This window comes from Anser cygnoides, chromosome 13, assembly GCF_040182565.1.
Source record: "Anser cygnoides isolate HZ-2024a breed goose chromosome 13, Taihu_goose_T2T_genome, whole genome shotgun sequence".
Lineage (NCBI taxonomy): Eukaryota > Metazoa > Chordata > Aves > Anseriformes > Anatidae > Anser > Anser cygnoides.
The window spans coordinates 14,314,683-14,371,757 of record NC_089885.1 but is presented as its reverse complement, the minus strand read 5'-3'; the positions used below and the strand labels follow the sequence as shown (position 1 = coordinate 14,371,757).

The 57,075-nt window shown below is 40.3% G+C and overlaps 2 protein-coding genes across 3 annotated transcripts; both read right to left on the bottom strand.

The window, feature by feature from the left end:
- Positions 1–2,541: 2,541 nt before the first annotated feature.
- Positions 2,542–10,404, bottom strand: BRS3 (bombesin receptor subtype 3). The gene is made up of 3 exons (XM_048078305.2): positions 9,621–10,404; positions 6,659–7,010; positions 2,542–6,060 (listed from the first exon to the last, which is right to left on the bottom strand). Exons 1-3 carry the CDS (start codon positions 10,049–10,051, stop codon positions 5,653–5,655), a joined length of 1,191 nt encoding a protein of 396 aa, XP_047934262.2. The 5' UTR covers positions 10,052–10,404; the 3' UTR covers positions 2,542–5,652.
- An 8,771-nt stretch (positions 10,405–19,175) lies between these two features.
- ADGRG4 (adhesion G protein-coupled receptor G4) lies at positions 19,176–51,393 on the bottom strand. 2 transcript variants are annotated; one of them, XM_067005141.1, is made up of 24 exons: positions 51,239–51,393; positions 47,356–47,460; positions 44,939–45,553; positions 39,793–39,876; positions 39,230–39,324; positions 38,851–38,903; positions 37,270–37,309; positions 36,741–36,766; positions 35,335–35,483; positions 34,261–34,393; positions 33,625–33,743; positions 32,344–32,554; positions 31,619–31,784; positions 31,348–31,497; positions 30,361–30,483; positions 28,577–28,622; positions 27,601–27,704; positions 26,041–26,162; positions 24,964–25,232; positions 23,661–23,754; positions 22,247–22,536; positions 21,589–21,690; positions 20,605–20,757; positions 19,176–19,944 (listed from the first exon to the last, which is right to left on the bottom strand). In XM_067005141.1, the coding sequence occupies exons 2-24, from the start codon at positions 47,444–47,446 to the stop codon at positions 19,817–19,819; spliced, it is 3,363 nt and encodes a 1,120-aa protein (XP_066861242.1). In that variant the 5' UTR covers positions 47,447–47,460; positions 51,239–51,393; the 3' UTR covers positions 19,176–19,816. The 2 variants fall into 2 exon arrangements, with proteins under 2 accessions (XP_066861242.1, XP_066861243.1); XM_067005142.1 differs by lacking the exon at positions 51,239–51,393 and adding an exon at positions 48,823–49,083.
- Between the last annotated feature and the right edge of the window lie 5,682 nt (positions 51,394–57,075).

Below are 57,075 nucleotides of genomic sequence, written 5' to 3'. Positions count from 1 at the left end.
AGACCGTCAGATGAAATTGCTAAGGATATAAATATAGACTTTTAGTAACCTTTGGCTGTTACACAAAGAACACGCAGCCTAGTTAACAACATCTTTCATGCTTCAAGAATTTTCTCTTGGCAGGGCTATTCCAATAGTTGTCGAAAGATTGTTTCATGTTCTCTTACCAGCCGACAGCTTAAGAGACTCTTATTAGCTCTCAAATAGCTCATTTTGGTGGGGTGCATGTGAGGCTTAACATAGAATCACAGAATCGCAGAATGGTTTAGGTTGGAAGGGACCTTACAGATCATCTAATTCCACCCCCCTGCCGTGGGCAGGGACACCTCCCACCAGACCAGGTTGCCCAAAGCCCCATCCAGCCTGGCCTTGAACACTTCCAAGGAGGGGGCATCCACAGCTTCTCGGGGCAGCCTGTGCCAGGGCCTCACCACCCTTATAGTAAAGAACTTCTTCCTTATATCTAATCTAAATCTACCTCCTTTTGGTTTCACATACACTGTGCATATTTGAAAAGTAAAGTATATCTAACTGTAGGTCAGAAAAATTGTTGTCCTCGATATGTTGCTGACACTGGTAAACTCAGAGTAGCCTAAACTGATGTTTGAGGGAAAAAAAATAATGAGTTAGCTACTGAGGTTTGATGCCCACTCACTCAATTTCCATTCTTAGATGGTAAAATGAAGGGAGGCCAAGTCTAATTGTTCTAAGCATTTACAGGGTATGATTTGGATATATGTTTGAGAGTAAGATAATCATAGCATTAAATCTTGTAAGAGCTATACAATGTAAGTCTTAAACTGCTCATTTGATTCTGGCATTTTTTTTACCTTTATAACCTGACTAAATGTAGTGAGCACTGTGTGGACACAGTGTCCACTACATTTCACAGTGTTCTCTGTGCTCACCATAGTGTTTTACATTTTACTTTAATGAACAGTGGATCAGATGTCCTTGGACCAATCATCCAGTCGGTCGTTGGACCGATGATTCAGAGAGCTAGTACATAGCTCTCTTTTTTCCCAGTTGAGTGCTTAACAGTTAACTTAAAAATTCAAATTCCTTCTTTTACTTTCCAGTGCAACAAATGTTTTGTTGCATGATATAGCTGTGATGGGAGGAGTGGAAAGTGTTTTCACTGCAAACCTGCCTAAAACAAGTTGTTAGGGCACTGTCCTGGGGAGTAAGACATTGAAGGTTAATCTCCGCCATCTGATGGAAGTGAGAGCCTGGTTGCATGCAGCAGGGTTAACAAGCTGCCACACATCAGTTCCTGCATGGTAAATCTAATCTGTACACTTTTGCTGCAGATATGAGGACAAACTACCTCAAATTCCTTCGCACTTCCCACAGAGAACAGCATGCATGAAGGCAGCTACTGAGGAACAGCTGACATCCAGTAGCTTCCTACCTTGTCACCACCATCTGTTCTCTTCCTCTTCAGTAAAGACTGCACAGTGATCCAGCTCAGGGAGCTAATTCAGCTGAAAACCAGTAACTTTTTTTGGCTGAGACAGCTTTCATCTCAGTCATGTCCTTGAAACAATTGAATTCATGGCTGCACAAACACAGCCGCTGCAGCAGTGGAAGGATGAGCTGCAGGTTCTGGGCTATGTGAACATCACAGCTCAGATCAGCCTAAACTGTCAGGAAATGGCATTTTAAATGACAAAATACCTCAAAGAAAACAGTAAAAGGAGGCATTAGCATGTTAGGTAATGATGATTTTGTATCTGTGTCTGACTTTTCTGAGTGATAAAATGAAATCTTGATTCATCAGAGCTGAGTGTTGTTCTAGAGATACCACCTACTAAAAGTACAAAATCTTGGCATAATAAAGTGTTTTGATTTCTATTAAAGCAGAACCAGCAATTCACTAGCTAATGCTAATCAGCTAAACATTTAACACTTTTTTCTTAAGAAGATTCTTTGTTACGTTAAATCAAGGAGGCAGTAAATACTAATTAATTACAGAAAGGTTACTCCTCTTTGTGCTTTCCGTGGGGCTGGAGCCTTATCTGGTACACACACACGCTAGGGAGAGTGAAGAGGTGTCTTAACTGTGCGAAAAATGACAGGACTGGATCCAGATGTGCTAAAAACTAAATAAGCTTTCCTATGTTGACAATGGAAATTCCACAGAACAGTTAGCCTTTCACTGAGGGCATCGGTTGCAGCAGAGCCTGTATATTTTTTTTAAATTCTAAGTACCACTGATTGAAATGTACAAGTGGCGTAGCTGTGTGTAACTTTAGCTTATTCTTTAATTGCAATATTCTTAGCAGACACACATGACCATCAGCAGGCAGACCATATTTAACTATGTAAAATAAAACAATGCTTTCTATGGAAACAAGAGGGTGAGCTTTAAAATGGCTATAGTTTCACAAACTGATTTTAATGTTATTCTGTGCCATTTGCTGCACATGCAGCCTGTTACACCATATCCATGCTTTGACATGATTTTGTTCATTTTATCTGGAAAATATTTTTTGAAACTAAACCAATATCTTACACTGAGAGTGCAGATCAGAGCACCGATACTGAACCTGTTGCTGACTCAAACATGATTTGTTACATCTATATCTATTAAAGCTGGCAGCGTGAACATATTCACAAAACAAACTATAAAAAGGCACGTCTTAAAAATAGTATTTACTTACCAATAAAATTCCACATGAACAAGTCCTGTGATAGAGTCTTGTCTTTCAGTATTTTGCACCTTTCTTCTACATATTCTTTCATTGTGGATATAAATAGTAAAACGCTAATTCCTCATGCCAATTCTTTGCTAAATGACATTCAATATTTCTGTAAATACACATTATTCCCATTTTTTTTATAGAATTGCACGTGTACTACCTAGGGCTGAAAGAACTGTTTTTAACACTGAGAAAAGGTACCAAAAGAAACGATTCCTTTCTCCTAAATCCAGTTATGGTAACATGGAGACATTTTATGGATAGTTATATTGGATGAATAGATGGAATGAGTAACATCAGATCATTTAGATAAAAATAAATATTGACCAATATATCACCCCCATTCAACATTTCATGAAGATTTGAAAATATAGAATTATTAACATAGAATAGTTAAATCATGACTTGAAATATTGCCAGTCTTTAACCAAAATATGTGTAGCATATAGCAAAACCATCACACTTCTAATACAATATATTAGCAATGGATAGACCATCCAGTTGGAGGAGTAGTTACACAAGCAAAGAGTAGCTGCATGCAAAGCAAAGAAAATGGTGAATTAGGAAACTGATTTTTAAGGGCTACTGTGAGGTATCACCAAGGACTTTGCAGTGAAAAATATGCCCTCCAGCAGAGACAAATTGTGAAGTCCAGAAACATGTGGCAGATTTATTTTCTAAAAGTTTCAATAAACTAAAATAGAGAGTGTTGTAAGGGACTATAACGTTTGTTGATCCTTCTTTTATTTAGAATTCCCTATAGTAAGATCTAGGAAAAGAAAAGTAGGGTCTTAAGTGTGTAGGCTTATTTGCCCATTTCAGTCTCACCCTGCAGCTCCATTAAAGAGAATGAGAAGGGGAAAATATCAGTGTAATGTGTTGTATTTGTACGTTGCTCAGTACCAGGGAATGTGTTCTGTTAAGACAAAGAGAGTAAGATGAGGTCTCTGGAGTCTGCTTTGCCATAAATTGCATTTCTGTGCTGTTACATTTCTATTTACTTCAATGATCCTATCCTGGCATACAATTGGTACAATAAAATGGAGAAACCATTTGAAAATTAGTGCTTACAGTCTTGCAGCAAATAACGTGAAGAGCGTAGTACAATAAGGGCAGGCCTGATGGGATTAAAATGGGCTATCATTAAACTGGTTTAAGATGACTACAGAGGTTGTATTCCAATGCCTTTGGGATTTATAGATTAGTTTTATTATTCTGATTAGGACAGTCAGAAGAGAGAGACTGCAAGTAGATTTTCTGCATCTTATAATGAACTCAAATAACAGTGCACGGATGAATGGATTTCTGTCCATGTGTTGTTAAGGGCTCTGTACAACTGGAGGAGTGTTATGTCTTCAAGGGTTAGTTAGTCTTTCAAATAAGAAATAAAATTCAAACTTCTGTGACTGACAGCAGCAGTTTGTATAATTCATATGTTGCAACCTCACTTCAATAATTCAATGCACAACTTCTTTTTTGAAAAAGAAGTCCCTTATTTTAAGCAATAGAATATCTATTGTGGATTTTTAACACCAACTCCCACAGAACAAAATTTTGGTTCAGGGTACACAAGCCTAATAAAAATAGGTTTCATTCAACGTTTTGCTAATGTGGGGCTGGAAGATTTGCTTCTTGTATTTCCTGATAGGAAGACAGTCCCTGCCAGCAGCGCTGCTTTGCTTTTTAGGCATAAACAGGCTGCCCATGATAGGCTATAGCTGACTTGGTTACACATACAGAGTCATCAAAATCAGTGGATTTGAGGTAAAAAGGCCAATCTCATAAAGACAGTCTATTATAATATGAAAAGGGGATGCTACTTGAATAACTCAAAAATAGAAGGCTGGTACAATAGAAAAATCCAGCTCTCCCAGCATGCTTGTAGATGTGCAGATGATTTAGAAATGACCACATTATCAAGCAATACCCTACGGGTGCAGTCGATCTGTACAGGGAAATGGTTAGCCTGACACCCACAGTCTACACTTTTGGGGGCTCTAGTTCACTCCAGCTCCAGTCTGGTTCCATGGACCGAACACAGTTTTATCTGAAAGAAAGGCAGGTTGTGCGCTCTGGGAGGCAGACCAAAGTAAGGCAGGTAGGGTTGTCTGAGCAGTTTGCTTCAAAAGTGCGCTGCAAATCCAAACTACAACTCTCATACAGATCCAACCCAATTGCTCGATGTAAAATCATTACAACCATGAATAATTCTGCTCATTTGAGAAGTATCCATAGATCACAAAGAACGTTACAAAAGTGGCTAAAGATGATTATCACAGCTTAAGAGAGATGATCACCTACTGGATTGCTTGACCTTCTTGGGATGTGAGAAGGGCATCACTTTAAACTGCAATCAGCTCCTACCCCAAATTTCAAAGTCACTGGCAGAGCAAAGGGTAGCATTGATCTGGCTCATAATGCTTTTTTTTTTTTTTACTACATCATATTACAAACTTTTTTTTTTTTTTCATTTTGACTTGCTTCCCAACGCATTTACTCATTTTCAACATCTGGGACAAGGAAAGGAATAAAAAATCTGTCAGGCTGATGGTTTTATCAAGATGCATGGTTTTACTTGCTTGCTTTAGATGGAAGTACTTCACAGAAGGGAGCTCCCAGTCGCAAGTCACCAAGGACAAAACAATCCCCACAGCAAATTTTCGCAGCAACTTTGCTGGCTCCGGTCCTGCTCAGCCCAAGAATCTCCACTAAGGTCGCCTGTTGATGCTCGGGCAAATGAACAACTCCTTTGAGCCTACGCTGAAAATTTCAGCTGCTTTATCTTCGTCTGCCACACACTTTGATTTCTTTGTTGTATGCTTTAAAAAATTAGGAACTCCTGGTGAAAATCCTTTCAGAGGCAGGGCAGGGCATGGCATTTCTCCATGACGCAGACAGTAGTGACTCAACTGCAAATGGTCAGTTTCTGTCCTTCTTCATCACAGATGGACTAAACACTTTCCTCTTCTTTTGTGATACTGTAATCTGTTAGCAGTGTAACACTGATTTCTGAGCCGTGTGTGCTGCCTGTGATTGACAGGGCTCTGGTAGGTGAATTGCTTTGGGTAGCACTGGGAGGCTTTGTACGAAGTTTTGCCTTGCAGCATGAGACTTGCTTTTTAAAATGTTGCCGGAAACTTTTACTCAGCCAATAAAGAGCAAAAGGGTTGACACAAGAATTGCTGAAGGCCAATGCACGGGAAAAAATAGTAGCTATCAGATGAAAGGTGGAAGCATCTACAGAAGAATGGTATGTAAAGGAGCGGTATAGGTAGAGGATGTGGTTAGGCAACCAGCAAAAGGCAAACAAAGCAACAAGCACCAGCACTGTTTTTGCAACTCTCTTGCGGGATTCAATCTACAAGAAAATAATGCATACCTGGTATTAATAGCAATTAGTAACATATTTATGTACTTGCTGCTGATTTTCAAAGGAGTCTAAAAGCCTAAATGCATTAGTGACCAAAAAAAACCCCAACATGAAATGGCAAAGAAAAAATAAATAAATAAAATAAATCGATTTCATATTTTTTTAACAAAGTATTTCCAATGCAAAGCACATTCCCCTTCTATTATAAATCACATGGGAATCTCAGCTAGATTAGGATTTATAAGTAAGTACAGGTCAGCTAACATGGATGAGGTCTTACTCTTTAGAATTCAACTTCATAACTCCTGAGGTTCATAGGGTCATAATAAAGCAAAGCAAACTTTTAGGGAAAAAAAAAGTTTCTCTTTAGGAAAGCATGTACACTCACAATTAAGTTGATGAGACATAAGTATATGCGTAAGTGTACAGCTGCATTTGGATTGCTAATATGCACTGAGTTTATGGAGAATTTTATTCATCTGTTTGTGCATATTATTGGAGAAGGTTTTGCACTCAAGAATGAAGATTTGAATCAGCTTGACAGATTCTGGAAAATTGGACGCTTTAGTCCTTGATCATAACTTACCTGCTTACGGGCGTGACCGTGTTCTTCTGCTGGCATGTTGAATGTACTTTTATATAAAGTTCTGGCAATGAGAAAATAATAGACAGAAATGACAGCTAATGGCACAATGTAGAACACTAAGAAGCAAACCAGGGAGTGAGCTTCCTGCAGTATCTTCTCAGATACAGGATAGGGGGCACATGCCTCAAAAGTTACATTTTTCTCAGGATTACTGAAAGAATACAGGTCTGAAAAAACGGCCTCTGGAATAGCAAATATCATGGAGACAATCCAGACAGAGCCAGCTTTACAGCAGGTCTTCAGGAGCGCATCTGAGGTCTGCAGTTCCAAGGGCTTAACAATGGCTCTGTACCTAAAAGCAACCAACACCACTGTCAGAGTAAATACAGTAGTAGTACAAGCACTGATCGTGTAAACTTTCTGAGGATAAAGCCATCTAAATTTTGAAGAATCATCTTGGAAATGAAACATATACTAGCTCATTATAATTAAGATGAAAATGCAAAAGTTAGTTTCAAGCATATATCGTTTTAATGAATTGGCTGGCAGGACTTGTGATTGAAGCCTTCCTTAGTGAAGGCGCTTTCTACTGTTTGGATTAGAATCAGTAAACTCTCCTAGTTTCGTGGAGCTCACAGAAAGATAAATGAGAGAGTTAGCTGCAAAACTGGTAAATGTATGAATTAAGTTAACTGGCTTATAAATACATGAAACCATCTATGTGCACTCTTCGTTTCCTCCTTGTTCCTAAGATCCTAGCTGAGTGCAGTGATCTTACTCAAACTAATGCTCAGGTGTTCATTCACATTCATAAAATATGAGCTAACACTGCTGTTGATTCATGGCTGTGATTCTGCTGCATCTGGACTGAGTGAAACGTATGAGAAAATCTGGACAAATCTATGGATGAGTCAAAATCTCTGTGGAAAGGGGACATGGAAGAGGAAGCAGCTCCCACAAAGGTGGGTGAGGCACACGAATCAACATACCCTGCTCTCAAAACATCAGTGACACTTAATGATGCGGACAGAAGAGGTCTTTCCAGGGGTGCACAAGACTGGCATGAAAGGAAACATAGTGAAAAAGGATCCAGAGAACAAGACAGTTCAGATGTACTATTTTGCACAAGCTGAGGATCTGGTCTTCTCTTTCTCCTCTAGTCAAGTTTAAATAGAAAACTGAAGTCTGGATTGTTGTTTATCAAATAAACACAATTTTTATTGACCTCAAGCTCTTCTAGTGTACTGGAACATGATTGTGCCCATGACTTATGTTCTGAATTGTCTGAGTAAGTTTGCCATATAGTTATCCTGTGAAAACATCTTATGGAGTATTTATATAACAGCTACTATGAAGAATCAAATACAGAAGGAAGTGTCTCAATGATGGATGTTGAACTGACTTCGTGCAGGACCACAGTCTTGAAACTGTGATCAATATTTCAGTGAAAACATCATCTTAATATTAGTAACAAATAAAATGCAAAATGTTAGGAATTATTAGGAAAGCAAAGGATTGAAAAGAGAGATTGTGCAATTATCTTTATGTCTGGTTCAGGCAACTCATGAATACCATGTGCTGCTCTGCACACATCTCAGAAAAACATACTAAGGACGGAATATAACATGAGCAGCCTGGAGAGGATGGATAGGGATTGTTAAGTCTTCTGGCACAAGAGCCAGAGCCATCAAATGAAGCCACGTTCAAAACAAAACAAAAATCAAAACAACAACAAAGAAGAAAGAAAGAGCAGTGGGAAAGTCATTGCTAACCAAGTTCAAGAAGAGACAGGACAAGGATCTAGAAGAAAAATACATTGAGGTTATTAAGTAGACAGAAACCACATCTGCTCAGGAGATCGTCTGAAGGCTTAGGTGTGTTATTGTAACATCACTGTGTTCTTACCCTACCTATGTGTCTTTTCTTGTCTTCGTATTACCACTGCTTGAGTCTGGGTTTCGGCCTGCATGGACCCTTGATCTGACAAAGCATGGCCAGTCTTATGTTGGCCGAATTGTTTTAGGTTACAGTAACAGTAGCATTACTTGGGATTTAAAGTCTGGACACGTGCTATTACATACAATCTACAACTGCTGATATCTGAGATGAGAATCTTTTTATTAGTACTAAAACTAAATTTGTCTTTTTCTGCTCCGTGCCATGCTCATGCTGATTGGTCTGGAATCTCATCATAGTATTGTTCATTCAGAAAGGAGGTGCACTGAAAAATGGTTATTCAGCAGTTCCTTACAACAAGAGTCAGATGGGAGCACTGATCCCTATTAACAGTGCTTCATTTGTACCCAGACTTTAATTTCAGGACTTCTGGGCTAAAATATATCTGGAAAAAATGTAAGAACTGTAAGCTCAAAGCAGAGAAAGTATTCCAATTGTGCCACGTTATCTCACACTAAGCACTTACCAACATGAAAACTACTATAAGTATTGCAGTAACCATCAAGTCACAAGAGTCATGAAAGTAGTTTGTCCCACAGTCTGTTCTGAGTTTACTTTTGGCTCTTCATCCCACATGTCACTTGTTTTAGTTCTAAGATTTTAGAGCCTCACTGAGTGCACAGGAGTAAGACAAAGGATTTCCACTCAGTCATTTTTCACAGTTTTATTTTTCATCTTCATTGACTACTTTAGTGCACCACTAGATAGCACCAATATACTGTCTTTTCCCTGCCTTAAGCAATTTACCTTTTCTGTGCAATGGAGAAAAAAAAAAAGTACTTCAAAACTAATAAAAGGTCAGAAGACTTAAAGAGTCTTTCTCACTTCAGTCTATTAAAAAGAACTGTTCCAATTTTTCTAACACACATTTTTAAAATAAATGGGAGGGTTTTTTCTTTTTTTTCAGTCCATTAAAATGTGCCATTTACTATTGTGCAAAATGATCATTTCTGCTCTTTTATTCATTTCTAATTTCACACTGGCAAACCAGTTGCATCAGACCCACCTGTCAGCACTGAGAACAGTCAGTGTGAACACTGATACTCCAACTGAGGTTAACTGGATGAAAGACAGCAGCTTGCACCCAATTCTTCCGAAGATCCAGGTATCCACAATGTAACGTGTTGCATCTACAGGCACACAAGTTAATAAAAGCAGTAGGTCTCCAAACGCCAGGCTGGTGATGAAGATGTTTGGAACCGTCTGCATTGATTTAATCTTGAAAAAGACTTTGATGAGTATAGCATTTCCAAGGAGACCCACTGAAATGATCACAGCATATGTAACGTAAATTGTGCACAGTATTTCTAATCCTGGAAAGGAGTCTTCAGTCCATTTTTCACTTGTGGTTTCATTATCAATGATTGATTTCAGTTCTGTACCATTTGTAGATGCACACAAAGTCTGATTAGATGAATGCAAGTATACCCGAGACATTTCTTTAACTGTTTCTTCTCCCCAGGCTGGACTTAAATTGATCCAAAAAAAAAAAAAAAAGTTTAGTAATTAGCTTGCAGCATATCAGCAAGGTCAATAGAGAGGTACAGATTAGTGTCTGAAGTTAAGATTCCCGTTGCACATTGACTACTTGCATCCCCTTCTGGGTCTCAAAGCATGCCTAGGATAAATGCACACAGATCTTGTTCTGAACTGTGTAGGAGGTGGAGAATTTTTTTATTGGCTTTTCAGCTAGTGGAGCAGAGAGGGAGGAGGAAAAAGAGAAAGGGAGTTTCTTTAAAGATAGTAGCAGAAATGGTGTGGATTTTTTTTTTTTTTGGAGGTATCTGGCAAATAACTATTGTATTATATTCACTGTGCTATTACAGTTCACATAGTACCTATCAGATGTTTGTTAATATTTTTTCAAAATACTCTAAAAAGAAAATAAAATGAAAACCTGAAATAGTTTTATAAAACATACAGGTAAGCATAGAATATACTAATTTAACGTAAAACTGTAAAGTATACCCTAATGACAGATAAAAATATCTCAAAATATAGATAGTATTCATTTAAAAAAAAAAAGCCTTAGAGACAGCCTGTATTCGTCTACATTCTAATTAGTATTTCCATAACTGAAATGCAGTAACGTTCCTGAAGGCAACATAAGATAGAAATTTATGGCCATAACGCTGCTAACACTTACATTAAAGTTTAGGTTTCTCCGTTGAAACAGTCCCGTTGACAACAAAGCCACAACTTATGCTGAAGTTTGGACAGGCTTACAGACAGTTGCAGTACAGAAGCCCACTATCTTGCAACAGTCCATGTATTTATAGGCTGTGAATGGTACAACTGATGATTCAAGTTTTTTGAGAGAAAAACAACTTTTCATGATGCTGTCTCAATCACATATGTTAGTACTACGGGTTTTCTTATCTTTAGATTAGTCAACAGTCAAATCTGAAACTGTACTCTGTGATGAACTCCTGATTAACATTAGTGGAAACTAAGGTATGAGGAATGTGACCTATTGGGCTAAATTTCCTGAAATTAAGAAAGTCAAAATCTTATTTATAGATAATGAAAAAGGAAAGGATGTAAAAGGGCTGAGTTTTATGTCTTGAAAATGAAGATCAGTAGCTGGAGTATTTTTTCCTCCAGATTGGTCTTCAGCTGTGATGTTGGAGTGAAGAAAGTAGTCTGCTCAAATCACAAAAGCAATCTTATCGCCAAGTCCATTACATTTCGCTATACACACACACACAAATCAAGCTTATTTCATTCAAAATACCTCTTCTACATACTAAATACAAAAAATCCCAGTCCCAAACCTTGCAAGCACAACTATGCCACGGTTATCAGGCAGTGATGCAAGTAGACCCATGCTATGGCCAGGTGGAAGAAGTAATCACTGATACGACAAGGATGTAGGGGTTAAAAATTCCAATTACATTTTTTCTGAGTGCTTTTAGAAGAAAGTTCTTGTCACGATCAACCATAATATGTCCTTTTATACAGGCACAGTATGTAGGTTGCTCACAGATTTAGGTGTCTTTGAGGATGCCCGATTATGTTGTCCACCCACACCAGTGTAGTACTGTGCATTATATTTAATATAGAGTTCGGCAACTGTAGAAGATTGTGACAGCTTAATGTCAGATACTTACATAAAATGTTTAGATTTCCTGTATAGGAGAAGTGGGGTATCAGCAAACATTAGGAACTAATTGTTACCCACCAAGTGTTGAACACTCAAGGGTAACATCTGAATGAAATATCGGGTGTTTGGCTAAAATTGCAATTTAGCTGAAAGAAGCTTGTTACTTGCCTTGATTTCCACAAGAGGTTGGTTGAGGTAGCAAAGTTCAGTTAGCAGCATAGATTCTCAGCCTTGTGCAGTCCCAGAGTTTTCAGACCCATCAGATTTGGGCTGACAACTTGAGATCGTATCATAGCTCAGTTTAATCTGTCCCTTGATTTTGTACAGCAAGATAGAGGACCCAAACTGGTACCCTTCTGTGTAAGAGAGAACCTAGAGGACTGGAGACTTTTGAGTTATGAGGTGCTCCCAGTGTTTGGCTTGGGGGATGATTCAGGTATGAAAGGAAAGGTGACAGACCTCCCAAGCTGTATTTAAAATTCTTGACGTTGCTAACATCTGTCACAGATGAAAGCAACCCCAGAAAGGTGCGAGGGCTTAAAATTCTGTTTACTCCTGACATTTTGTGTGCTGTTTATTCATAACAGGACCTGAATTTAACTATTTGAACCTGAATGTTCTGTCTGATGCTTCACACTGTGAGGCCTGCATTACCTGGAAGCACAAAGACATTTTTCCTGCTCTCTCTCTAACAGGGCACGGTACATACGTCTAACCAACTTCACAGCAGTATGAAATTCTACTTGATTCTCTCTTTCTATTGAGAGAATATATTTTTCCCAACTTTCTGCCTCCTTGATGGAATATGGCAGAAGAAAGCTCTTTTGCTTCTCACAATTCTTCCTACAGAGCTTGTATTACTGCAGGCTTTAGCTCGTCAGAGAGGTCCTCTCCTTATAGAGCATAAGATGTTCTTAGTTGACTGTCAGGAGGTGAAAAACATCATTTTGAAAAACCACACAGAATCATCTTCTGTAGGAAAATCCAGGAAAATTCCAAGGAAATCCAGGAAAACTGAAGAACAGATAGTAAACATCAGACACACAGTTTGTTAGTGATGGTAGAATTTCAGTGTTTCTGTTCAACAATTCTTGTGTGCTCTTCATTGGTTTCATGGGTAGAAACCAGGCAAGGGAAAAAACACCACATTTTTAACACAGACTCCAATGACTGTGAATCTGAGAATCCAGCTTAAAAGGAAGAGAATGGCATCATTATTCTAAATTGTAAACAACTGTAAGATGTTATTTTAGATCTCTGTCTTCTGGTGTTAAAAGCAATTTGGGTAATTCTGACTATTGTTTAAAGCACTGTGTTTCACAGAAAATGAATGTTCCTTTCAAACTCCATGCTGAAAAAAAAGTGCAAATAAAACACTCAAGAGTATATAATGTAGCAGTATTTTTCATGCAAATTTTCTGTTTTAATGCAGTGTGACTGCTGACTTAAGTCATTTCCATGTGCTGTGTAGTGTCACCCACTCAGAAAAATCTCTTTTGGAACCATTTGCTCTGCACCAAACCAAAATATGGAGAAAGCAGCCAAAATCTTAACTTGTGCAACACATTCTTATTATTTCAATATACACTGGTCATGCAGAGTTGATTGTTATTTACACAAATATGTCAAAATGCTTTGTAGCTAGAGTGGTAGGAATTCAGAACTGATGCACAGGGAACTACGGCTGTATTTGTGAGCCTGTTCTTTTTAGGCTTATTTTAACTCACTTTCTTAGGTCATTATTTGTATCAATGCTCCATCGAACTATTTAGTTGTCTTATTTTTTCTTCTATGTCTCAAACACATTTTCGACCCTTGCTTTAATTGAATCTCCCAGCAGTGTTGCCATCTGTTTATTGCTGGCTGATGTATCTTTCTGTCTCTCCGCTGAGCGAACTGACGTTTATGTTCTTAGGGTGTTAACAACAGAGAGATACCGAACAGCTTGTCTGTCCTAGTAGGTGGAGTCAGTCTTGAATTTTGGTAGACTCTGTCGTGGCATCCTCTCTTAAAAAGGCTTTTCTCGGATATAGAGCTCTCCTACAGATGAGCCACTTGACCATCCTGAAAACTCCAAAAAAAGCCCTAATGCTCAGTCTCAATAATAGCAGCGCCCTTGGATGCCTTGTGAGTACACCATCAAATAGCTGCCGTGAAGTGCCATGCTAAAAGAATGGATATGATGTACTAGATTTGCACCTCGGATGGTGAAGGGGGTGAAGGGAACGCACCAAGGCAGAAGACTGAGACCATGCAAGCGCGGTGGGAAATGGTGAGCTTCCTGGGCAGCTGCTGCTGGCATTTGTGCCCCAGAGGGCCAGCAGAGCAAAGCCCATCACACACCCTTTCCCAGCATGGCGGAGACCTGCAGACCCATTATTTTAGGCTGTTCACAACAGAGCAGAACTCTGCTGCACTGCGGACAGTCCTCTTACTCCCCTCCTTCAAAACTTATTTGAAGCTTAGCAGTCTGCTGAGTTCCATGTAAATATTTTCTTTCCAGGACAACAGTCCAGTGATTCTCAGTAGCCTTTTTTTTTTTTTTTCCCCCAGCTTATCTTATTTTGACATAAAGGTGAAGGAGGGTTTTTTGCTCCTCCATCAAGTAGTCCTAACCTGGAGTTCTTTAACAGATCTAGCTATTAAGCCACAGTCTACAGCTATAACTAGAGCTATGTTATCTGAAATGTATTTTTCTTCCTAGTGTTTTCTGAGCTGGCTCTGCTAATGGCAAATAATAATAATAATAATAATAATAATAATAATAATAATAATAATAATAATAATGGCAGGAAGATACACACTTCTGCTTTGTTTTCACCGCCATTCTCTCCTCTCATGCTAGTCTCTGTTATACTTAGATCTGAATTTTAATTTCTCTATGCTCTTTACAAGCACACAGCACACCTTGCTGTTCTTATAAGGGAACTGTGCCCACCTGACTGAAGAGCACTGCAATACTTGCATGACCATAACTCCTCATTTTTTCATTTTGAGCGTGTCACTGTGTTGGGAAAGGAGTACCTGCTATAGAAACTGCAGACTGACAAGGCTGGGAGTGTGCAATTTGTTTCCGACTTGCATCTGAGTTGCACCTTTAGTATCTTCCCCTTAAATTGAAATTGCCATGAGTATGACAAATAATGACAAGATATGGGGTCAAAGAGTCTCATATCTCAGGTCAATAGTAAGAATGAAGCTTTTACTTGACAGTTATTTCATAGGTTGTATGACTTGTATGACTTCTGAATCCATTTTCTGGTACCCGGGCAGGCAAGTATTAAATGGGAAAGAGTGAATGCACACCCAGAGTGAGCTCTGCTGTCAGAGACAGCAGTCCATGTTTAGAGCAAATTACCAGCAAATCCAAGGCTGTTTCCAGCTCTGCTCTGGGTGGAATGAATCATTTCCGTGAGCTGCATCTGAGTCCCTCCTTAAACAGAGGGAACATTTTCTCCCCATCTCGTCAGACATTCATTTCTGAGCTACCAAGCGTCAGGAAATGGAAGGTTACATAAGGTACTGCCCATGCTGTATTTCTTCACTTGTGAATACAGGAGCTTGGTTTCCATGCCTGTCAATCTGATGTTTTTCACCCGTATATGGGAACTCTTCTCTATCCTGTATTTTGATTTTTACCATTGCCCAGTGTCCTTGGCAAAACACTGATGGAGGCAAAACATAGCTGGAGCTATTAAAAAGAATATCTTTTTCAGGGCACTTTAGTGACAATTTGGTCATCTGTATCGCATTCATACTAGAGTCTAACCACTCATTGTCAAGACCACTTATTTGTGAGAAAAATACATTGTTCTATTACTGGCTCTATCCCCCTGTCACCTGTGCAGAGTTGATACTAAATGAAGACCTGGTGGAGCTGTACAGGCACCGGGACTGAGTAATGTTAGATTGGAATTGGTTTTTGGAACTGAAGATGAGTTGCCAAGTTACACTTCCAAATACCTCAAGACTTACCAGCAGGATTAGGAGCAAAAAAAATGCCATCCCACCCTGCAGCATTACGAAGGTGAGGTGGAAGGCCAGTTCAGATGAGCTATCAAAAGCAGCCTTCAGTGACACAGCAACAAGGCTGGTATCTTGTTGGTTAAAACCTAAGAAAATAGCTTTTGATTTTGTTACTAAGTCTAAATCCGGACTGTTCAGAAGAGTTAGTGGGACTCAGTCTGCCTGTGACAAGATCTCGAAGGCACTCACTCATCAATGGTTCCAAATACCTTTCATCCTGTTTTCTCCACTCTTGCATCCCATTCCAGACCCTCTTTCTAAGAGTTTCCTCAGCCAGCTTCAGTATGAGAATGGCAAGTGAAATACCAGTGTCAGAAAAGAGAGAAAAATAAACATTAAAACATATCTTTGAATTTCTTCCCTCAAGGGAACAGTTGGGGAATGAAATAATATAGTAAGCATATTCTTTTGGGCATCCTTGAAACACTCAATGATTCATTTAATTTAAAACAATTAGAATGCCATTACATGTGAAATACTTTCTGGTAGTTAAAAGCACAGAGTATTATGCAATAGGTAATTATCTTCCCAGTATTTTGATTATTAATCTCAATTCTTTTCCCATAATGACAGTTCTTTCAATGTCCCAATAATAACTGCCTTCTAAATTTAGAAGGAATTTTACATCTTGGGCGTAAGTACATACCTATATTGCTAACCATTACTGTAGACTCATAAACTGTCAGAAGGAAACTTAAAACAAAATTACTGACCTTTAACTGTCACCCTATGTAATATCTATCATATCGTATCAATGTGCTGTAAATACAGGTGGCAGCTTTAGCCACCGGTCCGTGCAGAGGAATAAAAAAACCTCTATGGCCCCTTGGGTGAGCTACCAGACCTCGGGTCTGAATGCATGGGTGTAGCTGGTACAAAGGGTGGTAGGGTCTGGTGCTGGTCTAAGCAGCAGGTTGGGAGTGGGGAGGGTTTTGTCTTTCTGAGTCACCACAGAGGCTGTGGGGATTTTACTATCATTTTTTATTTGTTTTGCCCATAACTGGGTTGTCTAACCCATTGTTAACAACTCACTGAGATCTGACATCAAATAATTGCCTTCATAGATAAATACACTTTTAGAAATCCTTCTTTCATCAGTTTAAAATAGAGCACGCATTTTTCTGGTGTATGTATGGCTAAAAATAAGCAATTTAGGAGTAACTGAGAATGACTTAAAAAATCAAAGGAGCTTTTAGATACTGCTTTTCCTGATAGTGAACAGAGACAACCGATAGAATCGAAAGGGGGTACAGAGGACTTGTTCGTGCTGGTAATGCTCCTCAAGCCGTCAGGTCCTTTTCCAAGCCAGAGCTGCGGGAGCTATTCCTGTCACTTGAAATTGTCAGGATGTGAATCAGAAGTGCATAGCAATTTTTTATTAGACTTGTCATTGTGCATGTCCTCTTCCTGTGAAAAACATCAATGCACAATTCTGTGACAGAATGTCAGCATAGATACATTGGAGAAGAGCAAATGTAATGGTGCCAGCGCAGAAGATATTATTTCAGCCCAAAGAAAATTACACATCTTCATTCTGGCTGACAACCTAAACAATGCCATGCTTGAAACATAAATGATATACTGTTTAGCTGGAAAAGCCATTAGGCATATGATGGAGAGTGGAAGTGAGCTAACTGCCTTCCTAGAACAAACAGTGCTTTGCATTTCACATAAGCATGTTGACAGGTTTTTAAAAATTTACTTCCAGATTTTGCTTTTCAGACAGAAGAAAAAAAAACCAATAGCAACAATTGAGAAGTGACATAGCTACACGCCATGCTGCTTTCTCTTCTTCCCACTCTTACACCTCTGAAGCAGGAACCACACACTGACCTGCCAGCATTTCCATCCATTTTCAGGCAGTCTGAAGTATTCTAGCATGTCTCACTGCTTGTCCAGCTTTTATCCAAAGCTTTGTTCCTCCTGGTCATTTAAGCATGTTATGGGGGTATTTAGCAAAAGATTTAGAAAATCAAAGTAGGTTTCATATTTTATCAGGAATGATACAAAGCAATTACAGTATGCAGACTAGGCCAATCTCATGTTGTTTCCGTATTGAGTCTCTTTTGATGCCATTTTATTTTAAAACGGAATAACAGAAAACAGAGTTAGCAGAACTTTCAGCAGGTCTTGCAGTCCATTCTTTTCCCTAAGGCAAAATCAACCTTGCTTTTACCAATTATGGCAGGTATTTGTCTTAGCACCATAAATGCTTTTTAGGACTTGCAATGACAGCAGTTCCATGTGCTCTCTAAACCACTTATTCCAGGGTTATCTGACATTAAAAGTAGAAATTAGAAAAATTAGAAAAATTAGAAAAAGGGAAACAGTGTCAAGCTGTCCATCCACCTAGACTTGGTGATATCACAGCAGAGGCAAACTGATGTGAACGGGGTTCAGGGAAGGACTGAAGCTCCTCTTCCCCCAAAGGCCTCCCACCACAGCCTCCGTCCTTACCCTGGCAGGACACCCCGGGGGTGGCCCAGCCAGGTTGAGTGCACAAGGGGAGTCAGGCACTATGGTCAGCAGCAGGCTGTGGAACAGAGTTTTCATTCATGCTACTAGTGAAAATAAGGAACACAAGCAGAGGATTATAGTTCACATGCCCTACGTACTGAATTGTATTTCATTGTAAATTTCTTACTTTTTTTTTCCTCATTAAAAGCAATTTCAAGTTACAAACAAGTGGGTACTAGGTGGAACTTGTTTGGCTGTTTTTAATGCTAACATTTCTCCCAGAAAGACAAGGATCTGAAGGTGGTCTGTCTAATTTCAAGTAGGCTGGCTGTAGCTACTGTACATTGAAATATTCATCTTTTCCACTAATTGCTGTGTGGGAGTTATTCACAGAATGAAAGAACCTTTTGTATTTGCTGTCGTACATACCAGCTCTAAGACAACGTTCCATTATGGTTTTTTTTTTCTTCTCTGCCATTGGTACCAGTTAGTATTTTACTATATTAGCAATCATCCAAAAAATCTTTACTTGAATGATACAGAGAAGGGCATTCAAAATTGAAACTAGCATTTGGTTAAGCAGGCAAGTTACTGATTCAAGCACGCTTGTTGAAATAAAGACCTTCTTCAGTAAGAGAGGAAAGCTACGTCTCCCAGTAGTCAGGATGGTGCATTTCTTCTTACCACTACTGTGATCAAATTCCTTCTTTTACAACCACAAATCTGATCCAACTCCTGCTGCAGTTATTCAAGAGAGTGCTGCAGACGTTGAGCGTGAGCTGCAGTCAGGTCACAAACAAAAGCAGAAGTGGTTGCTGATACCAGCAGCAAATGTCAAGCAGTTTCATTCCAACCTGTAATGCTCTACTGTTGTGATGTTATGATATGGACTTTGCCTCCTGCTGTATTCACAGAGAAGTATTAGTAAAGGGCAAACTTTTTAATTGCCACCTCCAAAATTCTAAAATGATAGGATTTTATCTGCTTTTTTTTTTTTTTTTTCAAGAGATGTAATCAGATACATTTATCATACATGTGGATATCCATTACAGGTAGGGATTTCAATTTTTCTTGATTCTACATTCCATTTTAGGGTACTGGGCAATGTTTTCCAACATTTAAATGATAGACTCCTCTTTAGAGTTCTAAATCTAAGGTAGAAGTGCCAATACATCTGAAAACAAAAACATACAACTAACAGGAACATCTTGGAAAGCTGAGTCCAATTTGTGTAAGTTGGTCAGAGTCCATTTTAAAAAAGCAAGGAAAGATGGTCATTGAGGAACCTAGACATCTATGCCAGAGATAGCCAGCTAACAAGCTCAAAAATATGACTGAGGACAAACTGTGAGAAGTGAAATGACAAGAAAGAGAAAGCTTCCAGTCACTGTTTAATATGACAGCTAATCTAAGAAACACAGGGGGACCATATTCTTAAGTGGCCAGTAGTGTCATGCCACTGAAGCCTAGATAGTTGAATCATGGGAGGGTTTAGCTCTATAACTGTGTGGAGAGTGATAATTGTACGTTAAAAGTAATTATTTAGATCAATGTTTATTTCTACATGCCACAAAAAACAACCATCGTTAGAGAATCAGAAGAAAACAAATTCAATATCAATGAAAAAACCTTGCCGTCTGTGGATAGTGGAGCTTTTTATCCATGGATGATATTCTATGTGAATAAGGATGTTTGGCCTCATCGTCTTCTGGAGTCATAGCAGTTGGGTTGTAATGAACTTCAGCTAGGGAAAATAATGGGGGAAAATTTTCAGTGGTGCTAATTTGTTTTTACTTATTTAGAAAGAAACCTGACTATGCAAAACTCAATAAATACAGCTATGCTTTAACTTCTTTGTGAAACTAACTGAAATCAGCATGTTTCCAAAACCAGCTAGGAATGTTTGGTGCTTAGGTCAGAATTCCTATAAAAGAATTCTGTTTTCAAAATACAGCTCTGCAACAATCTCTCCATCTTGAAAGGCAAAATATTCTGCTGGGATTCTTCTGAACTAAACAGGCTCACAGCAGGTCCTGTTCAGTTTTCTGTAATCCCCCAAATCTTTGAGCTTTTGGGAATGCATGAGATAGAGTAGACTACAGTACTCCCTAACTGGGAGCAGGTGCCATGAGAATGACAGCCAGCTGGCACAGGGTAGAGCATTTCTTAAGTGCCTAGGATGGAAGCTAAGCTGAGAGTTCCCCTCCTTTTGGAAAAAAGCCATACCAGGATCTTAAGGGTTTTCTTACTTTCCTTCATATAGCAAAAGCCATCTGTAACACAGCCATTAACCCCAAACTGAAGTCTGGCATAGACAAAGCAGTGAAAGCTTTCCTATATATTTCCATTGGTTGGGATTTGACAGTCACCATATGGAACCTTAGCATTTAGTCTATTTTCTTACCTATCCTAAAATTCATATCCGGAGAAGTCCTAGAGGGGAAATCTGAGCCACTCAAAGTTGAGCTTGTTCCATTGCAATTTAGATTCCACAAAGTTGGGGACGGGTGTCGGTGGTTTAAATTCCTTGGTGTAGATGCACTTGATCCACTCCAGTCTGAAATCAGAGAGCAGAAGGCACAGGAATAAAATCGTGTATGGGAAATTCTTCCTGGTGTGTCACATTTCAAACTACCAAAGACCAGGGAGGAGAAAGTTCTGGGCTTGTTTCTTGTACCATCCTTGTACCTGCCCTGAAGCACTGGTCTCTGTGCGGCATAACGCACAATTCCTGATGTTTTTTACACGAGCTATGTCACACTTGTGCAGGTAAGGCTGGATACCAGCAATTCAGTCTTCTACTTCCCCTTTAGGAATCAAGTCCAGTAATACTCATTTAGATAAGGCCATGCCAAAGAGTTCAGGAGATACACAGGGGAAGGAATGGCAGTCTTACCCTTATTGTATCATACGGCACAGAGCTGGCTGATGCTCAAGGGAAAGTACACCATGTGCTGCTTAGAGCATTCTTGCTGAATTCCCCCAGCAGAAATGGAAAGCTACATATTCCTCAGCAGCACACAATGCACAGGACTGTACGCACAATGCTCATGACACAGTACATTTGTGTTAATACAGGGTAAGTTTCTGAATCTCAACTTTGTGAAAATTGGAAATCCACCAAACACGTAGCTCACACACTGGAACGATGAGCTGCACGTATAGAATTAGTGACCAAGCTGGAATCTCTTTCAGAAAGCTACATTTTGCACTGCATACTAACACCTCATGCTCATATCATACAAGCAGTTAAAGGAAGAGGAAAAAGTCCAAAAAATTATCGAATGCACTGCAGAAATAATAGAAAACTATTGAGAAGAACACCACACTTCTTAAAGTAGGACAAATGTGACACAAGCCAAGCTAAACAAAACCCCTTAATGCTTACCAGAATAATTCTTCCGATTAAATCTCCTCCAACAAAAGTGCACCTGGCACTGCTTCATTACATTATCCTTCATTAGGCAATGAAACACAAAAATAAAGAATCCTAAAGAAGTAAGAAGAAAAAAAATCACATTTTTGGGGTTGATTCTCCAACCTTCTGTCCCTTTTCTGATGTTTTTGTATGCCACTGAGTTACAGTAAGTTATGTATAGGCAGAGAGGTGGCCTCTGGGCCAGTATCATGTTGGTCCAGAATTATACTTGAAAGTCATTTGTGCATATGAAAGGGTAATGGAGAGAGCTGCCTGCACATTTGGTATAAGAATAATCTCAAAATCACTGGAGATTCTCAGCAACCATTTTTATTCCCAGATGAAAAAGACTGTACCAGCTCCTGAAAAGATGCACTTATTGGGACCCATCTTTCTGAAGCAAGCATTCGTGTCTTTAACAGTAATATCTATCATAGCAATGCTATCTAAACAACACTGTCATTTCACTTCAACAGAGCTTTCCTACTGAAATAGCTAAACAGTATAACACAAAAGCTATATGAGCTCTCTGCTTCCCCCATACTTGAATTATATAATATTACAAATGTATTTCTGTTCCACAGTCCTAAACCGTTGCATTTATAGCCGTACTCCATTCAGAAATTACCTTGCAAGCTGTTAAAAATGCTGAAGAGATACAAGAAAAATATCCTTACTGCTCCCCAGGCAAAAAAGGCAAAGCCCCAAGTTACGCCCAAAAGGAACATCAAACTGAAGGCACTTTTGACGTCCTGGAGAAAAACCTGCTTCCAGAATCTGTCTCTCTTTTGTGTCCTTGATTTCACAGAGTGGACTTGCAGGAGAACTGTGATGAACATGGCTGTATTCATCAAAAATGCTAAGAAGATATAGGCCACAACGGAGATGTAAAACACTGTGTTATCTTGAATCCAGCAACTGCAAGAAAAGGAAGCATGAATTTGATAATGAATTCTGCAGACAGTGAAGCTAATGAAGCTTGGTTTCCAAAATAATCCTCATGTATGGTTCTCTGATACCTAGCAATGAGCATTCCCTAACACCCATTACTTTCCCCCAGTAAGGACTTTCATAGAATCTCTCTAATTGGTTGCCTTTTTCATGGATGTTATAGAAATTTAATATCTTGGAGAATTTAATATTTCTGTCAAATTAAGATAAACTTGATAAATGCTTCACAAATTAATAATGTGCACACAAAAAGATACACTGCCTTAGGAAAACCAAGTTAAATATGACTTAATTCGGAGTTTAGAAATACAAGCATTGGCTAGCTTTTCCTTGTACAGCAGTTACTGAGTTTTGTTGACTTTTTGCTAAAGACTGGTAACAGTCTTCCCTCAAAGGTGTTATGGGTGTGTGTTGTCCCTCTGACAGTACAGAATTCAAATATTTCAGGTAATCTTCACCAAGTGATCAGATTGTGCTCAACAGAAAGCAGGAAAAAATAATTAAGCAGACGCACTCTATGTTATAAAACCCTTTTAAAGGATGAAAGAATGTAGTGTTTTCCCACTGGAAAAGAGGAGGTTGAGATGATTAAAATAAAAGAATTTGAAATGATGAAAGGCTTCTTAAAGATGAAAGAGACAGTGATGTGAATTGACATAAAAAATAAAAATAAAAATAACAGAAGCACATGTGCAAAATACTAGAGCAATTATTCTGCCTTTAGGGTTTACCAGAAATCTAGAACACGCAGGAGCAGATACAAATGTCACAACAAACTGAGTTACTGTCGTGTAAAGGGAGAGAGATTTTCCAGAAAGAAAAAGTGTAGCTGATACAAACAGTGGCAAACTACTGGGCATAAAACTGGAAGAATCCCTCCCTGTCCACAATTCCAGTCCACTTAAGTGAGAGTTACTCCATATGTTAGCCACGTAGTCCAAAAGGATCCACTCAACCAGAACCACTAAAAGCAGAGGGTTAAGATGGCAGAGAAAAGACAAAAGTGAGAGAGCAGTTGTTGCCTTTTGGTTATTTCTTCAATCTTTAAGATACTTTGAAAACCATCAAAACAATTGAAATATTATACTTACAAATTGCTGAACGGATTCTTCTCAGACTGTGACCCACCGCCATAGAAATCTTTATTTATAATGAGTACAATAATAATTACAATAGCTGGTATTCCTAAAGTGGAAAAACAGAGGAAAGGAAATATTTCAATTAAAAAAAAAGAAGAATATGGGAAGATGTCAGATAATTTCTGGTGAGTAATTACCACAGACATGTACATCTTGGGATCAAACTGTACTCCTAAAGCTCCTTCTGAAATGAGTGTAATTAAATGTGTGGCATAGCAGGATTAATCTCCTTATTTATGTAAATTACAAATGAGTAGGCATAAAATATCTGTGTTTGCAAAATGTTTGTGAATGTTCAAACATCTCCAGAAGGGATCCAATCTGGTAAAATAAAACCAACTGATTATTACAAAAAGCAGAGTGTTAAAAGATACGCAGACCACAGCATTTTGCATTAAGATCTGATAGAGACAGACATTTTCCAGCCAGTGTTTGATCAGTCTTTTCTTCCATTCATTTCCTATTTGCCACATTTCTTTCAGTTCTGGCTCTTCTGTTCAGAATAACCGCTGCCAGCAGTGCCATTACGTATGGCTGCCCCTGAGAACAATTATGTGCAATATTAAATCTGAGGATAGAGATGATTATATGCTGCACACTGTTCAAAAACATAAAAAATGCTTTAAAACAGCACCTAATGGCCACCCAAACAATATGGGTCAAATTCTGCTCTAGGTCACTGCCTTTGATAACACCTTTTCTAATAACTGAGCCAGCGTACTGGGTCCCTTTCATTATGTTTCTCCCTAACAAGTCTCTTGACGCCAAGTGCTTAGAGGAAAGGTGAATCAGTGAAGTCCCCAGGAATGAAAGCCAAATCCATCCCCTGCAGGGGAATTATGCATAGATAACAGCTAAGAACACTAGGCCTGGTGAGGGAGATCAGAATTACCTCTGTGCATCACCAACACAGGGGCACAGGCTGTGGTCAGCTCACACCTCCTCAGGCACATGCACTGATGTCAGCTGCCATGATAAATCATTCCTGTACAGACTAGGAGCAGTAGGGAAGGCATTTCTTTACATTAACTTTTGGCTTTCCTTGCATATAACTGTGCAACATGCACTTCCTGCTACTGTCTCCGTGAGCAGGAGAAACTTAGCTGAACCTGCCTGGGGGAAGAAATACATCCTTAAGACTTAGAGAAAGCACCACATTTCTACTAGCTCAGTGTCCTAACTTACTTTTGCAAACATGCCCCTATCTTAGAAAATGTAACGAGCACAGAAATTCAAAAGAAATTCACTTGCTTACCCCATCCAGCAATGCAGCATTTTAAGATGTACTTTGGGATGTAAATATTGAAAACTTTAACAAGAGACAAGTAAAAGTGAACAGACTCCAGGCACATCCATGTGAAAGCTGCAAGCAGGAAATAGTGAAGGAGCGCAGCTACAGTGATACAGAGAGCTGGCTGGTTGAATGAGGACAGCCAGGGATTGACCAGGAAGACCAAGTTCAACATCAGCAGCGTGGCACAAAGATTTAGCAGGATTTTTGCAGGATTGTCTCTCCGCAGCTTTCTAAATGGAAGTGGAAAGTTACAAGGTTATCATTGCACAAATTGTGCTGGGTACATTCTATAATACCAGGTAACATAAATGTGTGTTCAACACATTACAGATTGGCTTCCTGTAGTGTAATTTGTATCTACATTAACATTTTGAATCAAATCATTAGTTTATTTCTGAAGCACATCTTTCAGTCTGAAAAAAATAGAGCTTCTATATACATGAAAGACTTACTAGGCTATTCACACTTGGTAGAAGAGAGATTTAACTTTTTTTTTTTTTTACTACTGCATGAAATGTTAATTGTTATTGCAATATTACTGTCTTAGGAAAACACCTACAGTTGCCTAAGGCTAGAGGCCCATCGTTCCAGGAGCTACTTGTGCATACAGTATGAAACAAAATCTATCCAAAAGGACAAAACACCAGAACAATCAACAGCAAGAGAACAGAAATATAAGCATTTCTTTGTTATTGTTAGTGTCCTCTAATGTACCGTCTATATAGAGAGAATATTCCAGTTTCTTGACATGGTATCTTACCCATATCCACAAAACACCCATTTATGAAATTACAAAAATTTAGGAACACACAAGTTGTTGAACAGTTCAGACTAGTGCATGTCTCAAAGTATAAGGATTTTAAACCCTCCTGTTTCACCACAGTCAGAGGTCAAAATAAAGCAATACATATACTTTCTGATCTCACTCTTGCCTCCTGTGCATCACATTAACAAATATTACCGAACATTCTGCTAGTTACTGAAAAATCGTTATTGCTAAAACATTAAAAATGACACAAGACAAAGGATCAGACTTACTCAAAGGCTAGATATGTCACCAGTGTTATACCCAAAAAAAGGGAAGAAGCACCACATCCTGCATAGCTTATCAGAGTTAATACACGATCATTTTTGGTATCTATCTCTGTCCGGGATAAGTCCTGTGTTACAAGATAAAGAATCACAGTTGTTTGCCAGATAAAGAAAATTGCTTTCCATATTTTCACATGGATAAGAAAACAAACTTCTACTCTGCCTACTGCTACTTTAAGAGGGTTTCCATGAATATTTTTATGTGTTTCTTATTGTATAGCCCTACAGAATATCCACACTAGTATGGTCAGCTCCTATATTCAGTATTTAAAATATCTAGTACTTAGTTGTGAAGCTAGAAAAGCTGTACTTCAGAAACCAGAAATTCAGCAAGGATTCCAGTATCTCACACACATTGTTCAACTGGGAGCTTGCTTTGTAGGAGAAACTCTGGTTTGTTTCACTGGCAGTTGCCGTGCTGGGAAACTGCATAAACTTGCTAAATGTCTTGGAGTGTGGGAGGACTCTCCACATCCAGAAAGCATCACCCTGAAAAAGTCATCTGGGAGGCTGGGTCTTGCTTCTCCCAGCTGTTGCCAGGAGCAATATTGATGAGATTTTTGATGTTTCCTGCTACAGTTTCTCTTCTCTTTGGTGAAACTTTGAACCTCGAACAAGTAACCTACATAGCTGGTGTACCATAGACTTAGTGCTGTTAAATACCTGTATCCATGCTTATTGCTTAAGTGGAAGTGCAAAAGAGGTGAGTTCTTAAAATCAGACTGATTTCTGTTTGCTTGAATAGCAGCTTCAGCAAGTTGTCTAAAATCTGTAGCATCTAAATTCCTTCTTGCAGAAGTCACATTTTTAAAGCCTAGACAGGGCTTCCGTGCCTCTTCTTGAGCAGGGCAATGCTGACCTCTAGGGGAGGCTGGGCAGGCATCTGACAGGGAAGGGACAGCCTTTACACCGTAGGTTGTGTCCTACGGACATTACACAGCTCTCAACTATCTACCCTGTTTGCTTAGACCTTTCCTATTCCTATGCATTTGTTGCAATCCATTCTCAGGCAGCCATCTCTGCACTCTCATTTTTTGACATCTGACTTTCAGAGGCAGTTTTCTGTGTATTAAAATACTGACTGCCTTTCCTGCCAAGAGATGCTCGTTAATGACATCTCCCATATTTATATTAAATTTACCTTCCTGATGGAGTGTAGACAAACCCTACAGAAAGATGTAATATCATTAATTGCCAACTGGTAGGTAATAAATTTAACACAGTATTTCCAATGCAGCAAATAAGGCATTAATATGTATTAAGTTACATTTGCAAAGAAGTACAAAACACATCCATAAAATGAATTTGTCTTGAAGCAAGTGACATTTAGAGGACTTTATACCATAAAAATTATTATAACTGTTTTGTTTGTTGTTATCAATTTTGGCAAAATTGCAGATAACTAACAGCTAGTATAGATATGAATCTCCCATCTCTCCCCAAAATTAGTGATGACTTTGTCTAGTGCCACGGGACTTTTTTGGAGATGATTCATGGAATACTTACCAGCAAGACTCCAAAATGGGTAAGATGGTTACAAAAACAGATTGTGTAATTCATATCTGTATATTCCATTTCACACCCTGATGTATTCCAACCACCCAGTCCATCTGTGTAATATAGAAAAAGAGATTTTTAAGTAGAGTTAGTCATGCTCAGTCATTTATAGCTCTGCAGCATGCAGAATGTGTGAAGATGAGCTCAAGTTAGTACAGATTGCAGGGTCATTTAGCAGCACACAAGTGATATTTCACACAGGAACACATCTTACATAGTTGCCTGAGTACCTCAAAACTTGGATGAAAGCCTCTGGTGGAACGAAGAAATATTTAAAGTCATTTATATGCCTGCACACAGAGAAAGCAAGAAGGTAAGGAAAAGTCCATTTGACTAGATTGTACTGCGGGATATGGAAATATAGAAGGCAAGAAATATTTATAGGGCAGAGAAATTGTTTAGACAGCATGTAGCATTGAAAAAGCCACATCTTCCCTAGTAACATTAAATTTATGACCCTATTTATGTGGCATGTATGGCATATTCAGAAGCTAAACTTCTGTTAAATAAATAAATAAAATCTAACACTAATAATTGGGAATCCTCTCCCACATGAGCTGAGTTAACCCAATACATGGTTATCTTTCTGTGTCTGTTCATTCTCTGAGCCATATCCAAGGCTCGACCCCAGCAAAGCCCCCACTGACTTCCCTGAAGTGACTGTGAGAAGTCATCTGACGTTTCCTTGCATTTTTGCTTTTTTCTTAGACTAACTCTTCTTATCTGTGTGGATGCACCATTGTACAATGCCAGACACATAACCACTAGTAATAATGTCGATTATTGAGGTATTGGTGCCAGTGGAAAGGAGCAAAACAGAAGGGGCCACACTGAAGAGCACAGACTGAAAGTTTCAAACTCCATGTCAAGGAGCCAAAGGCTCTGGTGACACAGCAAATGTGACAGCTCTGTACACAGCACTTACTGTTCTTCTGAAAATCCCAAAAGGCGCAGTGCACTGCTGCATTACCCTGAAAGCAGAGAAAAAATAGGCTGTGACATTTATTCAGTACATCTGTGCATTGTCCGCACTTGCAGACAGTGCATCTTGCTTGTAATCAGGATTTATAACTATGGCACTTTGATTTATCTTCCCCTGTACTGCTTGACAAGAAAGCCCACTGAGGAATGAGGAGAGTTTGGTCTCTGATTATTAGCATAGTAGTGCCTCAAAGGGTCTGTAGGTTACTGAAAATGCTGCGGTTCAGCAGCAGTGAGACAGCTGGTCCCTGGAAACCAGCTGGGACATGGTGCACTCATCCATGGCACTGAAAACCAGCGGAGGGTCCCCATTTTTGCCTTCCCCATTACTTAGTGAAATTGTAGCAGTCAGTGATTTTCCTGGTTTTACCAGCCTTTCTGCATCTTTCATTGTCTGTTTAGGCATAAAAGCTGTCAAGTTGTCCAGTTTAGATTGATTCCTATGTCTGACCTCATTGGCTTCATGTGGTGTCTGAGGTGTCATACCTAATTACTGGTGACATTCAAAAATTATGGATAAGACCTGGAATAACAACCTGATATTTTACATGATAAAAAATAATAATAATAGTAATAATCTCAAGATAAGAAAACCTTTATTTCACAATTTCAGTGTTTCTGTTCTCTCTCTGAAACCAGTCAGGGAAGAGACCTAAGAGAAAATAAAGCTTGCCTGTAGGTCACAAGCAGATGAACAAATTTAAATGGATATTTAATGCAATGTTTGCTCTTGGGGACATTCTAGTTTATTACTCATAATGCTGCAGCAAACTTTCCCAAGGCGCAGATTCATTTTCCTTTATTATGAATAAAGTTTGGTAAGGCACAGAGTTTACAGGAAGCCACCCTAACAGATAAGCTGTTAAGACTTGTGATCTGTAGACTGCCAAATATAATTAGGAAGAGAGCCAAAGATGTAGGTTAGGATGATAGCTCATTAAATATTTAATTAGGATATTTTTAAAAGGTCAAGGAAAAAATCTGAGAGGTGCCAGATGGCCTGGTGGAGTAAAAATGACAGAAGAGAGGGGATATCTGGATGAAATTTTTGTTTTCTAGAACTGTATGTAAAGAGCATATTGCCAAAAAAGCAGCATTTTCAAGCTGTCATTAACTTGAACTTTAATCAAATTCATCTTATTGAGTAATTTTGTTCTGCCCTCAGTTTGCAATGTGTTTGTGTGGAGACTGAACCATAAACATTTGCAACACCAAAATGTTAAGGAGGAACCCATTCAACAAGTTGGACCCATGCCCACTAAAAAACAATTTAAGATGGATTTTACTTTTGAAACATCATTTTGAAAGAAAACAAAGCAAAGTAATTTTGAAAACATCTGCAATGTTTTTGAGTTTTTTGAAATTTGCCCCTCTTGGTGACTAAAACAATTGGCTGAATTAGGAGCAACCACAAATCATTTCAGTCAAACCCAAGCTGCCATTTTTTAGCAAATAAACTATTCCTTGAAAAGAGTTGCCCAGATAAAACAAGGAAAACATCCCTTGCTGCTAGCATGGATTTAGCACGGAGACACAAGCTTTACTAACCTGCAGGAATAAAATTAGCCACCGAGATTTGTGTGGACTGTCAATCTTCTAGCTGATAGATGTTGGACAGGTCAGTCAGCAAAAATTTTTAAACTTATCTGACTAGTTGCCAGTTTATTTTAAGGATAAGTGAAATAGTTTCTATTTCAACAACTCTCTGATTAAATGAACATATCCTACCGTATTTTGGTCTATGTGCTGAAGAGTTATATTCACAGGTTCATTAAGGTTCTGAATCAGTGAATTTTCAATGCTGGCACTCACAACATAAGTGTTCAGCCTCTCCTTCTGTAAACTGTCATCCTACAGTGGAAAAATACACACATGCAAACAACTCCAAGTCATTTAAGTTACCAGCAATCGTGCCCTTTGCTGCTTCCATTTTTTTCAAATTGTCTTTCTTGGAAATTGTGATCAGCTAAACACCATGGGATGCCTGATATACTTTAGCTACTTTCTACTTAATTGGAAAATGTAGTTAGTAGCGAATTCAGGGAAAGTCTCCACATCAGCAGAAACAGAACACAGTTTCAGATGCATCAGCTGGATTGAGAAAGCTGCATAACCATTTCAGTACATCAAAACATTCAGTTGTACATCATTTAGCTCATTAGACAGTAGACACAATCGTGAATGCTTCTTCTGTATGAAAAGCATTGCTCAGCATAATATATGTTTCATCATACCAAAAGAAACGCCTTCCTTTTTAAATGACATTCATGCCCCAGAGTTAGGAAAACACAGCGAATATTAGAACATTCCTAAATGATGCATATTACTTCTGCTATTATTTTGATGGAGAAAGAAATCCTGAAATTATTTTCATGATATTTGACGTGTACCGTATGTGTTTTTTAAGCAAGAGCTTACTGTTTCCTAGAGGAAGATTAGGGTATGTTCTTTTCCTACAGAACATAAGTATTGGAATAACATCAGCTACAGAAAATGAAGAAAATATCTACAGTCTCCAGACAATTCTCAGAGCATTATCACTACTGAGAAGGTTTTGCTGCTTGAATGCATTTTCCCTGCACATTTCTCAGGGCTCCATCAGTCTGACACTAAATGCCTAGAACAGATTACACTGTTAGGATTTTTCTTTTGTACACATTAAGGACAGCTGAACCAATTGCTACCATATTAGCATTTGTTAGGAATCACAGTTACCACAAAAAGTGAAGTCGTGCCAAAAAAATTAAACTGGATCTTTGGATGCTTTTCTGGGTCAGAGTACTTGTCCCCTAAGAATGTCTTCAGTGATTTTGGCAAAAACACTGAGGCCAAGGCCTTTTTGAAGGAGTTTTCTTGAACATTGATCTGCAGGAAAGAAATGACATGCTCAGAGCTGCCTTCCTCTAGTCAAATACACAACAGTACAAAACAGCAACAGGAATTGCCTGGTTTAGTCAGTAGTCCATGAGGTGACACTTATTCTCACCTTGAGATCCACTCCTTGGTCATATGAAGTGATACCAAAGGCCAGTCCTTCAAATACACTGGGATCTGGACGCATCACCAGCAAAGCCAAGGACGTGGTTACAACTGATGCGTTTCTTTCTGTGTAAGCCATCTTATAGCCTATCTTCTCAGTTGTCTCCAGGATACTTTATCAGGAGTAACAGCAAGAAAAAAAAGACACATCTCTTGAAATACTATCCTAGTTTCACAATACCCAGTCAGGAGACGATCAGCTAAAAACCTCTGCTCTGGTGTATGATCACAAAGAGCACTCACTAGAGCAGGATGGAACCAGCTCAGGATAGATGGCATTTTGTTTGGCACAGGGTCAGTTGACTGCAAGCAAATGAGTTATCATAGAATCATAGATTCATCCAGGCTGTGTCACACGTGTCTCCATGCTGAGCTGTAAAGACCACCTCTGAGATGAGGTGGTAGCTACTCAGTGTCCCTGATCTGCCTCCAGCATGAGATACTCACATACAACAACTCTGTGATGAGGACTTCTACAGAACTGGTTCTGGTAAAAGCACTTCGGACAACACAGAAAACAATTTCTACTCCTAAGAACCGCAAAAATGTCTAAGATCCAGGTATGGAAAATTGCTAACTCTTGTGGTAATTGTTTAACAGATAAAAAGCATGAATTTCCCCATGTTTCCATTTTAGATTAGAAAGCTACTTCTGTGCAGTGATATTACTTACATATTGGTCATTTTTCTAAAGTTCTGGTCTTCTATTTCTTGAAGTAAAATATAGTTCAATATAGTCAATATATCCTCTGCAATTGTCACACTTATATCTTCCAAATTCACAACATCAGAAATTTTATTTGCAATGATTTCTAATTCTTTCATATCCAGTGTTGCATCTGGCAAGAGATCTAAAATATGCTGTACAACATCTTGTGCATTCTCTGAAAAAAAAAAAAAAAAGGAAACACAGATGATTTAAGCAGTACAGCCATACTTTTAGCTATGTAGCTACAAGTCTCCATGTTAAAGCAGGGGGGCAGAGTGTGCTTTTCCTCTGTTTCCATATGGTCATAATGCTTCTGGTCTATTACAAAATTATGACCCCAAAATACGTCAATATGCCCTCCACATGAAACTGGCAAAAACTTCAAAGCAAAATCTGGATGTCTTAGGTTATATTTTAAAGGGGGAAAACAATGTAGTTTTCATAATATTATCACCTGCTTTTGGATAATAAAGATTATCTGTAAATACTATTTAGTTTTAACTTTGATCATGTTTACAAGCATTTGTGAGCTCAAAATTAAACAAGACTCTCCCTCAACCCAAATACTGCTTAACTGGTATAGCAGCAAAAGCAAATTATGAATGGTATAGTTTGAAAAATAAGTATTTGCCATTCATTATATCATCATTCTTCTATAATTTTTTCATAGAAAGAGAGCTTTACACCCTGGGAATCAGAGAGACTATGCAACTGCAGATATCTTTCAAAGATCTATTTATTGATGCCATTGCTGCGTAGGTGGATAAACTATGGTATTGGTTTTGTACACCGTTCAAACAGCTTGCATTGTTTGACATAGTTTTAAAAAGAGATATAACTGGGTGATAATGGTCACCTTGTATATCACACAAATTAGTGCAGACACTTTCAAATTCCATGTGCTAATTCGTGTTTACTTGCACGCAATCTACAGAATATGAACTCTTTTGACATGGTAACAGGGAAAGTATAGACAGGCAAAACTTGTCATATTATTCTCTTGTTACTTATTTAGTTCTACATCTAAATGTAGAATTTTAGACTAGTCTTCAGAGTAATAGCTAGAGAACTTTGAAGCAAATGTGAAATTCATTTACATTAAAAACATTTTAAGATGACCACGTGAGTAGGTTGCACATAACACAACCTTATAGCTTCAGTTTTTCAGATGTCCAACACACACATTATCTAAATATAAGCGTTCTACTTTGATTCACTGTGTCACTGAAGTATCTGGTGGCTTACCGTCTGTAATGGTGATATCACGAAGATCTAAAATATTATTTGGAAGTTCTTCCAGTAATTTACATTCAGTCATATTGGGTTTTTCCCAGAAAGCTTGCTCAAGATCAATGTTAATTCCACTGAAACATGAAAACACTGCACATTAAGTTACATGAAAAAATATGCATTTTTGAAGTTCCCCATATTTAAGTAGCTAAAAATGTAATTAATTGGCCCAATTTTGAAAACTGACTTGCAAGTGAGACCTGATTTAGCAGTCATTTAGCACAGTAGGAGCAGAGCCCAAATGCCAGAGCAATTTGAAATGCACCTAGAGATCGTGACTTTCTGCCACTGAAGGGCAACGTGCCATGAATGTAAGCACAAATGCTACGGTGCATCTGTTTCCTCTCCCTGCTAAAGCAGAAAGTCAGCTTCCTACTATGCTGGCTTGCACTTGCTGCAGGTGGTGGAAATGATGCAATACTCCCTTTTCCTGCATCCTACACTGGACTGGCCCTGTATACTTTCCATTTTCCTTGGCATGGCACTGTCATGTGCCATTACAGATGACCATCTGGACTCTCATCACAGGAAGCCTTGCACTCCCTCCTGTTTGCCATGCAAGAACCAAAATGAGATGATCTCGTCACTCACCAACTCCTTTGAGCAGACTCCAGAGGGTTTTTGCTGCAGTTGACCTCAGCTTTGGTAGCTGGACTTGTTAGCGGCCAGTAATAATTACCCTTGTATTTTGTCTGTGAAAAGCTCTCTGGACAGTCCATTAGTACTGAGGAAGAAATACAAAAAGCTCTTAAAAAAAGATTTAGTAGTCAAAAAGAAGAATTCCTTGGCACCCAGGGACCAGCTGTCCAGTTTTGGACTTCCACTCCTTCTGAGACCGAGCTGTACTTTTTACTTCTTTTGTAGGCCGGATGGGATTATTTTAACAAGTTTACTGGCTGAAATAAAACATTTTGCCTAAATGTTTTGCCTGTTCTTCTGAGGCCTTTTTCTTTTTTGTTTGACAAGGTCAGTTCTAAGGTGAAGTGCTCCCTTCCCAACATCAAAAATCGTAATTTAATGACAGTACATTCTGCAGTCTTCTCTAATCTATCTGAAGCTACTTTCACACTGCCTCCCATTATCCCATCAATGTCTTTTCCTTCAGGCTTGCAGTTTTATGCTTGACCTTTTGTAAGTCTTTGGTAAAAAATATGTTTTTGAATTTCAGGCACAGTCTCTCTTATCTCTGCCTTATTTCTGTATTGTAAGGACTGATAAAGATTGTAACCAAACCAAAGAGATTACTTACAATTTAAGGCTTGATCCAATAAGCATTAGCATTAAGAGAATGCCTGCAGTGAGTTTGGTTTCAGTGTTCGGCTCATGTCTCCCTCAATAGCCAGAACCTGGGGCACTGCCTGTGAGCAGGGGCTCCCAGATATGCAGCCATATCAGTCTGCCCTCCCCTTCATTGCAAAGGTGCTCACACCTGCCTCAGTAGCAGGAGTCATGGTTTAGCCTACCTCCATTTGTCTAGAACCAAAGTTTGTGATCTTCTTGTCATTACATTGCATTCTATAGCTTGTGTATCAGATAAGGTCAGTTTGGATACTTGCAGGGATGTTTTCTAGCCCTAATATCTCCACAAAGTTTCAGTTTGATAAAACACTTGCAGCTAGAGTTACAAAGCATATGATTTCCAGTGAGGTTTTAATGAAGCATTACCTATTGGCTTGACAGCCACATCTTCAGGGTTCACATATAATGATAACAGTCCATCTTCATAAGTGTCGTTCAGTAACAGCTTTATCTTGTGAATCAGCCCTTCTTGTGTTTCAAGTGACGTGGCCTTTATAATGGCCTTGCAGACATAGCTAGAAGTATAACACAAAATAAACAAAGCTACCATATTAGTAATTTTCACAGTTATACCTTATAATTTTACTGGCTACAAAATTAAAGAGTAACACAAAATTATATTGAATTGAATAATTGATGTATTTTGTTCACTATAAGTGCTATTCTCCAGCAAATGTCACCAAATGCCACTTCTTACGTACATTAGTACCTTATCACTTGAAATACTTTACAAAGTACAAATTACTGGGAATGCAGGTACAAGAATCTATTTATAGTTTCACGGTAAATACCTCAAAAGGTTTCCTAATCATGTTATCTTGGCAAAGGAAAATCTCTGTGACAAGTAAGCATTTTTCAACCATGTTTTAATGTTCAGAGTGAGCTAGTCATAAAACAATGAGGTACTTTAGTACCCCTGTGTCCAAACAGAAGTGGCAGACTCCAAGATTCCCTGAAAAACAGAGATTTAACTAACTGTTGTCGGTGTCTCCATTGGTTTCCAGCTTTTTTTTCCTCAAAATGGCCAAGTATGTTTGCTGATTCAAGCAGGTTTGGAAAGACTGTCTCTCTCTTTTGAGTTGCTTCAGACATGGCAGAAAGAACAAACAAGTTGCAAGCTCTCAGTTGTGGGTGGATTACCTCAATAGACCTCTAAGTTAACTGAGGGCTAACCTATGAGACTTTTTTAGGACTGGGATGTTTCAAGTGTTTCCAACTCACTCCTGTTTCTACTTGGTTGTTCCCCGCTCAGCATGGCCTTTGGGGTAACCATTTACAACCCTTTGAAGGTGATGGGAACTCAGTTCCCTCTGCTCTTCTGGCCTGAGGTCAGAAGGCAATTAGGATTTCCTCCAGAAGAGGAGCAGGATTCATCCTGGCAGACTTCTTGGGCACTGTCCAGCAATGCAGTCTTCCACTCACTGTTCCGGCCTCAGTGAAGGACACTGCTCACAGCCAACTCTAATAGCGCAGCGCAAACCTCCCAGCTTGTCATGGAATCAATTCAAGACTTCCCAGATATGGGGTATGAGAGGGAAACCTTGGATGCTCAAATACATTTCCCCAAGTCAAGCATTACTGTGCATCTGACTCCACATGTGTTTTTCTGTTTTAGACATCTAAAGGTTCCCGCTTACCCTGAAACTAAAATAGCCAAGAAGGGGTATAATGTTTCCTCACCCTGTTTATGAGCAGGCTTATAGCAGGAGGCAGAATTTTCTTATTAAATCAGTACGAACTATGAAAATCCAGCTCATAACCATGTGTCTTACCTTTGTGACATCTGCTTTACCTTCATCTTCAGTTTTCATAGGACACAAAAAGTTAGAAGCTGGTTAGAATCAACAGTAGAAACTCCGTGTGTTCATTAAAATAGAGCCGTATTGGTTTAAATGATATTAGAACCTAATTATCTAGAGTAGCCTTCATTTCACACTACTTCTGGAGGTATATCAAGACAAAACAGAACATCACAGTGCATGGATGCTAATTCATACAGAGAGCAGAGTAGATCTATATCTTGCAGTGCTCAGTAAGCTTGCTCATCAGAAGGCTATTCCAAGGTAGACTGCTTGAAAATAATGCTGAACACATCCTGCCTTCCTTGGTCTTACGAAGAACATTTCAATATTTATTGAGACACGGTGATTCTCCAGCCCAGTTACTTACATGGGATACATTATATTTAATACTTCCTACGTAACACAATAGTATCAGCATTTAGACCATGCAACTACTATATCCTCTGTAAAAAGATAAGAGAAAGTAAATTTTAATATTAGAAAATAACAAGTTACATACTTGAGTCCTCTTATAGACACTGCTTTGTGGATAATTGGTCCTGCAAGCAAACCAGAATAAAATAATTGTTTGATATTAAGTATATGGATATAACATGTTCCATTATGCTATCACCTAAAAATATCTTGTGACCACAATGAGACAGACCTTGCAGCAGAGAATTCATCTTGAATTCAGCATAGATGTATCTGCATAAATCTCTAAGAAAAATGCTGTAACAGATATGCACTCAGACAGAAACCTCTTCCTCTTCCAGAACGGGATGCACGACAGTAGGTTTACAACTCCCGTCCTGCTCCCCATGCCACCAGACCGTGGCATCTCTGACATGGTCCAACCAGTCCTGTCCTGCACAGCAGAGACAGGAGGGATCCAGTTCAAGATCTGTTCTCTGAAGTATCTTTGAAAGTATTCTAAGCCTATTCCATCTGCCTACAACATTATTCAATTATTCAATACTAAAATTCATTTAAAATTCAAATTTATTCAATACTAAAAGCCTGTATCAGTGTACGAATTGATTGTATCATGTTTCCTATTTTTTTAAGTTTAACTCTTCCTCACACTTTATAAATATTTTCTCTGTTAATTCCTTGGAAATATTTAAGCAACATCACTTCTATATGGGGGATGAAGATCCACAGGTAACCCTGTCTTTAGCTGGTCTTTATTTCATTTGATATTTCTGTTCTTACAGTTTTCAGACTCAGATTCACCTCACATAAATAGTACCATATGTTATTGCATTGTTGTCATTTGTAAAGCAAGCAGTAATTGCAGACGTCAGAGAAGAAAGTAGGAAGACAAATATGCATAAAACGATAAAACTCAAAGGCTAGACAAGTGACACTTTTATGAATCTAACAGCTACTAACTATCCCTCTTAGTTGCTCACAGTTTGGCTATAAATACAGATTAATTGGTTTGAAAGGTACATAATTGGAGTCTTGGGCAAAATGCCATTGTTTCTGAGCAGGGTTTTGGAACTGTAATATACTTTCATTAGACCCTGCCATGATAAGAACCAGTGTGTGCCTAGTTATCCAACCTGAACAGCCCATACGGGTCTGTGACCCTCGCTCTATGAACAGATGTGACCCTCAACTTCCCTTGCACTCACATGCCATCGCTGAAACAGGGGTTCAGCAGTACTAACGTGAATTCTGCAGATACCAGCACTCTGCCCTCCTTTCTGTCCCCCACAAATACCAATTTCTACACTCTTTGAATTGCCATGATGGCACACAAATACATCAGCCCACGTGACTCACTGCTCACATATCACAGAGGCAGCAAAGGCTTCATCTTCATCATGAGCCAATTTATATGGCCAAAGATGAGTTCTTAGTTTGGCAGCAGATACTTGCCTTGCATTAGGCAGGATATATATTTTCAGGTGAAGTGAGCCGCATAAACAAAATGCAGGTGCTCCAAATGATCACAGTTGTATAGATCTGGGGGACTGATTTACACCATTGTCACAGGACTGGTCATATGTTAAACGGGTATTTGGAACATGGCTGCTATTTCTCTCAAAGGACATAGTGTCAACATGACACCACTATACAGCGAGAGGCTTACCTGACTTTAAAGTTTGTCACAACAAATTCTCCTCCAGTGAATATGATATTAAACTGGAAAGAAAATGATAAAATTTTTATTAACTTGATTTATCAATGCTTTATCTAGACCTGCTTGTAAATTTAAATTGTCATCAAAATTCTAAATTCCAATGAAAAGGGCTAAAAATATTTGCAAAATGTCAACACTTTCCCCTTCTTTCTGAATTTAATTTTATCCTGTTAAAAATGCGTTGGATAACATGATTATGAAACGCCACAATATTGTTACATGGATACTTATTTTTGTGTTGTTCCATAAGTTTGCATTCTGTACCAGCTGTCCTCATCATCTGATACTTTCTAGAAATAAAAGAGAATAAGAAAAGAAAGCTACTCACCCAGTTTTCTATAAGCTTCCTTGCATCATAGTAATCGGGAGCTCTCTCAGTTTTGTAGAAAAGAGAAAAGTTCATGTCAACGTTATAGAAGCTGACTGTAATAAGAGAACAGAAGTGAGATGCATCCTACAGTTTGCACAGAAGGGTACCTGCACTGTCTCCTCGTCCCTCCCTTTAGCCATGGCTATGTTTCCCATTCCCAAAGTCATGAAGACTCTTCAGGAAATTCTACCCTCCAAGAGTCTAAGTCTAGATTACTACTGCATTGCTAGAAATTTAAGGACTCTAAGGGCCCAAATTCATGGCCAAGTTATCACAATTTAACAAGCAAAGGCACTTCAGCTGAGCTGATTTTAATACTTGTGGGTGCACTAGCCTTGCTTTTACCATACGCTAAGAATGCATAAGAAGAGATAGGAAGATTTGCTGATATACAACACCTTGCCAAGCAGCAATAGCTTAAACATGAGACCAAGTCTTAAACTGTCATGTGTATGGTGTCAGCCAGTGTCAGTGATGACCAGGTCAGCATTTAAAACAGTCTTGTTTAGGAAAGTACTTACGTGCAATGGTAACATTGGCACTATTGGTTGGAGATAACGGTGGCAACGCAGGAGCCATTGTTGATGATGCTTCACTTGAACCAGCTGAAAAAAGTATTGAAAGGCCTAAGAATCCACAGTGGCACAAAGTGCAAGAATTAACATAGTTCGTAGGAGGGAGACGGTCTCTCTCTGTTCCTTTCTTGTTTGAATAGTCTGTGCCATCCTTCAGGAAAAGCCATGTGTCAAACACAGAATGCTAAAGGGTTGACATAAAGTAATGAAATTGAAACAAACATTGACATTCATGGGCTTTTATTTGATGATAACCTGGCATAAGGACTCCCATTATAAATGCCAGCCATCCTGCCTGTATGTTTTCAAAGTAAAGAATTCTGAGAATTTGTTCTTAGCTAATTTTCCTTGAAGTGAATCACCTTGTCAAACCAGATAGGATTTTTGCATTTCACATGCAATCTGCCACATCATCAGACAGACAGGGACAAAATGGGTGATGCTTGCTCACATGTACTACAGAAAATTGCAATGAACCGAATCACCGTATAAGATTACAGGCCTCGGTGATGAAAGAAAAGCATGATCACAACATTTTGCTCTAGAGATACAGTTTCCTTGCTATGCTGGTGATTTGTGTTTTTTCTTCACTCACATGACTGTCAGAGACTTGACAATCTAGTTCTGACTAAGAGAAATAAACTTAACACATGAATACAAAGCCAAATATGTATGAATAAGGAGTGCTTGGAAATAAGTAGAATAAGGCTATGCTTCATCAAACATTGTTTTCTCTACTGGAGTTCAAGGTAAGAATCACCCCCGCTTAAAACAATAACAGCCCATCTCTGACCTGTTTAAATCAAGAGCAACACATCCATGGACAGTAACAGAAACAGAGGCTGTTAAGAGCTTGAAGTAATAGTCTACTGTTTTTATCCTAAATAGCTCAAATTATTTTGAAGCCAAAACACCCTACTGAACAGGCACAATACACAAGCTATCTTCTCCCATGGTCCTTAACCCATTGGAAATAGGAGAATTAGCTTACTCTTCTGCTTCACTCTTCAGCAAAATGCGAGTAACTCCAGGACCAAGCTGTCACATTGCCATTTCAAATCAGCAGCTTGCAGCCAGTCAGACACCTAACCCGACATAATGGCTATCTGCCGAGTCTTGATTTGGAAAAGATCTGCAGGCTTGAATCATTGAGCTGCAAGACAGACCTAGATATTCAATATACAGACCTCCTACCGATATCCACTAACACTGTTTGCAGACGTATGAATATGCAGAAAACAAGAAACCAGAAATTAAAAAAAAATAAAAAATAGAGGCAACAGAAAACAATTCTTTAAAAAAAACACAAGGACCTGAAACCGAAGACCTGTGCTTTATCCTCCAGCACCCATGCACACCAACCCCTCCCCATTCTCACAGCACTCGCTCCCGTGAGAACACAGAGTAAAACCTCAGGTACCTGACCCGTGGTGCTGCGGAGGGCCTGGGACCCATGCATCCCATGTGACTTTAATCCCAGGGTTTAATAGTGGAAACCCGTGTGCCTTCCTGCTACGTGAAGCTGCAGATGCGGGCTCCCTGAGCCCCAGTGCGACACTACAAATAATTCGTCCCTGACTTCAAGCTGTCAGAAACAGTGGAAGAAAATGAGTGCCTTTCTATAAGAATTCCTGACAGATAGGAAGTGTGATGAGAATGCAGAAGGGATAGTGCTGTGCAGACATGCCCTATCATTGGAAAAAAAAAATCTTTTTTCTTTCCTTATAGGAATACAGACATGATATTAGGCTATGATTTATCAAGTCATAAGCCAAACTATTTGTAAACCTGAGGTTCAACTTATCCTCCTGACTGTCACAGTGCTGTAGATTCTCTCCAGACAGGAGCCTGAATAGAGCTGTGTGATTGCAGGCTCTGTTCTGTTTTCAAAAACCATTGCCTTAGGGGTGATGTATGATATGTAATGATGTATGTATGATATCACCCAGTGTCAGTCAAGATGAATCAGAAAAAATCTGCTGGGAAGAAAAAAATAAATACAGAAATGGCCAAACAAAACTCAAACCCATTTTAATCAGGACTCAACACAGTTTTCATCTCCCAACAAATGAAGCATAATTACAACTTCACAGATTCAAATTTCTTTCTTTCTCTCTTTCTCATTATCACCTGAAGAAAAAAAAATCTGTTTATTCTCACATGTCAAGGATCATTACCAGCAGGCAGGTGTGGGACTAGCCACCTGCATCCTGTAACTTCATTTGCTTTAATTAACATGCTTGTAATTCCCTTCACGAACCAAGGGCTAAGAAGTGATGACAGATGAGATCTAAAGCTAGAAAAATACTGTACCACCACCGTTTTTGAAGTCCCAGTTCTGGATTTTTATTTGATAATGTAATAAATGGTTTATTTGGTATCCTGCAAATATGCTTTGTTTCCAGTAGAAGAAGCAGTAAAAATTAGATCAATGTATAAACGAACTGTAATAAATATAATTTTGTATTACTAGCAGTAATTTTCATACATTGTATATTAATTCCTCTCCCAGATTATTTAAAATTAAGAAGAAAATTAGAAATCAGTGTGTGGGTGAGGTAGGGGGAGGAAAAGATGAAGACTGAGTCAGAGGATGAGAACGCACACTATTACTTCTACGCTTTTAGCAAAGGCCCAGCTGAGCTGGAAAAGTAAAGGATCATCTTCAAGAACTCCGGGAAAAAAAACACAAAGGTAGAAAATAACTTTACTCCTTGTACCAAGTAAAACCAATGCAATTGCTACAATAATTATATCACTTGTAAAAAGTCAACACACCCTTTCAAGGCTGTTTCCTTCTATATTTGTATGAACAGTTTCACTCATTTTGCCTAAATGTGCCTTGTCTTTCCAAAATTAATGTAGGATGCAGCACAACTGCATGAACTGTCTATTGTTAAGTTGAATCAAGCCCTGACAACTAAAGCAATTCCCAGGTATAAACAGAGTATACAAATATGAGAAAAAAACTTTGCAACTAGTAATTGTCATAGGGCATAACGATTTGAGTCGTGTCATTAGCACTGAAATGGCACTTCACCATGCCATTTCATTACAAAGCAACACTTTGGCACAACTGTTTTGTACACGTGTACTTCAGATGTTCTGGCATAGACTCAGTAGTTATGGTCCCATATGGACAAACTAGACCCAAGCTTCCCCTGTAAGACTGAAATCTTGGTATGTATTTTATCACACAGGACTGTTTGTACCATTCACTGGTATCTCTATCTATTATATCGCCAGTTTGTCTCTCTGCAAGAGCTAGCTCATGAATTTCAGTTAATTAAAGTGAGCAGTAGATTTATAGAGGAAGCAAAGGTCTTGCCAAGAGCTGACACAAGTCAGATTCTCATACACAATTGAATGTTATGAACATCTTTACAACTGGGATAGTCATCTACGTTATTGCTCCTGGGAAAAAGCCAGATTCTATCAGCCCTTGTCCCCGTGTGAAACACCTACCCAGAGGCACGACTAGCCTCAGTGCCTTTTAGCTTTCCTCTTGCTGATAACCTTTGAACATTTGGACCAACATTTTCCAGACGGAATGTCCCATTCACGCTGCATCGGAGAATCCTAACTGGAGGAAATCACCTGGTTCTTGGGAGCACTTTAGAGGAAAACAATGCTTCATCCACTGAAAGCCTCTCTCCAATGTACTTTGTCTCACCAAAAATCTGCTCAAATTCATCCAAGTTACTGTTTTGAACAATCAAAGTCCAGGAACACTGAGGGGAGCCTTTGATTTTAGGTGCTGCACTTCTTGAAGTTTTCATCAGCAAACATGACTAAGCCTCTCACAGCTCCTTGCCAAATCAAGCACACACCTTTCTCACAGCGCAAATGGGCCCAAGGGCAAAGGCAACAATGGTGTTAATTGGAAAAGGGAAATGGACTGAGCCTTCCTCCTCCCTCATGGCCCCCCAGTCAGCGACACGAGTGAGGGAATATCTCAGGCAACAGGCAGTGCAGAAACAGGACTGCCTGGATAAAGGCAATGGGGCGAGGAGCCAAGAAACAGATGGGAAGGTTGTGATTTACAGCAGTTGTTATTTGTGCCTCTTTTCTTTGCTGCAGAGCAAAGGGGTGTGTAATGAGAGGTGGGGGAAATCCCTCTGAACAAATGTTTCAGAAGCAGTTGTTTGTTTCCTGTTCTACTCATTTCCTTGGGACGCAGTTTGATGTAACCCGGAGCAGGAGATGCAAAAGTGCACAGGGAGCTGAGGTGAAGTATGCAGGTGCTGCGCTTGACAGAGAAGCACTGTCTGGTGGGAGGCTTCTCAGATTCTCAAACTGGGCACCAAAACTGAGCAATTACTTCTGACTGTGTGTCTGCACTCCCTGTGAAACCGCCATCTTACAGAGGACTAGTAAAGATGCATATACTTTTATTGTCGAGCCCCTAAATATCATGGCATGTCATTAGCTTTATGTAAATTAGTCATAAGCTTTATGTAAATGAGTCAGTCAAGCAGTCAGTCTCAGACCTCTGGTTCAATACTGTGTAATTCAAATGCTGTTTAGTACATACAGACATCAGGACTGAATGGTGAGATAACACCAAACACTGCTAAGAGTGTTTTTCAATGGAGCAACGTCCATCTGGGGCAGAGAACAGACAGAAGTCTTGTGGAAAAACAATTGTTATCATCTAAATAACGGCTGTAGTTAAATATCATTAAACATGTTGGAAGAAAGTTGCTGAGTCCAGCCTACATCACTCAGTGCCTGGCCAGCTGAGTAGCAGGTTGGTACCCCAGCAGAACAACAAACCACAAGAAGGTTCATCTAAATCATGCCACCTGCCAGCATCCTCCAAGGGATTCTGGTGGCAGAGCCAGGCTCTGCCAGCTTTTCCCCATCCACAACCTCTATATCTGCTTCAAGAAGAGCCTGTGTGGTGTGAGTGGGGAAAGCCATATGCGAGGCTAGCCCTGAGCACTCCTGGTCTCAGGCCCACAGCAGTAACTCAGGATATAAGACAATCCCTGCTTATTGTCCTGAGCAGCGGAGGGTTTCCCACTCTCTGACGTGTACGATCCCCAGCAACACACAAGCCCCAAGGAAAGAAAATATTGCAGAGACTCACCACAGCGCAGGCGATGGTCAGCAACTGGAGGAATGCGGAAGTCCCAGTACTCTTCCTTCCAGCCGACAATATTGCCCTCAGCACACCCCAGTAACTCTTCCTGACGCATCACAGTGTCCCACATTTGGAAGTAGTACAAGCTGCCAATGAAGCTGTTGCTTACTCGTACAATAAATCCATCCTTTCTTTTATGCAGGTGACCCAGCACCAGGTTTCCACTGGGTTTCAGGCACTCAGTGCTGTCTATGGTTTCATTATGCACGAGATTACCATTACAGTAGACCTCCAGCAGTTGTTTTCTGTTGTCCCATAAGCAGCACACACTATACCATGTGAAAAGGGCTAAATCAATCCCAATGTTTCGACTGGTGCCAAAAAGATATACTCTCAACTGCTTGTTTTCTCCAGAGAGACCAAGCTCTAAGTCATTTATGTCAGTGGACGTGTTGTTAGTGTCATAGGAAAATGCTGCCCAAGAGCTTATGTTAGTAGTCCGGTTTAAATCAATGCACACAGTGAACTGACATAGCTCAGGAATGCTGTAGTTGATCAGAGACAAGTACTTATCGTTCCTTCCCAGTAAATCCAGTCTTTCTCCACGCAGAGAACGTGTTTCTGTAAGAAGAAAAAGCATTAGGAAAGAAGGTAAGGAAGGAAAATGAAGTGTCACTTTCAAAGAAAAAGCTGCAATATGACCTCATTCAGGTACTTCCCTGAAAGTCAATTAAACAAAAAAAGAAAATTAAAAGTTTATTCTATTTCTGGTTTCTGCTGTTTTTGAAATTTAATTTTGAGACCACCCACACTACCAGTAAAGAGAAGATGAGTTTAATTCTCCAAAGGAAATGCTGAGGCCCTCAAGACCTACCAAATACAGAATTCAGGTCCACATAGTCCAACATATGTATGGGTGTTCAATGTAAAGGTATTGGTCCGGCATGCTCTGGGAAAAGACCTGTTTGCATGTTTGGCTCCCAAGTGACGTATCAGACCCCTGACCTTTAGTCTTTAGGTCAGGGTTTCTGTTAATAATAAAGATAGTCAGAACAGTCCTTCTCTCAGGCTCTAGAAAGTCGGTCTGGACAACTTTTATCTTGCTTATTTTTAATTATCTAATTATATCTTTACAACCTGCTCATAAAGGTTTTGCTGACAAAGGCCAGAACCTCCCTGAGTAACACCAGCCACAGCCCCCCACTCACAGGGAGAAACTTGTCTGCATGCGACCCCGCTGCACCTGCAGTAATGCAGCTCTGCAGAGCAGCAGAGCAGTAGTTGTAACGGCTGTAAAACAGCCACCTGAGATCAGGGGTCAAAAGAGTAAGAAGCCAGGCCTCATGGGTTGGTCCAAGAGAAGGGAATCACTATGGAATGTATGACTGGCAGAGCTGGCACCCATCCCACGACTGACCAGAGTACCATTGTACTCTACCAGAGACAGGCTGACAGACAGCCCTTTCAGGGGTCAGCCCTTCCGCTGTCTTACAGCAGACACATTAGGAGCCTCTAGCCAAAGCTGAGAGAAAGTGTGTACATTAGGCAAGATCTAAACATTAATTCAATCTTTTCATTATGGAGGCTTTATCTGGAAAGAGCTAATTTTTTCCCCAACTGCACGGTGTGCTGGAAGTGACCCCAGTGCAACAGGACGCATTTTAGAAACACAAATTATCTCTGTGTTCTGCATTATTCTCAAGAAAAATTAAAGAAGGAAATACAAAAAAAAAAAAAAAAAGAAAAACAGAACTAATTATTGGAGATCTATGGTGGAGTGAGAGGGTGCTGAATGTGTGAAGCACAGCTTACCGTGGTTGACTCAGCACCTAAATTATTACGGGGGAATTTGGTTCTGCCTGTAGCTTCATGTTTTTCCCAGAACACCATGAAGCAACTAAATGCACAGTTCATATTTTACAGTGATCAAAGTAAAACAAGAAAGAAAAGAAAAAAAATGCAGGAAGACACCCAGGAAGGAAACAGGTGAATAACAACAAAACTTAAAGACTTTTTACCTACAAACATGAACAACTCCTGTGATGCAACAGAAACTTGACATTTCACTCCTTTTCATATTTTCTCATTTGCACTGACTCATCTGTGGCCCAGACTGAACCAGAAGAGGGTATTGTATCATGCCCAGACCTGTAAGTCTGCAGGCCCTCATATACTTAGGGATGCATAATAGGCAAGGACCCCAGGCCCAGCTGGAGTTACCAGCAAGAGGTCCAGGGCAAGAGTAACTCTTGCACTGGGGCAGAACAAGAAAAAAAAAAAAGGTCTTCTATATATATACTGTGTTTGGACAAACCAAGGGAACAGCACACACCTCCTGGGCTGTGGGGTATGCTGTGAGCCTCTGCCAGCAGCAACAGGCACCTGACAGCACCATCCCTATGGCTAATCCTGAGGGGAATTACCTGCAAGAAGGAAAAATCCAGCAGCAACCATCAAGATGCAAAAAGCCTTGTCAGAAGGGGGCTGTCCAGGTCTACACGTGAACATCTTCATTCTTTAGGCATGTTCTGAAAGAAAGATGTTAACACTTTCACACTCACCACATGCTTGCATGAGAAATTCAGTCTGCTTTCTGCAGGTTGCTGAAATGGCATTTGCAGCACGTGAGCCCAGAAGGCCTCACTCCCTGTGACTGAGCAGAGTCACTAGATCAGTAATCTCAGTGAGGGTCACAGCTATATAGCCCTCTGGTTTCTGCTAGTTTCTAAAATGAGGTCTAGGCGGTCATGCTGTCAGTGCATGTTTTGTCCAACCATAACAACTCTGCAAACCTGCTAGCTGGTTTCAATCTGCTCTGACAAAGTAGTCAATGTCTGAACTGGTGAAGTTCCTACACGTGTTGGGACAACAGGAAGAGAAAATCCTGCCAGCAAAGTAAAGCCTGAAGTGCTCGCCCACAGCTCTGTGCCACAGATTCTGGTGGGATGGGGGATCAGGGGGCAGCAGCCAGGGCAAGAGGCATGGAGAAAAGCAAGATGCAAGGCTGCACGCAGACAGCACAGTCAGACAAACTGTTCTTTCTCACTGTTGGTCTTTGTCTACAAAAAAGCTTTCATCAAATTAATTAAGCCCTGGGAACACACTGGTAATTGGGGAAAGGCTAATTCAAGGATATAAACATACATTGGACACTTAAAGCAAAATGAAAAGATGCCTCTCTAAGCTGGAAGAAGTTTGTCCTGTTTTGTACTTCAGTTTGACTGAAGTCAAAGACAACTGTAGTTAAACCAGAGCAAGTGAACGGACAAGCAGCCTAGATTCCTGAGCATCCCAGACTCAGTGCTGGCATCCTGCACGCTTCCCCGTGGTGGCATGTTTTCTCTACTCACTTCACTGGGGTCAAACGCCAGGGCTTGTATTGGTTTAGGACTACACTGGATTAAATCTTCAACTCATATGTATAAAAAACATCTGTAAGGGAAGGACTTGGTCCTCGGATTGTCTAAATTGGCCAAGCTCCACCCAGAGAAGTCACCTGGCTTAACATCAAATGCAACCCTTACCTGGGGCTTTCCACTAAGGCTTACTACAGTCTGACCACTGACAAAATGGAAATTGTTCCTTTGTGTCCAGATGTGCACGATAAACATTAGAAAAATATAAAAAAAAAAAAGAGAGAGAGAGAGTTAATAACCACTTTCTGAGTTTCCTTTTAAAGCTGCACTTTACAACATTTACAGAAAGTTAGGAAATTTCATCCAGCTTTCCATTTAGTGCTGTGACAGTGACTTTTGCAATAACATTTCAGAAATAAATCATTATACTCCCAGCCTGTGGTAACTAAACAGAAGATCCTGCACATTTCAGGTGATTCATACTTTCTCCTAAAAACATCATAGTCTTTAAAAAGGTGCTGCTCAAACACTCACCTCCCTGCATAGCACAGAAATCAAGGTAGATTATTACCAAGTCCTCCACACTGCTTCTTCTGGCAGATGCCAAAATATAGATAAAGAGAAACATGAAGAGAAAATCAGGTGGGATGTTGCGATGTTTTCAGTGGGTCAGGCAATGAAAAGCAAGTGATTTCCATTCTGAAACTTCATTTCTTAGGTACTGGAAAACCTGCTGTGACAACAAATCTCTCCTCCCAACCTTCTCCTTTATCATTCCAGCAATGATTTGTTTACTTTTTCAATAACTTTTAAGAAACAAATCACTATGCTTCCAATATGTGATACGTCACAGGTTGTATTAAGTTTTGTCCAGAGCAAAGTCTGGAACATGTAGCATTATAAAACACAAATTAGGAAGGAACAGCTGAAATGTTTCCCTTGTTCCTGATTCAAAAGTGGCTGCAGTAAAGGGCATTAGTTTCAGTTTCCCTACAACAGCTCTCTAGCTCTTTGTGTGGGTAACACTGTAATGTGAAGATCAACTTAACTGCTGCTTGCTACTGAGAAAGATTTAGTGTGTTGAAAGTGAGGGGTGAGAGGCACCAGGAAAGGAGAGTCCCATGTGGCTGTCACTTCAGCTACCTTGAGGTTGTCTTGAGTTCAGCGAGTTAGCTCTGGAGGAAGGAAATGGTTTGCACAGGACCCTGGAGGGTTTGCCCCCGTCTCCTGCAGCAGCGCGTGTGATCTTACATGTTTTGGCTGTGGCTCCCAGCAGTTCAGCTCCCTAACTGGATCTGAGCAGGGAGATGAGAGAAACCGGAGAAAGCCTGAACCTCCCAAGGCTGCTTAATGCTGCAGTTCATCCTGCTCCTCCAGACACTCTAGTCTCCAAACAGGATGGAAGTCTCCTTCTCTTTCACTCCTAAACAATCCAGTCCTCTGTCTTCACTTTTTTCTTGACAAATCTGCCTCCTCCTCCTGTCTACCCTTGTGTAAGCACCCCAGACTGGAAGTTTCTCCTCTAAAGACCGCTACAGCACCACTTAGCCAAACTGCCCCACGGCCCAGGGACCCCCCTTCTGCCCTGCCTTCTCCCTGCGCAGCAGCACAGACCTGCTCGTGGTCAGCAGCTGCTGCAGAGCACCCACACACCTTTTATCCACCAGCCTGAGTGGGAGGTTTTGCTCTGTTTCTTTTATGGGCAGAGCATAATCACTGAAATTACTAGGCACGAACCGCTTGCCTCTTCAAATCCAAGTGTATTTGTTTCAAGTATTTACATAAACTCTTGCGTGGAAAGCCGTTCTTCAAGCATGGGACAGAGCAGGACTGTTCAAGGATGGGTGCTTTAGAAGTCATCCTTTTTCTGTACCTGTTAAACCAGCATTATAGTATCACGGTATGGTAGGAGTTCTTACTGCAACCCCAGAGCAATTACTGAGAAGGCCTCACTGTCCCCTTTCTCCACTTCCTCCGTCTTCTTCTTTCTGTTTCCTGTTTTGTTTTGTTTTCAGTTTAGTCTTTTTAATTATTCAACACAAGTTGTTTATTAACTTTGCTAGAGATTATTGCAAGGGGTCCAGAAAACCCAAGTGGGGGCACCTCCTCTTTGACACTAAGTCACAGGCAAAGCCCGATCTCATAATCAGCATCCCACATCCATTTCTGATCAAAACTATCCCGGGAGACTTTAGAAGAGAACACTCAGGACTCAGAACAGAAAAAAATGCTCTCTGAATAAGGAGTACAATGACATGAACAGAAGCAGAAAATGGCCATGAACACAGAACACTTTCAAACTCACTGTGGCCGTTCAGATAAAAAGGAATTTTGCTTTACTTTGGATGTGCGAAGATTTTTGCCAGGAGGTTGCTATGGTGACTTTTCAGCTTTCCCAAACCTCTTCTTACTGTAATTACATCTCATAGCCTTTGAGCTGGGAATCTTTGATTCTTTGGATGAAGAATGTGGGTGGCTGACTCTTCAGGATGTTTTTCAACCAGCCATATTTATTATAAAGCAAAACAAAAAGATTCATATCCTTGTGCCTTTAACAGCTGCTTACAGTTCCTGTTAAGCCTTCTGGCCTCATTGGCCGTCATCCTCCTGAGACCTTCTTGAATATTTTTTAACTAAAAGGCTTCCTCTTCAGAACACTTCGATACTGCACTGACCATCAGCTAAGGTTGTTTAGAGAATGCTTAGATCTCAACTGGACTGAGCTTTCTTCACACCACTGTACATTTACGTTTGGTCCCTTAACTAAAATATGCATAATGACAGGGTATTTTTGCATTTCCTTAGCTTTTGTTATTTACATCAGGTGTCACTGATTGAAAGTTGAAGGCAAATATCCTCCTTATTTTCCTGTCAACAGACACCCCCATTTATGCACAGTTCCCCTGGGATAATGCACCATTAAACAAGAGTTGTGGCCAAAAATACATACCTGTCAGTTGAGCCGGTGTTCATTCCTGGACCACAGATCTCCCTGTGCTGGCGATGGGGCTCTGGCGTAACGTGAAGAAGCAGCAAAGCACCGTGCTGGATGGGGTTTGTTCACAGGGCAGCAGCTGACTGGGGCTGACCTCTGGACGCTGCCCTTCAGCACATGGCAACGGCAGAAATACGGTCTGTAAATAGCACGCTTGATCATAAACTGCAATCCTTCAAATTTTATTGTAGAAGATTAGATTAGTTCACTAAATAAGGGTGGGAAGGAAGAGATTAGCAGTGTGTTAATCTTCTCTTTCAAAAACTTTGAAGGATGTAAATATTATAGTTGGGTTTGGTTTTTTGCTGCTTTTTTTGTTTTTGGAGGCAGCTAACAGCTACTCTGCGCAAACTTAGGATAAAATTGGTTTTAATACAAAATGATTTTTTCCCATTCCTTTTTCATTTCAAAGCTATAAGAAAAGCTTTTTGATCATGATTTATTAAATCCCATAGTAGGTATGCTAGAAATCTGGGTAAAATCCTTATGAAGTTCTAGGCATTCAAGAAGTATGACATTAATACAACCAAACTTTTGGAGTTATTCAGGTCCTTTGCTGCAGGCTGATTCTAGAATGACATATATTTTTGATTCTGTCAAAATATCCCAAGCAGGTATTTTTAGAAAGAAAATTTTCAAAATTCTTCTACATTTATTTTTAATTTTTTAAAATATATACTTGTAAAATTCAAAATGGAACAAATATTTTGTGACCCAAAATAATGTGTTCTGAAACATGTTTTCCTCTTTCTTTCCTGGTTATGTTTCCATACAAGAAATAGTAGAATTTTTAATGAAGTGAAAATCCCACTCCCCCCTGGATGATTACCAATGAAAGAAACTAGCCGTCAGCAAACATCTTGCACCTTGTTTATTGCAGTCTCCTGTGCCATCACCTCACATTGCCTTTCTATGTGGCAGAACTGGATGAACTTCCAGAACATGACACTCAACAGGACCACTGCCACTTTCTTTTACTGCCACCGTGAGACAGAACTGCTGTTTTGGCAGAGCTTCCTGGGCAAAATATGCATCTGTGCATCCCCCACTGGGCAAAATACACCACGGGTGTTTGTTCACTTGCATCAACCTCATTGCACGCAACTGCTAAAATGTACAACCACTTTACTCGCCACGTATTACAGCTGGAGCACTGGGTGCAGCTGCCTGCACTGAGAAAGGGCTCATGTGAGGTTCCTGACAGCCGGAGTGGCTCAGCCTTGGCCTTTCGCCTGCCACAAATGTTGCGTTAGCCCCAAGGATCAAGCCTCACCAGCATTTCGTCCAGCAACTTTAACAGAGAATCTTCTACACGACCCCTGAAGCTCTCAGCAGCACCTACTAGGTGGCTCATTGATCCAGCCCACTGCTATTGCTATTACAACCACAACACATAGTCTCTTAATGCTGGGATGGAAAATGCCACTTCCACGCAACACACCCATGCTCCACTCCCTAGCTTAATGGCCCTGGAGTGACTGCATCATGAAGGCTTACATAAATTGCAATGTTAATCTCATAACTGATTTTACTAGCAGTACTGCCTCTTCGTCCTCTGGAGCTGTGGATTATGAAAATTGCCTTGAAAGTCATTTGACATGATGAGAATTTAAAACAGGACCAGAATGGCCAGAGTAGTTAATATTGTGTTAGACTCACCTTGTGGGACATTTAGGCAATGAAAGAGAAGAAAAGCTGAGGTAGATGTGAGTGGCTGTAGTGGGATTTTAAAAGAGGAGAGACAGATCTGTAGCAAAACAACACTGAAAAAAAAATTAAAATATTCCAGCAATGACCTGTTTAAACCATCCTGTCTCCACAATAGAGTATGATTGAAGACACCTGGTCTGCTCTGAAAGCAGTAACTCAGATGCCCTGCTCTGCACAAGCTGATTTACAACATTTATAAAACCCTAGCCTGTGCAAAAGACTAGTGTGAGTCCCTCACAGGGACTCTGATGAAATCCCCCACCTTTGTCACGTCAGTCTGCACCACCCCGCGGTGCCTGAGTGCATTTAGCTGTCCTCGATGAAGCCAGCTGTGCCTTAGCTGCCCCCTGCCCGCCCAGTCCAGGGGATGCTGCAGACACATGTGCACAGACTGGACTTAGGAGCAGACCACAGGGCTTTGGATTTGTTGGGGTGGAGGGGATGTTCCTCACTTTCCTTGGCTTCTTTGGTTTTCCCCACTAGAATCCCATTTCCAGCCTACCTCACCGGGGAAAAGCAGTGATTCTTTCCGCTGCAAGAGTAACTTCATTAAATACATCCCGGGGTGCCTTCCTGCAGAACTCTTTGACTCGTGACTTTAAACTTCACCTCGAGAAACATGAAGAGTGGGGTCCTTAGACTAACGGTTCAGCCTCGCTAGACCTCCCAGTAGGTGAGCACAGTAAATATATACAATAAACAGCAGAAGGGCCTACAGTCACATACCGTAATAGTTGTGCAGGTAAGCTACAGATGCAGCTTTCCTTTTATGAGGTATTTGTGACACATAGGAGGAAATATTTTCATGGAATTGCACTTACATTTTATTCTGAGCAACTTCTCGCCCTTCCCTTGTTAAATCATGTTACAGCCACGCCAAGGCACGCAAGGTGCTACCAGCACAGGGTGAAATCCCGACTCTGTGGCAGAAGTGACAACCGCTGACTTCAGTGGGGGCCCAGTTCACTCGCCGCAGGGAGCTGAACCCTGGCCGACCGATACTGGCAGATGTTCGCAGGTTCTGGGCTGACTCGGGACCACTGGATGTCACTGTTGCCCCACGCAAGTTCTGCTGGTGGGCCTTTTCCTGGGCTCGCAGCAGGTGGCTCCCGCAAAGAAAACGCCGTCACTGAAGCAAGAGTGAAAGCAGCACAAAGAGGAGACGAACGCCGCTTATTTTTCCAAAGCGGCATTTAAAAGAAAGGGTAGAACCGCAAGAAGCAGAGTGTGAATTTTGCTCTCGGTTCGTTGCTTCCCCCCGAGAGTGACATAGGCTTGATTCCTCGGGGCTCGCAGCAGCGCGAGAGCGGAAAGAAACTTGTGCCAAGCTGGCGCATGCTGAACGAGGCACAGGCTGCATCCCTGTCAGCTCCGTGTTGCTGCTTAATGTATGAGCCTGAGAGACTAAAAAGGTTGCTAAGCACGGCTCGCGGTACACCGTAACCCACCCGAGGAACCGCAGGGCTGATCTGCAGCATCCCTAGATCCTCCTCGTCTCCTTTGCTGGGTTCAGCCCGTTTTAAAATATGCTCCTCTCCATTTCCCAGGCACACGGACAGTACAGGAACAAAAACAGTCATTACAAGTACTGTCCAGTGGTTAATAATTCCCACCGCCATTCGTCTTAAAACAGAAGCACCTTCTGGAAGAAGAGTAAGAACCGTTGGCATAATCTGGCCTCAGAAATTTCTTAAAGTCACCTTTATAATCATTTGTGCCAGTGAGACAGAGTCCCCCTCGGCATGAGGCCACCAAAATTACAGAGATCTGTCCCTGTGCCTCAACATCTGCCATGTCACACTTTAAATCTCCCCTTCCTCAGTAAAATCTTAGTGGTATTCATGTACACACAATGAAGTAATGGTTCTCATCTGAACCAAGTGCTGCTACCCAGGCAGAGTTCAGAAAGAACAGAGACCTCAACAATAGCCTGCAAAGGGAGCTTCCTTCAAGCTACTGAGGTCTCATAATCATCCATGACCTTTTCATGCCTGGTGGTTGCGGTTTCAGTAAAAAGGATCCCCTGCTCTGAATTTTGCATCGGACCTTTTGCATTGGAAAAGTGCTGGACCTGCTCTCTGGCTGTCCGTCCCATCTGCAACTGCCACCAAGATCCAGTGGTTCAGTAACGGTAACATTTCAGACAGTCAGCTGGGGCTGAAAACAGATAAAAGCAGCAGGAAGAAATCTTATTCCAGAATAGTTGAGGGGACACATGACTGCAGATGTGGAGGAGAGAGCACAACGCGGTGACTGTTGCAAGGGGTGCACCCCACTGCACCCGGCTGGGGAGCCAGAGCAGCCTGAGCTATGCGAGCTATTCTGCTAGGAAAGTGCAGATGACGCAGAAACTCAAACAGATAAGTGTCATAGCCAAGATTTTTTCCACAGCCTGAATTCAGTGTGTCACATCACTGCTGCTTTTCTCATTCCTGTGGCCGGGGAATGTCTTAAAGTGATCATAACATTCTCACTAAATGTGAACCAAAACCCTGCAAAAGCTTTGCGGTTAAACATACGAGGGTGAGATTCATATCTCGTGTCAGTGGGTATAAATTCCTGCTTACACTAGACCAGGATTTAGCCCTGGTTGTGCAGTCAGGGGCCCAACACACAAGGACATGTTACCAGCTGGCAGCACTCCACACAGTCCCATCAGCACTTGGTTTTCCCAGGATGGCCTGACTTGCTAAGGGGCAAGAGCCCTTCTCTGTAATGTGTCTTACAGGCCATTATTTATTACTATTTGTTTGGTTTTTTTTCCTATTACCGAGCAATGCCAGGAGTCTTTTTACTTAGTCCCTTACCAAAGACAAATGCATTTTATCCATTAATTTTGCATATCAAATGTGAGTGGGAGGAAGAGCTACTGTTTTCTCTCCGTTCCAGCTACTCAACTGCTTGCATCTGGTGAGAAGGCGAAACGCTCACACAGAGGCAGAGCCTGATCATTGGAAACGTTGCTCTGGGGCCTTCCCTGAAGAAGCTGGGGGTTTTGGTGCACCTCTCATGTAGGCGGCGTGCACCACACAAACTGCTAGCAGATCCCGCTTACCCCTCTGCTGAAAAATGAGCTACGCCTATCTTTTCCCACCAGACGTCCCTCCAGACAAGTGATCTGCAAAGGGAGAAAAGGAAGATGGTGCCCTGTTTTAGGATGGATGGAGGCCGGAAGGACTGCCTGTTCTCAAACAGTACCTCAGCCCTCGCTTGCCATCACGCCCGGGGTCCAGGGGCTGGCCAGCAGGGGGGCTTCCTTCCCCTCCCGCAGCGGCCAGACCATGGGCACAGCAGCGCTCACATGGCTGGCGTTTGCCCTGGGTACAAAAGGCTTTGTCCCGTGGCTTCTGCCTCCTGCCCGTGCCTGCGGTCGGCAGGTCCATTTCACCTCTGCTAGCACGAGGCAAACCGCAGCGGTTTGAACCAGACAGGTTTATTCTCAGTGCATCCTCATGCCATCTGCACTTTGTGCAGAAAACTTTGACTGGGAATTTCATAAGGCACCCTTTTAACTCTTTTAATTCCTCTGTAAGTAAGCAACGGCCTTCACTTAGCAACTGCCTGACTCATTTCCTTTCTGAGCAATCCCCTGGGTTCACTCGACATTACTTCCTGTTCACATTTTCTGCATCTTCTGATATTTTTTCCTTTTACAGCTGAGACAGGCAGTTAAAAATAGCAACAGGATTGCAGTGTGTTTGTAAAATCAATACTGTCACCCCAGAGATCGTCTCAAGCCATTTCTCTGAATCATTCCATTTTCTGTTGCAAAATTAGCGTTAAGTCTTGAGAAAAGACATATTTTAGTAGTCCTGAAAAAAAATCTTTATGAACATGTTAACTTCTTCAGTACAATTCAGATTTATGTGTTTTAAATACCTCTGAAATAGTATTGACATTAACAATCTTGTCAGAGTAGAAAAAAACAGCCTGAAGGGATGAAAGCTTTTTGCCATCTTTGTATTTTCTCCAGATGCCTATAGGACAGGATATATGGGCTTCTGATACACTCTTCTATACTAGTTTACATTATCATCTAAAACTGTCCTAACACGGAGTTAATTTTTTGCTGTACAGAGATA

Coding starts and splice junctions, on each gene's coding strand:
- BRS3 (XM_048078305.2), bottom strand. CDS start 10,051: ATGTCTCGGGTATACTTGCATTCATCTAATCAGACTTTGTGTGCATCT. Junction 7,011..9,620: donor ACTGTTCTCAGTGCTGACAG/GTGGGTCTGATG, acceptor GGTTGCTTTTAG/GTACAGAGCCATTGTTAAGC. Junction 6,061..6,658: donor ACGGTCACGCCCGTAAGCAG/GTAAGTTATGAT, acceptor ATTTTCTTGTAG/ATTGAATCCCGCAAGAGAGT.
- ADGRG4 (XM_067005141.1), bottom strand. CDS start 47,446: ATGAAGATGTTCACGTGTAGACCTGGACAGCCCCCTTCTGACAAGGCT. Junction 37,310..38,850: donor GTGACAAACTTTAAAGTCAG/GTAAGCCTCTCG, acceptor GTTTGCTTGCAG/GACCAATTATCCACAAAGCA. Junction 27,705..28,576: donor TTGGGATTTTCAGAAGAACA/GTAAGTGCTGTG, acceptor TATATTACACAG/ATGGACTGGGTGGTTGGAAT.